The 72,089-nt window shown below is 34.0% G+C and overlaps 2 protein-coding genes across 2 annotated transcripts; one reads left to right on the top strand and one right to left on the bottom strand.

The window, feature by feature from the left end:
* Nucleotides 1-4,422: 4,422 nt before the first annotated feature.
* LOC134269850 (surface protein-like) lies at nucleotides 4,423-11,012 on the top strand. The gene is made up of 2 exons (XM_062752045.1): nucleotides 4,423-4,492; nucleotides 9,733-11,012. Exons 1-2 carry the CDS (start codon nucleotides 4,423-4,425, stop codon nucleotides 11,010-11,012), a joined length of 1,350 nt encoding a protein of 449 aa, XP_062608029.1.
* Nucleotides 11,013-41,931: 30,919 nt separating this feature from the next.
* On the bottom strand, nucleotides 41,932-59,943 carry LOC134269851 (multiple epidermal growth factor-like domains protein 10). Its single transcript, XM_062752046.1, has 7 exons — nucleotides 59,831-59,943; nucleotides 59,119-59,256; nucleotides 58,670-58,810; nucleotides 54,454-54,591; nucleotides 54,151-54,291; nucleotides 51,975-52,080; nucleotides 41,932-42,065 (listed from the first exon to the last, which is right to left on the bottom strand). Exons 2-7 carry the CDS (start codon nucleotides 59,222-59,224, stop codon nucleotides 41,936-41,938), a joined length of 762 nt encoding a protein of 253 aa, XP_062608030.1. The 5' UTR covers nucleotides 59,225-59,256; nucleotides 59,831-59,943; the 3' UTR covers nucleotides 41,932-41,935.
* Nucleotides 59,944-72,089: the final 12,146 nt, after the last annotated feature.

Below are 72,089 nucleotides of genomic sequence, written 5' to 3' on the forward strand. Positions count from 1 at the left end.
TTCTAAACAGGCTTGGAATCAATTACTTTGAAATGTAATTAATTACTTTCATATACATTGATAATTTTGTCAATTACTTGCAATTATAATTACATTGATTTTTTCAAATTAATGTAATGAATTACTTTCAATTACTTTGACTTATGTTATTAAATACATTTCAATACGTGAGTTTTATTTTTTAAAAAAATCTCGTGAATAAATATATGTATAAAACAGCACTGAGATATACAAGGCTTTATGAACTGAAATGTTTTACAGTTTTGAGTTCATTTTAATCATCAAAAGATTTTTGAAAACTGTGTCACTCAGAAGACGTCTTTCTGGTCTGAAAATTTTTCCAATGCTCTTGAATTCATGCTTGGTTCTGAATAAGATTTTTTCTATAATGAGCTTGTATTTAGAGTTTTTGTTCTTGGGTATGAGAGGGGTTCACACCTGGACAAAATTAGACCTTTACCTAATGTGCTGGGCGGTGTGACACACACTGTATAAACATATTAAACATTATGAGACATTAAATTATTGTACAAACACAAGCCCATGCTACACCAGTATACAAACTGTGTATCAGATTGAGTATAACAAACCGTTTTATACACTTTTATTTTTTAAAAAAAAAATAATATCAATAACTCAAAAAATATTAATGAAAATAAATCTGATTGTACACTGTGACATCTGTGAATAATATAAACCAAACGATGAAACTATATAAATTAAGACATAAATGACAATAAAATTATGATTTTACACATTCACAGCATAAGTTCACAATATTTACATATAAGTCAGTTACAATAGATTTCATTCATTTAATTTCACAATTCTCACGTTACGATTGCGAAAGTGTTCATTTCATTTAAAATGTCAGTTTCAAAATTCACCAGATCCACTTCATCTGGAATAACAGGTTTCTGAATGGGAGATTTCGGTATACCGAACTATTTCTGAATTACCGTCACTGTGATAGATGGTTTTCTTTGTCATTTTGAGAATGATGGTTTCTGTCACTGTTGTTGAGGAAAGGTCATTTTGCATCGAGTCCGAAATGCTAACACTGTTTTAGAGTTACTAGGTTCATTCAGATTTGAGTGCTCCTCCTCACTGCCATCTAAAATGTCCTCTAAAGACGCATTCACTTCGTCGTTGTTTGATGAGTTTAAAAGCTCATTTTCTACGTCGGACCCAATGGACCGCCAATCTTCGTCTTCGCTAATTGGGTCATTCTCTGTTGAGGGACGTGACGGAGAGTTCTCAGGAGTTATGTCCCCATACATGGAGCTGACGAAAACTGCCTTTTTAGCCTTATGTAATTCTTCCTGCGACATCTTCTGAACGCTCTTAAAAATGGTCGCTGGCATTAAGAACAGTTTACAATAAGTTGGTCTAAATGGTTTTCTCTAATGTGACGTTGTAAATTATACTTTCTTATAATATTTCTTCCACAAAATTCGCATAGCATTACTCTTAAAAGTTTTTCTAAGAATGGTTACAATAAGTAGCGTTTTGGAAATTTAACTTCAAGGCCCCTGCGTGTCAAGGTGGTAGTAAGCTGCAACTCCTGTTCCACTTTCTTTTATCCTTTTGAAGTTCGGTCGTTTCCGTATGGGGTGTCGAGACACTTGGGTCGGTCTGATTGGGAAGCGGCAAACTAAAAACGTCAGTGTCTTCTGGATCAGCATCATAATTAACACCTGATAAAGTTTTACTGCCGTGGTATCGTTTATGATTGTCTGAGTGAATAATAACGGGTTTCGAATTTTCCTAGTGTTTTATCTGGTATAATACATCTGATAGTCGTTTTGCAATAATCCATGATCCAGTCCATTTTCTAGCCAATTTTTGTTTCCTTCCTTTAACAATTTTCGGTTGACTACGGCGCGCTAAATCTCCAATTTCATATGTTACTTCTCGTATATTTCTGTCAAAATTTCGTTTCTGTCTCTCGGTATTAATTTTCATTGTTTCCCTCGCTAGTTGATGAATTTCTATTAATTTGTTTTTTAAGTTGCGCACATATTCTGCGTCACTGACTTCGGTATCACTGTTTGTTAGATCTTTTTCAGTCAAGAGATTCAGTATTAATTTTGCTTCTCTTCCAATTACCATCCTATGGGTGACATACCCGTAGTTTCGTGTGGCGAAGTATTGTATGCAAGTGCAATCTAATCTATATAACGATTCCAGTCCGTCTGATTTGAACATATGTATTTGGATAACATTTCTTTTATCGTTCGATTTAGTCGCTCAACCTTTCCATTTGATTGTGGGTAATATGGGGTTGTCCGGGTTTTATAAATCTGGAATACCCGACACAAGCCTTGGAATAAGTTATTCTCAAATTGTCTCCCTTGATCCGAATGAATTTCACATGGGCACTCCTAACGTTTAATCCAGCCCTTAAAAATCACTTCAAAAAGGTAATAATAAAAAACAGTAAAAATATTCACTTGAGCTTTTACATCTGATTAAAGTAAAACATGTACTGACAAAGTGACAATCAACTCTACCTTAAGAATACTTATATTTAAAGAAATTATTCAATGATTTAAAAAGTTTACAATCTAAATGAATTATAAGATCATAAGCAAAACATTTCATACCCATGTCTTTAATCAGTTATAATAATAATAAACAAAATCATTATCAGTACCTAGTAATAAACTATAAAACTTAAGTATAACTTCAAATTTATAATTTAGTCAAAATATATTGTTGGAATGTTTACACTAGCAAAAATACTGTTTTTACTTTTTGGAATGACCATATAAGGATATGTTCACTTGACTAGATTACAAAATCTATACATTAGACCATAAACATGACACTTCATAAAAATGTATACTATGTAAAAGTACATATACTAAAACTACTAAAAAATTAAATTACTAATAACTACCTCCATAACTTTTTGTAAGAAGAAAATCACACAGAACACTTTTAAATCAAGTTAAATAATAAAAATACAATATGAACTTGTGATGAGTACAGATATAGAAAACAGCAATGATAATCACTGGTTGAATGAGCATTTAATATGAGGTAGCTATGAACAGAGTGTTTGTCTTTGTAAAGATTGTTGGCATGCTAAAAACCATATTTGGTAATACATAAGGATAATAAGGTATCAAAAATATGTACAAACAACAATACCAATTCAAAAACTGTAATACTGAAAAATAGTACTAAAACTGTATAATAGCATAAAAACTAATAGCTATTTTGTTTATGTTCTGTAATAAAAAAAAAGTCCTACAAAAACATGAACAACAAACATTTAAAACAAGTTAAGTGAACTTGTGCTGAGTACACATATGGAAAACAACAATGAGATTCAATGATTGAATGGACATTAAATATGAGGTAGCTTTAAACAGAGATTTCCTTAATATTATAAGGTAATAAAAAGGTAAGACCCCAAATAAATATACTCCAGTTTGTTGTCTCCAGAGGAAATATAAAATAGGGTATGTAGGTAAGGTAGGTATAGGTACATGAATGTACCAAAAAAATTATTTGGAGGTATTTATAATAATTAGTTTCACATTTTACAACTTTGAAAATGAGAATTTTTTAAGGATCAGGAATAAAATGTTGGTAAATCTGGGAACAGGAAACGGAAGCATTTTTATTGTTTGAGGCTTATTACACATTTTGTTGGAAATTACTTTACATTTACATTGTCAGTATCCAAAGCGTTCGGGTGGTCTTCTAAGTCTTTGCCCCCTCCTTAATGGTACTTGCTGTTGCCTCCTTCTGCGTTGAGGGTTCCTTCTTTTCCGTTGAAATATTTTTTGGAATAGAGTTTTTGCAAGACGAAATATGAAGCGATGAATTTCCCTGTGGTAGTTCTGATATATAAATCCAAGATAAGCCAAAAGCACACCTAAAATGTTGTACAAGTTTCTTTTGTCAGTTCATAATTTAAACACCAGTTTCTTGAATAGAATAGAATTTTTCTTCTGTTTCTGAGAGAGATTGTTGGATTTGATAGTTTGGTGATCGATATGGCATGTTTTGGGGTACATCTGCATGCACACCAATACTTCTTTGAAGTCGTCTGGTTTTTTTTTTTTTTTTTTTTTGCAGTGTATGATCAAAATGAAACATGTGAAAATGATCCATGAAAGTGTGGAAAATAATGATAAAACTGCAAGCAAATATTAATGAAAATAAGTTTAACTTGACACTGAAGCAATAGAATCATAGTCATTTTCATTTACAGTATACTCACTAAAGGTATTTAAAGCAAATGAGGAAAAATTATTACTTTGATTTTGAACTATATCTTGTTGGATCTTTTTTTTCTTCTTTTTAATGTGTCTGTACACAAGAATACTTACTAAATAATTATAAAAACACTAAATCACTAAAGTTTTGTATATTGATGAGGATGTAAATGATGGCTTACTGATGATGATGTTAATATTGGATGATGATGATGATGGTAATGATGAAGGCGGAGGTGGTGGCGAGCTGGAGAATGGAGGTGCTGTTTCTCCATTTGCCCAGTGCTGAAAAAAATTGCTAACCCTTATAAAATGGACATTATAAGATATCCAGTAAATCATATTGCAATTTCTCTAAAAATAATGAAACCAAATTTAAATCTACTTGTCAGGATAGCTGATGCACACTAACACTTTATCATCTATTTTAAACATTTATATAGTTATTTATCATAATATATATGTCATGTGTTGACAATTCATATAAATGATATGTCAAGGAGTAAATAAGATGATAAGAATTTTCATAAAACTTATTCAAATATTTATCTGTGAAATGTAATTGTCCTCTGCAATGACAAATTTATTTTCATGGTAGATACACATAAACATGTAGGTCATGGTCTAGCTCTGGATGTGCAGATGTTTAATTTAGCAACTATTCATCTTTAAAAGATAAACTCAATGCTTCTTCTGATAACACTATGTGAGGTTTATTCAATGTTTTAATTGATAAGATATCCTAGTTATTACTCGTCTTAAGTTTAAATGTATAGAGAGGGACTACTGTAATCGGATTCATGTAATGTCATTGAGCTATCTCTTATACATATGTAGAGAGTGACAACATGCAAAGGGATACTTACAAAGGGAATTCCATTTAAGTACATATCAATGCTACTTCTCACGTTTAGGTTTTCTTTAGTAGATGAACATGTGTAATCCGTTGATTCAATAACTAGCAGTTGAACTTTTGAACATGTAAGGTCAAGCTTTGCATCATCGTAAAGTCTTGGAAATCTTCGTCGCTCAAACATCCACTGTAAATCCCATATCTAGCCCACATACAACTCCCCGTTTCTTTACATACTTGGTTTAATCTGTATTCTTTTGATGAAAGCACAAAAAACATTGCATAGAACTGATAGAACAAGCATTACGCTTGTAAATCTTGCCATTTTTCTGTAAACGTAAACAACACTGAAGAGACGCGAAGGAACGGCGGGAAACTAAATTATTAACTCGTACCATTTATAAGTCGATGCAGTCTCTTAAGAAATATGAGATATTATACAATTATGGACTCTTTTGGTGTTGAATATGGTTTGCTATTCACCAGAAAAATATTCATAGTGACCGAGGCGAAGCCGAGGTCAATATGGATTTTTCTGGTGAATAACAAACCATATTCAACACCAAAAGAGTCCATAATTGTTTTATTATATAGTCGGGATTTGAATAGATAATATATTAAAGGCTTTTTGACGACACCATTTTCATTTGCGATCTTCCTTTGTTGAAAATAAAAAATGTCTCCAGATTACTGTTTGTAACCTCCGTGTTTTCCTTTCCGAGTTTCGCAATGTGTAAGACGTCCAAATATTAAAAAAATATCCTAAAATAGGTTTGAATAATTGTTCTCCTGCTTAGATACGTAGCTCATTGCGGCTACTGTTTACAACGTTGTTTGATGTTTTGATTTTGACGTCACAATGCCGTTGCACGTGCATTGACCCTCCAGTGAATACGGCTTAAAATCCGGTGAATATGTAGTGTTATGAACTGTTTGCGTTTGTATAGATTATATAGGGATTATAAATAGACTATATGATATTATATTTTAACTCATATTATATTAATTATTAACGTTTTTAGCATCATTATGTTTCAGATAATAAATATGTACTTCACTCTATTATTATCTTTTCTTCCTTTTATTATTCCTTCATTTAAGTTTCTTTTTCAGTAAGCACAAATTTTAACTCCTATTGTATCAAATTCCTTGTTGTATGTACTATAAATATCAAATGATGTAATTGTGTCATTTTGTGATGGCTTCAACTTCATGTTTTGAATATTTTAATTTCAAATTTTCACTTGATTAAATGAAGAAAAAAATTTCGTTGGTATTGAAGATACAGAATAGGACGACTGTGGGAAAATATGTCAGGGTTTTGTAAGAAGTTTACGTATGTCAAAGTCCTCTTTGTGTTTAATATAAATATAAAATGATGTAATTTAATCATTATAGGATAATTTCAACTTTATCTTTTATTCACTTTAATTTGAAATTTCCCCTTAATTAAATATAGAACATCAGTATGTGATATGTTTCAATATTTACACGTAATTATAAAATAACCCTAGATTTATTAACGATAACTTTGTGTTAGTTGATAAGTAATATACATGTATGTTGGAAGATTTGATTTTCAAAAGAAATGATGATAGACATGAGTGTTATTAATTTAATCAGAATAAAGAGAGGCAGTCCTAAGTGACGTTACATTTATGAAAAATAAAGACAGGTTGGTGTAGGATGTGGTCAGAACAATGAGTGATAGAACAGTTTATTATAAAGCAGAAGAGATGATCTGAGCAAATCACTTACAACATGGCATTCCACTTCGAAACTAAAACCGTAAAGGACAACTTAAATAATGCTAATGGCTTGCTCTTGTTCGGAGCAAACAAGTGCATTTCCATCATGCTCTACATTGGAGAGCACTGGATACATATACAAGGTAATTAATACTTAGTATATTTTATTGATTTATATAAGGGGACGACCATTTAATTCTGAGGGGGGCGGGGGGTGGGTGGCAAATTTTTTTGAGACAGATTATTTATTTTAATGCCTGTCAAGGACAGATTATTTATTTTCAAGATTATCGAGGACAGATTATTTATTTTCTTCTCTTGTCTTAGGGTACCTTGATCGATTAATTCTAAAAGACTAATCATTTATATACCATAGGCGGATTCACGATGGGGATGTGTATAACTTCCTTCAGGCAAGAGGTCTGGGGCAGCCTTAAGGCCCCCAGTGGGTCCTGGGCGAAGCACTGGTGGAGGCCAAGGGAGGGAAATTCCCCCGAAGCTCTTGGGTTTTCGGGTATTTTAAGAATAAAACCAGGACAATTATAGTCATTAGTGGAATTGGTTATTATGTAGCAAAGTATGACATGAATACTAGTCATATCATACTTTGAATGAAGGGGGACCAGGGGGCGAAGCCCCCTGAAGCTCCTGGGTTTTTGTGTGTTCTAAGAGTAAAACCAGGCACAAAAATATTGGTATTGTACTAAAGTATGGCAGCATTAATATAATTCATATCAAACTTTGAAATTTTAGGGGAGGGGTCATACATATGTATGCCTTCCTTCAATCCGCCACTGTATACTTTGTATTAATTTATCGGTAAGTATAATTCTTTGAAAAGAAAATTTATCTTTTGTGGTGTTTAAAGTAGGTCTATACTCGCACTACGTCATTTACGAATAGTAAAACCGGAACCGCGCTTCCTTTTTCCGAGATGAGAGTTTTTAACTATATTGGTTTGACTTTTACTTAGCGTTTTAAATATCCGGTAACGATTTTGCTCGAAGTCGGTCGCGTCAACAAACACATATTCTACAGTTTAAGGATAAATTATTTAAAAAGAAAAGGCTGGGAACAACTTTCGGTTGACAGAAATAATTAGGTTATAAAACGATATTTCTGTGAATGATGCATGTTTTATATGCTGCGTCGAAAACACGGACCATATACATGCTACATCAGAACATGTATCAAACTATCGAGGCGACTATTGTCGGCGGCCAAGTTGAAGCTAATAGTGATATCACAATTCGGAAGAAAAGTAATGATTAAGATTTGACTTAGAAAATTTATAGATTTTACTAATCAAACATTACAAAATTTACTTTAAATAATAATTGCATAAAACACATACTCCCCTCCCCCAAACTGCTTACCCACGAATCCCAATGCAAAATTATCTTTTGAATAAGTAAATGACAAAAGTTGATTCACTTGCAGCATACTTTGTTACTTTCTGTAACAAAATCATCCAGTTTCTGAGAATCAGTGAATTCCTTTCATTTTCATCGTCTCCAATTTAAAGACAAGTGTGTTTATTTATTTATTTTTTTTTTTTGAGTAAAATAAGATAAATTTTAGGGACAATAGGTTTTGGGTGTGTATAATTATTGTTTTAAATAATGTACAACCTTGTTAATACAACTATACACTCAAACATTAACAGTATTACAGAAATATGTAGCAATATATTACTTCTGGAAGAAAGAAAATAGGGGGGTCCCTTTAGTGTAGAGCTCATACCACGAAAAGTAATGCGTCAACATATATTTTTTTTAAGCTTATTATTTTTCTTAAATATAATTTAGTAAAGAATAATGCAAATTTACGCAGTTTGAGTCCATAATTTTTTTTAAATGACCGAGATTGTCCTGTGAAGCATATTTTCTCACATTAAATTTTGATACAATAGCCTAACAAAGTGCATCTATTTATAACAATTCATGCAAAACAATGATATTTTATTGTTTAATAACATGTTTCTTCTCTATTTTGGTATTAAAGTTGAATATTTAGACTTAAATTAATTTATATACAACAAAATCTAGGATAGGTAAAATTTCAGTCTTTTACATTTCGGGGTATAAACTCCGAAAGGCTTTGGGCGGAAAAGTGAACATGTTGACATATAATTTTTCTTGTGTCTGTCCATTGCTGGGATGTATGTCTATCTTATAAAAGCAGATTTTTAAGGATTGAGCCCATTTAGTGCCGAGTATAGAACTACCTTAAGAATATTGGCTTGTTATTAAAGTGATTCATCACATCTACTGAGTGCACATTGTCATGTTTATCAACTGACTACAAGTATCCAGTCTGGTTATCTGATTTTAAATATTATTTGGTTCTAAATTGGTGAGGGAAGCGAGCCAAAAAAATGCTGAATTGAAGATTCTGAGGTTAAATTACACGGAAATAAAAAGGTATTTTCACAATATTTAAATATCATAAGTCAAGGTCAGATTATTTATTTCTTTGCAGAGGAGGACAGATTATTTATTTTCAACATTATCAGGGACAGATTATTTATTTCCAAAATCTGCCAGGGCCCCCCCCCCCCCCCCCCTCAGAATAAAATAGTCGTACCCTAATTATGTACATTTTATCACAAATTATTTATATAATGATGTACATTTTGTTTGAAATATGCTAGTATTTACGTAGGAATTGAAATTTTTGTACTTAATTTCTCATAAAGATTTTCATGTCTGAAACAGACAACATACATGGGAAGTCTGTAACCATGGAGTTGAAGGATATAAAAGCCTTTTCGCCTATGTTAAACATCGTGGAAAGGATGCACGCCGCAGTTGAACGAAACAAAAAGATGTGGACGATGCCATCTGACATTAAAATGTATAAGGATCCAGTGTCGTCCAACTGGTGCGCTTCGTATAAGTCACATATGGCCGGGACACTCAAAAGAAGGAGACTGACCGGGCTAGGACTGGCCGGGACACTCAAGAGGAGACTGGCCGGGCTCTAACTGGCCGGGACACTCAAGAGGGGACTGACCGGGCTAGGACTGGCCGGGATACTCACAAGGAGGAGACTGACCGGGCTAGGACTGACCGGGACACTCAAGAGGAGACTGACCGGGCTAGGACTGGCCGGGACACTCAAGAGGAGACTGACCGGGCTAGGACTGGCCGGGACACTCAAGAGGAGACTGACCGGGCCCTAACTGACTTGGACACTCAAGAAGAGACTGGTCGGGCTCTAACTGGCCGGGACACTCAAGAGGAGACTGACCGGGCTCTAACTGACTGGGACTCTCAAGAGGAGACTGGCCGGGACACTCGAGAGGGGATTGACCGGGCTAGGACTGGCCGGGTTACTCAAGAGGAGACTTACCGGGCTAGGACTGGCCGGGACACGCAAGAGGAGCCTGACCGGGCTAAGACTGGCCGGGACACTCAAGAGGAGGAAACTGACTGGACTAGGACTGGCCGGAACACTCAAGAGGAGACCGACCGGGCTCTAACTGACTTGGACACTCAAGAGGAGACCGGCCCGGCTCTAACTGGCCGGGACGCTCAAGAGGAGAGTGACCGGGCTCTAACTGACTGGGACACTCAAGAGGAGACTGGCCGGGCTCTCACTGGCCGGGACACTCAAGAGGGGACTGACCGGGCTAGGACTGGCCGGGACACGCAAAAGGAGGAGACTGACCGGGCTAGGACTGACCGGGACACTCAAGTGGAGACTGACCGGGACACTCAAGAGGGGACTGACCGGGCTCTTACTGACTGGGACACTCAAGAGGAGACTGACCGGGCTAGGACTGGCCGGGACACGCAAGAGGAGACTGACTGGGCTAAGACTGGCCGGGACACTCACGAAGAGGAGAATGACCGGGCTAGGACTGTCCGGGACACGCAAGAGGAGACTGACCGGGCTCTAACTGACTGGGACACTCAAGAGGAGAATGATCGGGCTCTAACTGACTGTGACACTCAAGAGGAGATGGGCCGGGCTCTAACTGGCCGGGACACTCAAGAGGAGACTGACCGGGCTAGGACTGGCCGGGACACGCTAGAGGAGACTGACCGGGTTAGGACTGGCCGGGACACTCAAGAGGAGACTGGCCGGGACACTCAAGAGGAGCCTGACCGGGCTAGGACTGGCCGGGACACTCAAGAGGAGGAGACTGAGTGGACTAGGACTGGCCGGGAGTGAGAAGGGCCAGGAAGACAAACATGTAGTTTCAGTAAGTTTTATATTTATATCTTTGCATTCTCAGAAATACGATGTACACATTTTATACATATATATAATTTTTAATTTTTCTTTTTTTAAAGAAAGAAATTGTCATTTAAACAAACAATTGAAGTCTAAGAATGATTCTTGTTTCATCATTATTGTTAATTTTCAGCATTATTGTTAATTTATGAGTAAAGCATCTATTAGATAGTTGTTCGAATCTAACCCTCAAAAGTTCTGTGTTAGTTTTTATTACAATTTCTGAATAACACTCTCTTTTCTGTTTTCAGATCAGATTGACTACATGTTTGAAATAAAATTGAACACCAAATTTATTTTTTGATCTGAAGTGTTTTGATTTCATTGAAAAGGTAAACTTCTGTAAGGAGAAATCTTGTCTGAATTTGACCTGTAAAGATTTCCCTTTCTTATTTGTATGCTGGAATATCAAATAACTTGATTTTTCATAAATTTACAATAGAGAATACACAAAAAATGTTAATTCTGATATTTCAATTTTGCTGTGGACACTTTCATGTCATAAGGTATTTTTAGCTCACCTCAACGAAGTTGAAGGAGCTTATGTAATACCGTCGGTGTCGGCGTCCCAGGTTAAGGTTAAGTTTTTTGGAGCAGTTTTCTTTTTAAGTACTTCTATGTCCTATATTGATTAAACATGCATGGAAGATGGTTCTAGTGTGTTTCATTATACCAGTCAAAGTTTCAGATGCTGTAGTTTCAGCAAAGGAATGACCAGGTTAACATTTTTAATGCAGTTTTTGGTGTAGGTTTCAATTCCAAGTAACTATAAGCCCTATGTTGACCAAACTTGCATGGATGATACATCTAAGGATGCATACTTCCAGGCTTGCTTCGGATGCTGAATCTGACCTACATTTTACAGTTGGGTGAACAGGTTAAAGTTTTTGGTGCAGGTTTAATTTCCAAGTAACTATAAGCTCTATGTTGACCAAACTTGCATTGATGATACATCAATGGATGCATACTAACGGGCTTGCTTTGGATGCTGAATCTGACCTACATTTAACGGTTGAGTGAACAAGTTAAAGTTTTTGGTGAGTAGTATAGTCGACATATTGGGGGGGGGGGGTTAAACAATGAGCCTATTGTTTGGGAGAACAATGGAAAGAACAATGGGGATGACCGCAGGTTGACCTTTAGGAGCCATGACCGTGACAGAGAACAATGGAGCAAGGTCATGGATGACCGCGGGTTGACCTTTAGGACACATGACCGTGGCGGAGAACAATGAAGCAAGGTCAGGGCTGACCGCGGGTTGAACTGAAGGAGAACAATGGAGACAGGACAGGGAGGACCGCAGGTTGACCTAGAGGAGCCATGACCATGACGGAGAACAATGGAGCCAGCTCTGAGAGGACATCTGGTTGACCTGAAGGAGACAGCGGAGAATAATGGAACAAGGACGTGAGTGGTCTGGAGAAGTCACGTGGTAGGTTTGAGGATTTTTTTCCATGACGTATCATGGGTGAGTGTATATATTGGAGATGGAAATTTTCTCGTCATTTGAGAATCAAACGTGAGAGCGACAACATGTCAGATCTATATATACTCTACAGCGATATTTTGCAGTATATTGATGTAATTCAAGAGAGAAAAAGAAAGAGAACTTACCTCTCTGGTGTCCCTCCGCGTTTAAATGGTACCCTGCAGTGGACCCCCATCTTCCGTAGGACGACCCTGAGCACCCAAGCAGCAATTAACAGGATGACCAGGCAGAGCCCGGCCACACCCAGCCCGTACGCTTCACGAACTGTAATTATTAATTTCAACCAGAAGTCTCTGTCGAGACTGTAGCTCTACTGGTATGTACTTATCAAAAACCATTGCACTATTTTATGTATCTTTGTGTAGTCTACTTGTGTGCCAACTTATTTTGAAATCAAACTAGAACTGTAGAATGAGTAGCGTTTTTAAGGAATTTCACAGAAAATTCTATTTTTAGTAACCATGGTAACACCGTTCATCGAAATCAGAAATCGATGCACTATTCTATGTATCTTAGGGTAGTCTACTTGTGCGCCAAGTTATACTGAAATCAGACCAAAACTGTAGAAGGAGTAGCGTTTTTAAGGAATTTCACAGAAAATTCTATTTTTAGTAACCATGGCAACACTGTTCATCGAAATTAAAAACCGATGCACTATTCTATGTATCTTAGTGTAGCCTACTTGCCAAGTTATATTGAAATCAGACCAAAACTGTAGAATGAGTAGCGTTTTAATGGAATTTCACAGAAAATTCTATTTTTAGTAACCATGGCAACACCGTTCATCGAAATCAAAAACCGATGCACTATTCTATGTATCTTAGTGTAGTCTACTTGTGTGCCAAGTTATATTGAAATCAGACCAAAACTGTAGAAGGAGTAGCCTTTTTAAGGAATTTCACAGAAAATTCTATTTTTAGTAACCATGGCAACACCGTTCATCGAAATTAAAAACCGATGCACTATTCTATGTATCTTAGTGTAGCCTACTTTCCAAGTTATATTGAAATCAGACCAAAACTGTAGAATGAGTAGCGTTTTAATGGAATTTCACAGAAAATTCTATTTTTAGTAACCATGGCAACACTGTTCATCGAAATCAAAAACCGATGCACTATTCTATGTATCTTAGTGTAGTCTACTTGTGTGCCAAGTTATATTGAAATCAGACCAAAACTGTGGAAGGAGTAGCGTTTTAAAGGAATTTCACAGAAAATTCTATTTTTAGTAACCATGGCAACACCGTTCATCGAAATCAAAAACCGATGCACTATTCTATGTATCTTAGTGTAGTCTACTTGTGTGCCAAGTTATATTGAAATCAGACCAAAACTGTAGAAGGAGTAGCGTTTTAAAGGAATTTCACAGAAAATTCTATTTTTAGTAACCATGGCAACACCGTTCATTGAAATCAAAAACCCATGCACTATTCTATGTATCTTAGTGTAGTCTACTTGTGTGCCAAGTTATATTGAAATCAGACAAAAATTGTAGGAGGAGTAGCGTTTTGAAAAATTGTTTACAGACAGACGGACAGACAGACGGACAGACAGACAGACAGACGGACGGACGACGGACGCATTACTATCGCATAAGCTCTTCTGGTCTCTGACCAGTAGAGCTAAAAATTAATGACATTTAAAAACATATCTCATTTTATGTACAATCTGAGTGATTAACAAATTACAATATAATCAATCCATTGATCGCAAAATGTGTGAAGGGTACTTACGTTTGATACTTTTCATCAGTGTCAACTCATGCGAAAAACAAGGATATTAGTCGACAATATGTTACTCAAATACACATTCATATTAGTAACAAACAAGATAAAAGATTAGTACAGTTTACAAGTACAAATCACGGATCTTTATAATTCTGTTAAACACGTGTCATATAGTTCTTGAATCTCTTTATATGTTTGATAAAATTTGAACAATACAGTATTTAATCATGCTATTTATTATTGATTAGTACGTAATTCGAATACTGTCATGTCATCTTCGTCTATACAATCCATTTCAATATCAGTACTTACAAGGTTACGTTTTCTCTATTTTTTAATCGCAATACACAAACACACATTAGCACTAATAGAGGAATAAGAATAATAAGGAATATATAGTTCGTTTTCGATACCCTTGTCCGAACTGGCACTAGGGGTTGTGTCCCTCGCTGAATCGGGTGTGATTTCCGGTGTTGACGTACTGCTGGGGGTTGAGAATGTACTGTTAAATGTGTCGTCTCTGCGTGAACTGGGGGAGGGGAATGTGTTTACAAAGGTCATGTCGGGGGAGGGGGTAGTTGAGATGTTCATAGTCCGTCCATGTGTCTCAGCGGAGGACGCGAGTGGAGTCGTCATGTCCGTCTTAGAATTGTTACGGAAGGGGACTGTGGTAGTCAAGTTTCCGTGCGGCATGGACGAGAGGATGGTCAAGTTCGTCGTGTCTTCTCTGTTCGTAACGGCGGTGGGTAGTGATGTGAAATGAGGTGTTAGTGATACGTCTCCGTGTGTACCGATGTCGGTGGATGAGGTCATCGGAGAGGAGTCCGTGTGTTTGGTTGACTCGAACGTACGTGTATCTGTAGATGTTAATATAAATATAAAAAAAGAACTTAAAATAGACTAATAGGTTTAAATAGTATGAAATACTAATTTTGTAAAATCAACAAGATGTTAATCGTAACAATAAATATCAAAATCATCAACAACGATCACAAAGCATCATCGGACCTGTAGAACTTATATAACTTATCAATCTCTAAGTACGAAAAACAGATTCTACTGATCTGAGACACTTTTAAGACATTGACTTACGCTCTTCGACTGCGTTCATGGTTACAGTTGTGGCGTCTGAAAAAAAAATTACATCCTTGTAAATAAATCACATAAAATCACACACATCATTCCATGTAAATATTATTATCCAGGACATGTATAAATTCACTAAAACTGAAATCCAAGGGAGAAAAAAAAAGATGTACCACACTCGAGAGTAGCAATGCCGTATTTGAACTGCTCTGTGCAAGGCATCTCGGAACAATGTGCGATAGCGTGAGAAACCGGTTTTTTTTCTCACGGATGCAACCCTCCTTCACTGCAGGTGCAGTTACGTAACACACACCTGGTCCAGTGTAATAACATGGGAATTTTGTGGCAGGGATGAGGTAAAAAGATGTGGTTTTTAAATCATATTTGTACACAATAAATAATTACTTCATCACACTTACCTAAACATGATAGAATGTCACCCGAAGTGATCATTTCGATGGTTTTCACCACCTGATGACAATTTTTTTTTTTGTACTGGCTTATATTTCCGCATTGTCCTCTTATTAATAATTGTTCAATGCTCTCGTCCGTTTGGATGGTTTTTAGCCAGCACTCGACTTCCACATATTTCGCCCCGTAGACACATATACTCTCTCCGGAGCATGTCGCATAGTTGCCGACAACGTAATTGCACTCCTGGCAAGCGCTCAAGCGCTAGCAAACAAAACGATGTTGAAAAATAAACTGAATACAATTGAATTTTCCATTTTTAGTGATACCTTAATTTAATAATGAGCGAGTTCAAAATATAGCTCTGGTGGACTTTTATCTAAGGGTGTATACTGGTCAATGTGGTCATCCTTTCTTTTCACTCGTGATTTTATTCACTTATCAACTGATTACACTGATTAAAATTGATGTACAGTGCATGCAATCATAATAAAAGTCACTGAATTTGATCAGAAATGTGCTAATTGATCGTTAGGAACTGATTGTAAAAATGTCATCGGAATAATTTCTGTGGCATGTTTCAATTACAGATGAACATTTTTAATTTCATGCTTATGGATTTTTTTTCTCGTCTCTCTCTGATTAGAAAAAATGATGACCAACACATATTTTACATTTTTTCTCTCATCGTCAGATTCACTGTATACATTTCAAAATCCTAAATTTATTATCATTCAAATTGGGTACTCATATCACGTGTTTTTTCCCCAATAAAAAGGGAAAATATCCCCTTCAAACTTTACCTATCTCTAAAAAGGTGGATAAGTATGTTCATTTATATTTTTTATACACATTCGATGAATACTTGGGCGCATTGAATTTCTTTATCAGTGACTTTTTTTCTTTAAACAGATGTATTTGTGAGGACATTAAAGATATGACCAGGGAATTGACTTTTCTCACATTTTTTTGTTACTAACGAATTATGTCATTTCTTTGAATGATAATAAAAATAATTCTTTTTTTTTTATCTTATTAGTTTTGCTATTAAATACGGGAAGAGATCCAGGTATGACATTTCTTTTATGAAAGTAAATTTTCTATAGAAATATTTTTAAAAAGAAATAAGACTTTACACTTTTATAGATTTGTCAGTAAAAGAAACCAGTAAAAAAATAGACTAGAAATGGTTTCATTCAATGCCGGTCAATTCCGTCTACAATATCTCACTTCTGTTATTTAATATGAAGGCTTTTATAATTACTTTTTTATATTCTCATATTGAAACGTGTGTTGTTTCAGCTCCCCGGATACTGAGTAAGTAACTTTAGTTTAACATCATTACCTGATATTTAAATCTTTCACACTACTTCATTCATAAATGTCATTCCGGGGTTTTTTTTTTCATTTAGACCAGGAGAGGAGACAATCAAGTTAGTAGATTAACGTGAATAAAACAAGAAAGTACATTTATCGTCATTTTAATTTTACTAAAACATAACTAGAAATACTGTCATTAACCGTCTGTAATTTCCATCTACAATTTCAACTTCTGTAATTTATCATGAAGACCTTTATCATTTCATTTTTAATTTATTCTCATATTGAACCGTGTGTTGTTTCAGCACTCCAGAAAAGGAGTAAGTAACATTATTATTACCATCATTTACTGTTATTTCAACATAGGACGCACCTAATTAAATCGTAAATTTCCCTTTTCTACTGTTTTAGTTTGGCCGCTGGTGGCGAGACTGAAGAGGTCGAGGGGTTAGTAGACTGAATAAACAAGAAAATAGATTCAATCATAAACTTGATGATATTAGATTTCTTCCAAAAAGAAGATGTAACACCTTTTAAAATCTTATGCGTATTCCGTTATTTATTCCTTTTTCATTTCTTTTTACATTAAGATTTACTGTATTATTATATAAACCTATGATCATGAAGAAAAATGATTTTAAGTTAAATAATCAGAGAAATGCATTTCTTTTATTTCAATAAAGAATATTTTAAATCATTTAAATTTTATTATATATCTCATTCTTTAATCTTTTCTTTACTATTTATTTCTTTTTTTAATTTTATCTCAATCACTTTTTCTTTATAGTGCACCACCAAACGCGCCCAAAAGGCCCACGTAAATATACTTTAAGTTATTCATCTTTGACATTAAAAAAAATACCATTCTTATTAGTCGAGTTTAGTCTAATCGAGTTTCTTTTCTGGTTTGCTTTTTAGACTTCGAAGGGTTATCACCCTCACGCAGTGAGTAAAATTCTATATTTCGGTTACAATTTATTTTACATTTAATCCTTTGTCGTTCATTACATATATATTTCTTATTATTATTTACGTCTTCTTATTGTAGACCGTCGACGGAACTCGGGGATCCGATCATTATTGAGGCTTTTAGCCTCGCGTATGTATTCGAATTTTTATAATAAAATAAATCATTACAAGTGTTGTAAAACAAAAGAGCGCTTTAACTGCTTTTTCAATATAAATGCTGTGGGAATATTAATATTCTTATTGATTAAATTCTTTCTTTCAGAGAGAAGTGGGATGAGGAGTAAGTAATTTTTTCAATTTTTGAACTTGTCTTTTTTTCAATATGTAAAATAATCATTTTCAACGGAAGAAAGTGAACGAATCGTTTTTAGTTTCGTTTTCCAGTAATAATAATTTTCGTGTCGGAAATTAATGTTAAACTGATTTCACAATTACAGTGTCATTCCTCCCAGTCAAGACCCCCAGAAAACGTAAGTTGTGCGGGTTTTCGAGATTTTCAGTAATTTAGTTCCTTTTTTCCAACTGATGTAGAGAAAAAAAATTAATTACTATCATTTTCATTATAAGTCAGTTAATATTTATTTTTTATATGATAGTTAGCAAACTTTTTTTCCCCATACATCAATATTGAGGTACATCGTGATTTATTTCTCTGCTTTCAGAAACAAACAAGAATAATTGTGGATACACAAATAAAGGATCACAAAATTATTTCTTGGTTGTGTGTTGATTTCATTCAAAAAGGGAGTCACATTGTAGTGGAATGTATGCCGATGGTTAGCGCTTATTTGATTGTTAGATATCGTGTGTATTTCTTTTTTTTAAAATAAATACACAAGATATCGTATAAACAATCATTTAATATCTGATCTTCGGTATGCTCGATTTTAAATAATTAATTGTACTACAGTAGTACTGTGTGTTGAGTTTATTCAAGAGAAAACATTGTAGTGGAATGTATGCCGATGGTTAGAGCTTATTTCATTGTTAGAAATCGTGTGTATTTCTTTCTTTTTTTAAAATAAAAACACAAGATATCGTATAAACAATCATCTAATATCTGATCTTCGGTATGCTCGATTTTAAATCATTGAGTGTACTATAGTAGTACTGTGTGTTGAGTTTATTCAAAAAAAAGAGAAAACATTGTAGTGGAATGTATGCCGATGGTTAGAGCTTATTTGATTGCTAGACATCGTGTGTATTTATTTAAGAAAAAAGAAACACACAAGATATCGTAAACAATCATTTAATATCTGATCTTCGGTATGCTCGATTTTAAATAATTGATCGTACTACAGTAGTACTGTGTGTTGATTTCATTAAAAAAAAAACAACATTGTAGTGGAATGTATGCCGATGGTTAGAACTAATTTGATTGCTAGACATCGTGTGTATTTTTATACACAAGTTATCGTAAACAATCCATTCATATCTGCAGGTTATACAGTATAACTTATACGATCTTCGGTATCCCCCTCTTGACTTGTGCTTGAAGGTACGTCATGTTAATATATGAATAAATCTGTACAACATAGTGACCTTTATGAAACAAGACCCAGCATCTTGCTCTCACTGATACTGTTAAAGATACCTATTTAGGTTCTGATAAATCCTTGAATCTGATCTCATTCAATCTACCTTAGTATTCCTCCTCCGATATATTATCGTCACGGCCACAGAAATGTCTTCATGTGTTTAAATGTATTCATTTGACCGTTAATATGTTTTTAAGTTTAATCGTGACGGATACAAAGATGTCTTCGCGCATGGATAAATTTCGAGGGGTGGATTTAAAATACAAAAGGTATTCTTTGTGTATACAAGAATCTACCGCATTTCACTGATAATGATGTTCTTCCTGAATTAGATAAAGATAACATTATATCTACTTCAGTATTTTAATGAACTCTTCAGAGGGATAATAAGTATTTTCACATATTATTTCGCAGTTTAGTTTTATTCATTGATCTTACACCCTTATTCTCGCGGTGATGTCTCCTTCAGGTCCACCAGCACTCAGTCCTGATCTGGCTGTCTCGGATGTGTCCTCCAGGTTAACCATCCTTGACTTACCTCCATTGTTCTCGGTCATGGTGTATACTTGGGCGCATTGAATTTCTTTATCAGTGACTTTTTTTTCTTTAACCAGATGCATTTGTGAGGAAATAAAGGAAATGACCAGGGAATTGTCCCTGGTCATCACAAAACTAGAAAACCTCCCGTGTCCGTAAGTACTTTTCTCACTTTTTTTGTTACTAACGAATTATGTCATTTCTTTTATAGATAATAAAAATAATTCTATTTTTTTTATCTTATTAGTTTCGCTATTAAATACGGGAAGAGATCAAGGTATGACATTTCTTTTATGAAAGTAAATTTTCTATACAAATATTTTTAAAAAGAAATAAGACTTTACACTTTTATAGATTTGTCAGTAAAAGAAACCAGTAAAAAATTAGACTAGAAATGGTTTCATTCAATGCCGGTCAATTCCGTCTACAATATCTCACTTCTGTATTTTAATATGAAGGCTTTTATAATTACTTTTTTATATTCTCATATTGAAACGTGTGTTGTTTCAGCTCCCCGGAAAATGAGTAAGTAACATTAGTTTAACAGCATTACCTGATATTTAAATCTTTCACAAATCTTCATTCAGAAATGTTATTCCGGGTTTTTTTCCATTTAGGACGGAAGAGGAGACAATCAAGTTAGTAGATTAACGTGAATAAAACAAGAAAGTACATTTATCGTCATTTTAATTTTACTAAAACATAACTAGAAATACTGTCATTAACCGTCTGTAATTTCCATCTACAATTTCAACTTCTGTAATTTATCATGAAGACCTTTATCATTTCATTTTTTATATATTTTCATATTGAACCGTGTGTTGTTTCAGCACTCCAGAAAAGGAGTAAGTAACATTATTATTACCATCATTTACTGTTATTTCAACATAGGACGCACCTAATTAAATCGTAACATTCCCTTTTCTACTGTTTTAGTCTGGCCGCTGGCGAGGAGAAAGAGGTCGAGGGGTTAGTAGACTGAATAAACAAGAAAATAGATTCAATCATAAACTTGATGATATTAGATTTCTTCCAAAAAGAAGATGTAACACCTTTTAAAATCTTATGCGTATTCCGTTATTTATTCCTTTTTCATTTCTTTTTACATTAAGATTTACTGTATTATTATATAAACCTATGATCATGAAGAAAAATGATTTTAAGTTAAATAATCAGAGAAATGCATTTCTTTTATTTCAATAAAGAATATTTTACATCATTTAAATTTTATTATATATCTCATTCTTTAATCTTTTCTTTACTATTTATTTCTTTTTTTAATTTTATCTCAATCACTTTTTCTTTATAGTGCACCACCAAACGCACCAAAACGCCCCACGTAAATATACTTTAAGTTATTCATCTTTGTCATTAAAAAAAAATACCATTCTTATTAGTCGAGTTTAGTCTAATCGAGTTTCTTTTCTGGTTTGCTTTTTAGACTTCGAAGGGTTATCACCCTCACGCAGTGAGTAAAATTCTATATTTCGGTTACAATTTATTTTACATTTAATCCTTTGTCGTTCATTACATATATATTTCTTATTATTAATTACGTCTTCTTATTGTAGACCGTCGGCGGAACTCGGGGATCCGATCAATATTGAGGCTTTTAGCCTCGCGTATGTATTCGAATTTTTATAATAAAATAAATCATTGCAAGTGTTGTAAAACAAAAGAGCGCTCTAACTGCTTTTTCAATATAAATGCTGTGGGAATATTAATATTTTTATTGATTAAATTCTTTCTTTCAGAGAGGAGTGGGATGAGGAGTAAGTAATTTTTTTCAATTTTTGAACTTGTCTTTTTTTCAATATGTAAAATAATCATTTTCAACGGAAGAAAGTGAACGAATCGTTTTTAGTTTCGTTTTCCAGTAATAATAATTTTCGTGTCGAAAATTAATGTTAAACTGATTTCACAATTACAGTGTCATTCCTCCAAGTCAGGACCCTCAGAAAACGTAAGTTGTGCGGGTTTTCGACATTTTCAGTAATTCAGTTCCTTTTTTCCAACTGATGTAGAGAAAAAAAATTAATTACTATCATTTTTATTATAAGTCAGTTAATATTAATTTTTTATATGATAGTTAGCAAACTTTTTTTTCCCATACAACAATATTGAGGTACATCGTGATTTATTTCTCTGCTTTCAGAAACAAACAAGAATAATTGTGGATACACAAATAAAGGATCACAAAATTATTTCTTGGTTGTGTGTTGATTTCATTCAAAAAGGGAGTCACATTGTATTGGAATGTATGCCGATGGTTAGCGCTTATTTCATTGTTAGACATCGTGTGTATTTCTTTTTTTTAAATAAATACACAAGATATCGTATAAACAATCATATAATATCTGATCTTCGGTATGCTCGATTTTAAATAATTAATTGTACTACAGAAGTACTGTGTGTTGAGTTTATTCAAGAGAAAACATTGTAGTGGAATGTATGCCGATGGTTAGAGCTTATTTCATTGTTAGAAATCGTGTGTATTTCTTTCTTTTTTTAAAATAAAAACACAAGATATCGTATAAACAATCATCTAATATCTGATCTTCGGTATGCTCGATTTTAAATCATTGAGTGTACTATAGTAGTACTGTGTGTTGAGTTTATTCAAAAAAAAAAGAGAAAACATTGTAGTGGAATGTATGCCGATGGTTAGAGCTTATTTGATTGCTAGACATCGTGTGTATTTATTTAAGAAAAAAGAAACACACAAGATATCGTAAACAATCATTTAATATCTGATCTTCGGTATGCTCGATTTTAAATAATTGATCGTACTACAGTAGTACTGTGTGTTGATTTCATTAAAAAAAAGAAACAACATTGTAGTGGAATGTATGCCGATGGTTAGAGCTAATTTGATTGCTAGACATCGTGTGTATTTTTATACACAAGTTATCGTAAACAATCCATTCATATCTGCAGGTTATACAGTATAACTTATACGATCTTCGGTATCCCCCTCTTGACTTGTGCTTGAAGGTACGTCATGGTAATATATGAATAAATCTGTACAACATAGTGACCTTTATGAAACAAGACCCAGCATCTTGCTCTCACTGATACTGTTAAAGATACCTATTTAGGTTCTGATAAATCCCTGAATCTGATCTCATTCAATCTACCTTAGTATTCCTCCTCCGATATATTATTGTCACGGCCACAGAGATGTCTTCATGTGTTTAAATGTATTCATTTGACCGTTAATATGTTTTGAAGTTTAATCGTGACGGATACAAAGATGTCTTCGCGCATGGATAAATTTCGAGGGGTGGATTTAAAATACAAAAGGTATTCTTTGTGTATGCAAGAATCTACCGCATTTAACTGATAATGATGTTCTTCCTGAATTAGATAAAGATAACATTATATCTACTTCAGTATTTTAATGAACTCTTCAGAGGGATAATAAGTATTTTCACATATTATTTCGCAGTTTAGTTTTATTCATTGATCTTACACCCTTATTCTCGCGGTGATTTCTCCTCCAGGTCCACCAGCACTCAGTCCTAATCTGGCTGTCTCGGATGTGTCCTCCAGGTTAACCATCCTTGACTTACCTCCATTATTCTCGGTCATGGTGATTCCCCCCTTCAGGTCGACCCGCGATCATCCCTGACCTTGCTCCATTGTTCTCAGTCACGGTCATGTGTCCTAAAGGTTAATCCGCGGTCAGCCCTGACCTTGCTTCATTGTTCTCCGCCACGGTCATGGCTCCTAAAGGTCAACCCGCGGTCATCCCCATTGTTCTTTCCATTGTTCTCCCAAACAATAGGCCCATTGTTTACCCCCCCCCCCCCCATATGTCGGCTATACTACTTTGGTGCAGGTTTCATTTCCAAGTGACCATAAGCCCTATGTTGACCAAACTTGCATGGATGATACATCTAAGGATGCATACTACCAGGCTTGCTTCGGATGCTGAATCTGACCTACATTTTCCAGTTTAGTGAATAGGTTAAATTTTTTGGTGCATGATTCATTTCCAAGTAACTATGAGTTCTTTAATAACCAAACTTGCATGGATTATACATATAAGGATGAATACTACCTGGCTTCCTTCGGATGCTGAATCTGACCTACTTTTTGTTGATGAGTGAAAATGTTAGTTTTTGATGCCTGTTTCATTTCCAATTTACTATGAGCACTATAATGAGCAAACTTGCATGGATGATACATCTTAGAATGCACACTAATGGACTTGCTTCGGATGCTGAATTCGACATACATTTTCAGATAATAGACCAGGTTAAAGTTATTGGTGCAGGCCTATTACCAAAAAACTATAAGGCTTATATCACATGATATAAACCAAACTTGCACAAATGTTGCATCAAGAGATGAAAACTCTCAAATTTGCTTCAGATGCTGGATTTAAATTACATTTTCATGAAGAAGAACTAGTTAAAATTTTTTATGTAGGTCTATTTCAAAATCAGATTAAAATTGCTTAAATATTTTCATATTTGGAATGTACACTTCTTGTTGGTTAATTGTGTGACTTTGCCTTACTTAAAGACAACATTCGTTGAGGTGAGCTCTGTAATCTCTGATTACCTATGTTTATACAATTGCATGACCTAATTATGTTATTCATTTGTACATATATACATGTTTAACTACTTAATCATTTTGCTGAAATCTTATAAATTGTACTCATTTTAGAATATGTTTCATACATGTATCGACAAATGCTACTGACTTGTTTGTATATTTTCTTGTTTAGAATGTTCACTGTGAAAAATAATTTATTTCTCTTTATGAAAATAATTTAATCAAAAAAGTTGTGTAAGCATTATAAGTTAGTTTCAAATATTTAACCCATTGGAATGTAATGAATTTTCATCTAAAGCAGAAATATCTGATTTTTAAATGTGTACAAAATGTGTATTTCCATGTGATAAATATTGAAGAGAACACACACGTGTGTTTCATATGATTTACATATGATATCATTTTCATATGTAAATGGCTTGACAAACACATAAACCATTCATATGCAAATCATATGAAGTTATTATATGATTCACATATGAGGATCATATGTAAATCATGTGATTTGCTTCATCGGATTCACATATGATGCCCTTTTTTATGATTCTCATATGAAACCAATCATATGAGAATCGTATGATACTCATATGTGACTAAGTTGCCTGTGTACCTAAACATGATAGAAAGTCATCCGAAGTTATCATTTCAAAGGGCGTTCCTTCGGATGAGACCGTATAAACCGAGGCCCCGTGTCACAGCAGGTGTGGCACAATAAAGATCCCTCCCTGATTAAAGGCCGTAAGTGCCGAGCATTCCTCTGGAGAGGGACGTTAAACAGTAATCAATCAATCAATCAATCATTTCAACGATTTTCACGCCCTGTTGACAATTTCTTTTAAAGTGCGTTGATAAACTCACCTGCACACAAAAAAGTATCTTTTGAATTCATCATTTCGATTAATTGTACCCCCTGATAACAGAATCGCTGAAATTGCATTGCATCACCGCAATCACATTTGACTAATAATTGTTTAATTATAACATCTGATCAGATGCTACGTATCCAACACTCCACTTGGACATACTTGGCCCCATACACACAAATCGATTCCCTTGTACAAGTCGCATAGTCACTGAAAAGATAGCGACACTCCTCACGACAATTCACTGAGTAGGTAAAGGCAATAAAAAAGATCAAGATGTTTAATTTTTCCATGGTTTAGAATACTTAAATGGCCAGACTTAAGATGAAGGAGATATAGTGCGGTCAGTGTATACAGTCTACTTTATCAGTAGTTGCACAGTCCGTGATGACACTAATGGAAAATTACTCTTACATTGCTTTTCTAATCATCATAAAAATTTTTCTTTATTTCCCTACATACGATGTCATCGTTTCAAACATATGGTAAAAGTAAAAACGTCAGTGACATTGATTGCTATGGAACGTTTCATCATCAATTGTACAATTTTCAATTAATAATCTTGTTGATGGAAAGCACATTTGTCAGAATCATTTAGTCACATCTCTCTCTCTCTCTCTCTCTTTATATCTCTCTCAAGATCACAATTACATTTTCACGTTTATTAACTCTATCGTGTAAGTTTCGCTGTAAACAATATTCATATCACGTGGGTTTTTTTATATGTATATAAAAAAAAAGAATACATCTTCAAAAATTTCACTCCTTTTGAAATGGATAAGTATGTGTTGATATGATTTTCATTCTTTAGAATATAGGATACTTTTTTCTAATTTCTTTTTCAGTGATTTTTTTTTCTTTAACAAGATGCATTTGTGAGGATATTCGAGAGATGAGCAGGGATAAATCCCTAGCATAGAGAATTTGCCGTGCCTGTAAGTACTTTTCTCACATTTTTTAAACTAACACATGTCATTTCTTTGATAGGTAATAAAAATTATTCCAAATTTTTTTACCTTATTAGATAAGCGGCCAGGTATGGGAAACGTTCTTGGTATGACACTTTTTGCCTGACGTCACGGCGTCAGGGTGTATAAGGATTGATAATAGCTTGATCCGAAACTAATAGATCATACCCAGAGAGCTAGATTTTGTGCAAGCTGATTTACATTGGAAATCTTTTACCTGCATTTTAAAAGAAACAATTTTCAGGGAAACAATGATTTTACTGATGCAAAATAATGCAGTATTTACTTTGTTTACTCTGTTTGGATGAAACAGATTATTCCATGTGATTTACCGTTTCAACGTGTCCGTGTATTTTGTTTCTGCATTTCTATACTACTGGATCAGTCCATTTATATTCTACGAAAGGGGTGAATCGTTCTTTTCGCGCCAAATGTCACGAGTAAGCGATCTTCGCGCCTTTTCTTGGATTGTTCCATTATATGAATTGGGGTGCTAACTTCCATGGAATTAAATAAAGTTTGTTATTGTAACCTCCATCTTCTTATGATTCAGAAATTATGTCTACAAATTTTATCTTATTCCTTAAAACAACATATGAATCGTATGTATCAGAATATGGACATGCAAAACAAAAGAAATGATTTCTCTAATTTGTTTCCCCTCTGTTGGTTTATTCCAAATTTTAACAGACTAGTCCAATCACCACAAACGATCGACGCAGTTCAACAGAAATTACCTGTGCGAAATCTTGGATTTCTTTTCCACAAAGGCCTAAATGTTGGTTTTACCTATTTCGTTCTCAAAAAATTACAGTACCCACCTTTCAAAAAAAAAAAAATCAATGAACACAAATTACTACTGTTTATACTTCATTGGAGAAAATACTTTCCTACAACATATGTATTTAGTTATATCCATTCACTAAAATGTTCACAATGAATGATTTGACAACAAATATTTGACAACATATTTCAGAATAGGTGTAGCTTTAAATTTAGATCGGGTAGATCAATCTACTTGCAGAAAAGTGAATTGCATGATCGGGTCTTTTCGTCAGAGGTCGAAAAACAAACTTGAATGTATCGCCATCATCGGATGTTAAAAATTTCTACATTTCCTGTTCATAGTAAAAACAGAGTTAGAAGTCTCTATAGTATATTTTAGATAATATCATTACATTGAATAAAGTTAACTCCATATTCTACATCAACCATGCTTTTATTTCAAAGTTTGTGAAAAGGGGGGGTGTCATGGCGTATAAATTAACAATACATTTGTGGTCTTCTTCCCTAGATAAGGCCCGAGGAGTGGGACCGAGGAGTTGCGATTGGCAGAAAACCCACATACATTAACCATTCTGTTAACAACTCTTCAGAATGCAGCAAAGGCATCCTTCTTTTACAAGTTAAATAATTAAATTTTTTTACAAGGTTCTCAAATAAAAAGACATTTCAAACACAAAAAAGTACTGCTCAAAAGGTTTATAAATCCTCTTACAGATATTGATTGATTAAGTCAGGCAAGCTTTTTGAAAAGCTGTTACTTGTTTTTCTTTTATTAACGTAAATTTTCCATACAAATATTTTTCTCAAATAAGACTTTTACACTGTTAGATTTGTCATCATTAAAATAAACAAATAAAAAAATAAACTAGAAATGGTTTCATTAACTGTCGGTAAATTCCGTCTACAATATCTCACTTCTGTAATTAAATATGAAAACTTTTATAATATCTTTTTAACCGGGCTTATTGCTCAAAGAGCAATTGCCGGCTTATGTGATCCTGTTCAAGGCAGGATGTTGACCCCATAGTCGCCATTTTAAGTTATTACTCTCAACCGCTTTTGAGATAATACAAACGCTAAATAAAGCAACAAAAATAAAACGAAGTTTTATCTATATAAAATAAACATTAGTAGTAATGACTTTGAAAACTTCATAAGTCAAAGAACATAGTTCATTAGCGTAAGGAATTTTGATAATCAGTGTTACTGTAGTTCTCTACACATACGAGGTAAAGCAGGAGAGGGAACCAGACTGGCCTGTTTTACATTCAGCTGCGCTACCAGATTAATTCTGATTCTGACAAAATCGGATCGTGGTATTAGGATTGAAAAACTCACTGTCAGTGTCTTATCATTTATATTGATAGTTTTTTCATCAGAATATAAACGTGATTCATGTAAGAAATCCATTCTACTCTGCAAATGAGCCCGGCTCTCTGTACTTCTGAGTACTTTGATTTATATTCTCAAGTTGAAACGTTTGTTGTTTCAGCACTCCGGACACTAGACCAGGAGAGGAGACAATTGTCAAGTTAGTAGACTAAAAGGTGAATAAAACAAGAAATTAAATTTATCGTCATTTCAATTTTACCAAAACATAACTAGAAATGATTTCATTAACCGTCTATAATTTCCATCTACAATTTCAACTTCTGTAATTTATTATGAAGACCTGTATAATTTCTTTTTTATATTCTCATATTGAACCGTGTGTTGTTTCAGCACTCCGGATCCGGAGTAAGTAACATTATTTTTACCATCATTTACTGTTGTTTCAATATACGACGCATCTAATTATGTTCCCCAAACGAAGTTGGGGAACATATTGTTTTTACTCTGTTTCTTATTATGTTCCCCAAACGAAGTTGGGGAACATATTGTTTTTACTCTGTTTCTTATTATTATTATTATTTTTCTTCTTCCTGGGTACTTATTTGTCCGGGAGTGATCTTGTAAACTACACATCCGACTTAGGTAAAACCTTTTTAGGGTTAGTAGGCATGTTATGTAGAGTTGCGGAACGAAGGTCATTTTGCGCGCACGTGCTTGCATGAGCGTGCACGTGCAACATGTGGAATGACCGATTTAATTGATATAGGTGTAACTTTTTACATTTTTGATGAACTGCTTTGAAACTCATAATATAAGGATATATTAGTAGCATAGACAATATGACATGGTCAAAATCGCAAGATCTCACGCGCATGCACGTGTGCTTCGCTCTGATTGGCTGAAACTAAAGTCTCTATATCTTTCTTGTTTTTTGACGAAATCCCTTGAAATTTTGAACATAGCCATACATAAGAATATCCTACAACATGATATATAGCAATTATCATGAAAACACGTGCATGCACGTGCGCTGCAATCTGATTGGCTTAAACTTTAAATAGCTATAACTCCCTTGATTTTCAACCAAACAGGATGGGATTTGGAGCATAGATAGATATAATGGACCTCTACAAGAAGGTATGGTCACCATGCACATGCATACACGTGCGTGTACATGTGCTGCAATCTGATTGGCTGAAACTTTAAACAGTTATAACTCCCTTGGTTTTCAACCAAACAGGGTGGGATTGAAAATATAGATAGATGTAATGGACTTCTACAAGAATGGTCACCATGCTCATGTGTTCACGTGCGTCCACGTGAAATGAGTAAAATAAAAAATACACTTGAATGAGCGTATTTTTTAATACTTTTGGATTAAATACTTTAATATATAGTATATTAAAATATATAGATTCTGTAGACAATATGATATGGTCATTACGCACATGCATTCACACGCGCACGCGCGCAATGCTAAAATTTGAATGAACTTGGTACACTTCTGGGTGAACGTTGTTAAAGTCTCAAATGCATAGAGTTTGTCTTATTTAATGAAGCTTACAGGGGATATGGCACCAAAAGGGAGTTGGGGGAGCGTTTGGGGAACATCTGTAACGGTCCCCGTTACAATTAGCACTAGTTATTATTATTATTATTATTTTTCTTCCTGGGAAAATTTTGTACTTGAGTGATCTTGTAAACTACACATCTGACTAAAGTAAAATGTTTTTAGGGTTAGTAGACATGTTATGTAGATTTGCCGAACAAAGGTCATTTTGCGCGCACGTGCTTGCAAGAGCGCGCACGTGCAACACTTGAAATGACCAATTTAATTGATAAAGGCATAACTTTTCACATTTTCGATGAAATGCTTTGAAACTCATAATATAAGGATATATTTGTTGCATAGACAATATGACATGGGCAAAATAGCAAGATCTCACGCGCATGCACGTGCGCTTTGCTCTGATTGGCTGAAACTAAAGTCTCTATATCTTTCTTGTTTTTTGACGAAATCCATTGAAATTTTGAACATAGCCATGAATTAAGATTTACTACAATAGGATATATAGCAATTATCATGAAAACACGTGCATGCACGTGCGCTGCAATCTGATTGGCTGAAACTTTAAATAGCTATAACTCCCTTGATTTTCAACCAAACAGGATGGAATTTGGAACATAGATAGGTATAATGAACTTCTACTAGAAGGTATGGTCACCATGCACATGCATACACGTGTGTGTGCGTGCGCTGCAATCTGATTGGCTGAAACTTTAAACAGCTATAACTCCCTTGGTTTTCAACCAAACAGGATGGGATTTGGAACATAGACAGATGTAATGGACTTCTACACAAAGGTATCGTCACCATGCTCATGTATGCACGTGCGTGCACGTGAAATGGGTAAACTCATAAATACATTTGAATGAGCTTTTTTTTTTATACTTTTGGATTAAATATTTAAAATTTAGCATATTAAAATATATAGATTGTGTAGACAATATGATATGTCATTACACACATGCATTCACATGCGCAAGTGCGCAATGATAAAATTTGAATGAACATGGTACGCTTCTGGGTAAACGTTGTTAAAGTCTCAAATGCATAGAGTTTGTCTTATTTAATTACGCTTACAGGGAATATGACTATAAAAGGGAGTTTGGGAGCGTTTGGGGAACATCTGTAACGGTCCCCGTTACAATTAGCACTAGTTCATTCGTAAATTTCATTCCCTTTTCTACTGTTGTAGTCTCGCCACGGGTTAGGAAGCAGTTACGGGGTTAGTAGACTGAATAAACAAGAAAATAGATTAAATCATAAACTTTATGATATTAGATTTCTTCCAATAAAGAAGATGTAACACCTTTTAAAATATTATGCGTATTCCATTATTTTTTATTTCTTTTTTCATTTCTTTTTACATTAAAAATTTACTGGATTATTACATGTATATAAAAAAAACCTATGATAATGAAGAATAATAATGTTAAGTTAAAAAATAAGAGAAATGCATGTTTTTTTCTTTCAATAAAGAATATTTCATATCATTTAAATTTTAATACATATTTCATTTTTAAATCTTTTCTTTACTATAGTATTTATTTCTTTTTTAATTTTATCTCGATAACTTTTTCTTTATAGCGCCGCTCCAAACGCCCCAAAGAGAGTGCACCACCAAACGCACCAAAAAGCCCAACGTAAATATACTTCAAGTTATTCATCTTCGTCATTAAAAAAAATACCATTCTTATTAGTCGGGTCTACTCTAATCAAGTTTCTTTTCTGATTTGTTTTTTAGTGTGAGGAGGGTCATCACCCTTACTCAGTGAGTAAAATTCTATATTTGAGTTACAATTCATTTTTTTCATTTAACCCTTTGCCATTCAATACATATATATTTCTTATTATTAATTACGTCTCCTTATTGTAGACCCTCGCAGAAAATCGGAGACCCAGTTATCATCGAGGCATTTAACTTGCCGTTTGTATTCGAATTTTTATAATAAAATAAATCATTGCAAGTGTTGTAAAAAAAAAAGCGCTTTAACTATTTTTTCATTACAAATGCTGTGGGAATATTCAGAGATATTATTTCTATCCCATCACGTGTACGAAACGACATCGAAGAATGAGACTGAGAAGAATTTACATAAATCTCATGTACAATCAGTATGTTGTTCATCGCATTAATCATGAATATTACTGATTTCAATATGGATCTCAGCTCTCGAGTTACTATGACCAACGGTATTTACCAGGAAGAGAGAAGGATAAGAGTTAATAACTTGGTAGATACGTGGAAAAAATTTCCTTTTCATTGAAGGAATGGTGCCTACTAATGGGCATTTTAGAAAAAATTAACAACTTCGTACAAACGCTGAAAAAATCTTCACCGCCCAGGGAGAAAACATGGGATCTATTGCACCAAGACCAAGGGAACAAAAGGGATTTAGTTCTCCAGGATGAGGGTAACAAACGGGGAACCGCGAAAAGTTTCGACAGTGGAACCATTATTGTAGACTTTCGAGTTTTCAATTACCATGTCGAGCCGGGCACTTCCCACAAAATTCGGAGTAGTCTTAAACGAAGAAGAATGGGACCAATTTCTCACCTGCGCTCAGGAAATAGACGGGGATTGGAGAAACCAGGAGACAATGCGAACCACGATCAAGGAACTGTTAAAAGACATGGTAATTAAGAAAACGAAAGAACACTGCCGCGGATGCATTACGGATCATCCGAGTCAAAAAGAACACTTGGAGGGCTGTCTTTCTCCATGGCAAGAATAGAAAAAGGCTTATGGATTAATTATATAATTAAACAAACAAAGCATTTATGATTAAGTGCTTTTTATAAAATGAAATTTATGTATTTATTCCTTAGAACTTTTAAGAGATTAACATAATTTAATATAGTTATATAAACACAGATTTTTTTTTGTTTTGATATTAACTTTTTCAGTTACAGGTAACAAGCTTGGAAAGTTTTGTACCTTGGAAATGAAAGACTTTAAAATATCTCAATCAATTCTATCAATCATGGAAACAATGTAAAACTCTGCGGAAAAAATAAAAAGAAGGTGACTACAGATTACAAACATTGAAAGTCCTGCACTTTGGACATGAAACTTCCATTGATTCTATCAATCGTGGAAAAAATGCACAACGCAGTTGAAAAAAATAAAAAGATGTTGACTATGCCACTCGACTGCAAGAGGTACAAGGAGGCTATCTCCGGAAACTGGTCTGCATCATATAAATACAACACTACTAAAAGCATAACCATCGCTAAATACCGGAGTAATACCTGGATACACATTCAAGATATGTATAAATTTTGAATAATAATTAACAATCAAACGTATGATTATGAAGTTCTTATTTATAGACAACACGAAAGGGAAAAGTGTCCCTATGGATTTGAAAGATTTCAAGATCCTCTGCAGTACTTCAATCCAAAAAGCCCCTAAAGAGCTTGTTAGGATTGTTAAAATTTAAAACAGTCTGTCCTTTATCGGTTTGAGGTATTTTCCTAGGGGACATGCTGCATTCCTGTCGCCAGTCAACTTCGTGCGCGTTAAATAAATAAAAAATATCGGTATTAGTCAATTAGAGAACACGTTACTGTTTGATTAGAAAATGGAGGACACGAAGTCATAATAACGCTTTGACTGAACGGCGTTAAATACTATTTATTCAAGCGTAAACTGACAGCGATCCTGTGGGAAAGATTACAAGCGCTTAGGGGAAAGCTCAAAGTTAAATGTATGTAGTGCATGATTATATATGCCCCATCATTTTTTATACCGAGTGACATTTTTAAATTTAATCCGACTGTGGCGCAAGGCACGTGCTTATCCCAACCACTGGTACTAATTCCTTATGCAAAGCTACATCGTTATAATTAGGAAAAAAAACATGAACTTTTTGTAGTAGCTCTCCACCTCCTTTAAAAAATAAGTCTCCTACACATGGTACATCAAAAGGGTTTGTGTGAAGTGTAAGTTGGTCTACTGCATCAATTACTGGTGGTCACTCCCTATAAGTATCTGGACGCTACTACATTTGGCGGTCACTTGACGGTCACCTTACAGTTTATGGTCACCGAGAAACTAAAGGAGGACAGAGGGAGGAGACATTGGAGGTCAGAGAGGTCAACTAGACTTACTTGATTGAGCGTCACTGGATACGAGATTCACGCGACCAATGCCAAACTAATTAAAATTAGATGTTAGATCCGCTCGCATACTCGCAACACTAACATCTAACAACATCCCATTGAGGGTCAGGTCAGAGGTCAAATTCGGAACGGCTCAAGATTTTGTCGCTTCAACAATATACGATGATTTTGCCAGCGACGATTTGATTGGTTGATAGAATTTGACCTCTGACGTGACCCTCAATTGGATGTTGTTAGATGTTAGTGTAGCGAGTATGCGAGCGGATCTAACATCTAATTTTATTTAAATTGGACCATTGCAAGATTCACTATTTCACCAATAGGACAGTGTATTACTAAATGAACAAGTTTGCTGTCGCTAGTATAAATGTTACTGCCTGGCGATTTTTGTGTTGTTCCCCGACACTTTCCAGCTTATAAACTTTTCCGGGAAACCCAACTTACGTCTCGACCGGACTATTGGACTTTATCACTGGATTGGCTTGGACGTTTACTAACCTCACGTTATTCTATGAATATTTTAAAACTGGACTGAATTTATTTATTGTTAAAGAACTTTGAGAATTTTATTTTATTTTTATTTATTTAATGTTACGAATCAATTCATTTTAAAACACAACGCGAAGCACTATTTTATTGTTTCACTTATGTAATAAATTTAATTATACCTGTTTATTAACTCTTTTGATTATTTCATAATAGTTGCAATTGTCTTTCAAAGGGTGTACGGGGATTTAATACCATACACCCTGAGGCCAATGGACATTTATAACGAATTAAGTTTTGTGTCCCCTAGACCCTACCCTCTTTTAATTTTTAATATAATTGCCTCAATCTAATTAAAATAAGTTGTTAGATCCGCTCGCATACTCGCTACAATAACATCTAACAACATCCCATAGAGGGTCACGTCAGAGGTCAAATTCTATCAACCAATCAAATTGTCGCTGGCAAAATCATCAGATATTTGTTGACGTTATCGAAGCGAATAAGTCTAGAGTTGTTCCTAATTTGACCTCTTGACGTGACCCTCTATGGGATGTTGTTAGATGTTAGTGTAACGAGTATGCAAGCGGTTCTAACATCTAATTTTAATAAATTGTAATTGCCTTAGACTCCATGTCTTTTTAATTATTAAATTTATTAATATTCTTTAATTTTTTTAATTTAAAAAATTGTAATTTCATCACCATGGAACAAGAATGGGGTGATTTTGATGTGGATTATCCGGAACAAGTAATGAAGGATATAAAATGCCTGGAAAAGGCTTACTTTGAATGAGAATAGGAGATAAGATCATACTACTTCATTAATAGGAAAGTTCGAAGGTAACAATTAAGATTTTTTTAAAATCCCCATAGAACATAAGACATTACAGCTAAGGTAAGTAATTGTTTTCCATCGTAAAGAGAACGGCGGCTGGCAAAGGCCAAAGGAAAGCAAAATGTAAGGACCTTCACACTAATAGCATTTAAATATATCTTAAAGAATAAACCAAAATTGATGAAGTGTATAAATATTCTTTTATATAATTATCTCTAACGTTCAATTCTAAATATTTTGTTAAGCAATCGAGATTAAAAAATAAGGCTCCTTCCACGATGCGTATTTCCTTTTTCTCCTTCCTATTAAATACATGATTATATGTTTTATTAGGCTAATTAGAGCTCAGAAACTGGGACAAGTGAGGGTTCAGAGAACGGCGAGCATGTACTTACATTTTATGTTCTGTTTGAAGGAATACAACCTACCAAACCAACCCAAACCCCCAAATTTAATTTTCATAAAATTTATTTTTTAAATTTTTTGAAGAGACAACAAAATCTACTGATAGAACTATTCGGACAAAAGATTTAGTATTGAACTATTCTTACATTAAGCTGAACTATTGAGGCTAAATTCTCTATACAAGTGTATATCTATATTTTGGACTGGTTGATTGTATGACCTGAATTGTTTGTTTGTCCGTTACTTCACTAAAAACTTATATAACCCCCATTGAACGTTGTCGTGTTATAAGATTGTGCCAGATTTAATACCACAAGGTCAAAAGTTGAACATATACCTTAAGCAGGAGGGGCCCCTGCGATAAAGATTATTCTATTTAGCAAAATAGATTTCCCTAAGGGAGGGCATCGTTCCAACCATACCGGGTAAGCGCTTTTGCAGATTAGTTAAGCAATGGGGCCCATCTTCCCAGACAGGAGAGGACGATTCAGTCTCCAAAGTGTGTACCCATTAACTGTCACCTCTAAAGAACCATTCCCTTAATATTCACCTCCTGTCTGATCTAAAGTACATCAGATTTGGTTGGCTCTTGGACCACTCCTACGCCCGCCATAATGACGCTTACCAGAAGACGAGATATTTCTTAAATATATATATATTCAGTTTTAAATAAGAAAAGTTCATTTTGTTTCCAAAAAAGTCAGTTATTTTCATTGTAAATTGTATTTAGCCCCCGATAGAACAGAGAGAAAGGAAAAAAAAAAACTTTTAAAACTACGTAAGAATGCAAGACGATTTTTATAATTTTCATAATTACATATATTTTAACGGAAAAACAGGTATCTGATAGTGTTTACTTTTTTTTATTTTCATTTTTTTTTCTTAGAACAACCAGCCAGCACAACTAGTAAAACCCCTGAATTACATAGTCATCGATTAAGTAGTCCCCCCCCTCTCTAATCTGGACCTTCATCTGTCTCACATTTTTTTTTAACGGAAAACATGTTTGATTATGATTACTTTTTATTATTTTCATTTTTTTTCTCGTAGAAGAACCAGCCAGCACAATTCGTAAAACACCTCAACTACATAATTATGGATTAAGTAATCCCCCCTTATCCCGGACACATATTGTTGCCGGCACAATTCTGCAAGATGTTTATGAACTAAACCCGACAGTGAGCGGAAAAACTTTAACAAATTGAAATAGCAAATTGAAACAAAATTTAATGAGCCATCATAAAAAATCTGGTATGTGAAAACAATTGATAAACTGAACAATGGAGTGACGACAAAATGTTTTATAACCAAAAAAATCAATGTCATCATTGACTTTTGAAATTTCACGTACAATTTGAACTACCTGCCAAACAAGATATTACTTTAAATGAAGCGGACTGGGGAAACCTAGTAAAGAAATATAACAGTTTTGAAGCAAACAAAACAGACTACCAACAGATGTGTGAGGCAATGACAGAAGTCGTAAGAGACATGATCTCGGAAAAAAGCTACAGAAAACTACTTCTTGTAAAGTGGAATCTCCAAAACAGGTTTCCCTTTCAAGGCGATATCATTTGATTAAAAAAAATTCTTGAGCGGACCCACTTTCTTTTCTGAATAAATTAATGTGCCATATTCCTCTGTGTTCACTGTGCGAGCCTTTACATACCGAGGATAAAACCGACAATTATAATAATTATAATATAAATTATAATAGAATTATAATAATTCAATTGTCTTACAAAATTTATAATTATTGGTGCCTTGACCAGGATAACGGAACGAGAGTGAAGTCAGGATTGTCTTGAATTAAAGACTGGGAAGTCGGGATTGCTTAATAAGGAGTTCCAAATCAGTGTTTGCAACGTAAGTTGTATTTTAACCTTTTTCAGATAGAGAGCCAAATGCAGACGGAGTAAGGGGCAGCGATATTTCTTTCTAAAAATATCCTCCCTAGCTTGCCTTAACGCCCGACGGTTTCGGTGTATAAACAATACGGTTAAACAAAGAATGCTGGTCCCTTGACCGGCTCAATGATATAAGATCCCGTTTTTATGTGGCCTCAACCTTCTTGCTCATGCAAAAGGAAGTCCCGAACAATCCTGAATTGCTTTGACAAAGTTAATCTTTTTAAAGTTCAACTTCCCCACATCATTAAAGACCTTCTCATTTAATAAATTAGCGAATGTCACAATCAGAAAATCCGAGCTCTGTAGCTTTTTACGTAAAGAGAATTTTTAGAGAGACTTTAGAAAAATTGATTTATGGATTGTGAATCCCTGGCATACTCGATAGCTTCGTTAATAAACCATTTAAATTGAACTAATATAATAAGCTTTTTAAGATTAAAAAAAACCTAAACAACTATTACCATTTTCAGAAAAAATAATAACCCTTAAAGCAGGTTAAAAATATCGAATGATTATCATTGTAAACAGCTTGGGGTCAGCAAAAAAAAAACATCACATTTACAATTCATTACATCTAAAGCATTGGATATAATACTAAACGAAAAAGTATGTATTATTTTTCAGTATTTGTAAATAAGTTTATCCCACCCCACCCTTTTCAATTAAAAAATTATCCCCAACAGACACAGACTAAATTTAGTGTCGACATGAACAGCCCAAACATCCCAACTGTTTAGAAGGGAGTAAGCCAACTGACTGGTAATGGTGTAAATAAATCAACGTGACAGCCCTTACATCGCAGCTGTTCAATACACTACACAAGCGACTGAGTAAATAGGCCAAGTAAAGAGTAAATAGGTAAATTGACAATCCCACAATAAATGAAATAAATAGACCATCGTGACACGAATGACCTGAGGGCTCTGTTTTACACGGACACTGGTCGCTAATGAAAATAATTCGGCCATGAATCGTACTATATACGTCCGAATGTAATTTTTAGTATATAATTTTCTTCCCTTAAAAATCATATTTCTAGTATAAAATTTTTTTTCATTTAGTTATATAATCATATTGTTAATGTGGGAAAAAAACTTTCATGAATGCAAATAGTTTACAAAGACAATTTAAACAAAAATGTTAGCAAAGCTGTTACATGTACTCTCTTAGCACTTTATCACTGTGAACCCCCCCCCCATTCAATTTTATTATATTGCATAAATGGGTATCCCTGTAAATGATATGCAATGCAATACAAATAATTCTTTTTAATTCTATCAAGTTAAAGATAACAAAAATAATGTTTGAATAACAAAGCGACCATTAGATAAATATATCTGAGAACATAGAGACATTTTCAGGTATTCATTGTATGATTTCTTCAACCGCCTGTCTTTTAAGGAGCAGATCAACTGTTTGTAGATTATTATTTTCAAATATTTAAATACTCCTACTAAATCGAAAAGGTTTCCAAAATATAAAATGTATTAAGTACAAATAATAAAATAATAGATATATATCTATTAACAGCTGGTCAAGAATGACCGATGGGCATTTATCGACAAGGACACTGGAGCACGGGAAATTAATGATCTGTATATATCGCTGTATATATAGCATTTAATTCTCCAATATAAAATCTCTTACCTGATCTATTTTCCGGCAAAATAATCAAGTTTTTTTTATGCTTTTACTGAACTGAATTCATTAATCTCTTTACAATGTTGCAATTGAAAACAGAGATATTATCATTAATAATGATGGCAAATAAAAACAAATGACGGCATGCTTGAGAGCATGTTTTACATGAAGTAAATTTTTTAATCAATAAACATTTTTTTTATTCTTAAAAAGGAATTTTACTGAAAACATTATTTTTCTTAATGTAATTTTATTTTTAATCCATAAATGCTTGAAAAAAATTGATTAAATTTAATCAGTATTTTATTATTTAAAGTCAGTCAACATAATAAGATTGGACATCAGGAGGTCAGGATTATAAATCTTAAGAATTAACGATGGTTTACGATGATGAATATGATGTATACGATGACGATACTTCACAAGTCTTATTCAATCTTTTGTTAACAAGCAATTCAAAAATAGAAAAGGGTAAATTATACACAAGACTTATTACTTTGCATGTACACTCACTACACAATATAATACAAAATATCAACAAAACAGAATAAGTAAATGAACTAAGTACAAAATACAAATATGCAAGGAAAAAAATTTAATAAACGATAAACTAGTTTGGAACAAACAACAGCTCTGAGTGAAAAAAGGAAAGTAATTGCAAAAAAAAAAAATATATATGCAAGGGAAAATACAAAAAAAACATCGAATATTTGAAATGCTGAGATATGAATTACTAGTAACTATAAATACAGTGTATCAAAATATTAGGAAATCTATACTTATAAATTAGTAAATATTGCAAATAAACACCGCTAGGGTTGCACCAGAGTTCCTATTATTTCCACTAAGAATCATTATGTATAAGGTGATGTCCGGAATATATATTTAGATTTCACTTACATAGTAATTATCGTATATATATTTCAAGTAAAATTTAATTTTCGTTAAATAATATCGAATTAGCAAAAAAAAATAACAAAAAAAAAAAAACGAGTTTGGCGGTGGTTCCGTACAGCAAATTTTCGATACTGGCATCGTTCAATGAAACGGACGATAGACAAGCGTTAGAATTTTTTTTTAATCAAACGTCATAGTGAATAATTCTATCAAATTTATATTTGACAAATAAATAAAACAACTGTGAATACTGTGATAAAATACCTTCCCTTTACGCCGATGTCACTCTTTATTGAAAGATCTAGAACGTCCGATAACATTGAACTCGATGTTGAAAAGAAAATCTGGGCGCTCATGAAAAAACACAGAAGTAATTGTAAAGCAATCGATATCACAATGATTAAACTTTACGAATATAATTATATCAAATGTAAGTTGTGATAATAAATTTATTGGTAAATGTCGATCAATGGCTATGATTTTCTGTTTGAATAGTGCAAGTGATCCATTTTATACATGTATTTTCACATTTTTCTAAAGCTTTTAAAAATGTTAGCTTTGATCAATACATTTCAATGGTTTTTCTACAAACAATCTTTTGTATTTAATACCTATATTTACCTATAAGGCCTTTATACATATATAAGGGGGAAACTAAGCTTAATTTATCTTCTAAAAAGCTTAGTGTAAATATAAACAGAGTATCATAAACACAAAAGACAAAATATACAGTACCAAAATATTTAAATAAAGTGTCTAACATGTAAAGAAAAATGTCAATGAAAACCCCTAGTATATGCCGTTTGCTATTAAGTTGCTTTGTAACATGTAAGGTGAAAACGCCATTTTTTATATAAATTTGTTTGAGGTGAATGTCTACTGATAATATATTTTTATTCCTAAAATAACGACATGATTTAAAGTATTTCATCATGTTATAAGTATTCACAGGCTTGTCTAGAGTCTCATATCACACATTTCCGACCAAAAGTCCTTTTTAGTATAAAAGTACAGAGGCATCTTTTCAAAATGAAATTACCGTTTTCACAAATACATGTTTTAAATAAAAATCACATCAAACATAAATTTATCTCATGTAGTTTTTCAAAAGATATTTCTTTTAAGACGGGCCCTTTTCTCGATTATTTCTAAGCATGGCCGATTACCAAGCTAATTTACACCTTCTGCCATACTTTTTCCTTAAAATATAAGACGGACAGTTGTAAGTGCAATATTTCAATTCAACTCTCCATCTCAATTGCATATACAAGTAATGAATACATGTAACAAGTTAACAAGAAGAAACGAAGTTGGTACGTGATAAATCTACTCAGGCCTTCATGGCATTTGATCACATGATCGTCCCACTTGTTTTTAACATGTCATATTTATTACCAAAAACAATTAATTCAATTTCAACTCCTGGTAAGAACTGCCGCTTTCTTTTTCTGTGAAGTTTTCGTTCTCATATACAATCCTTAGTGTCTTTTTAGGCTCACTTTTGTCTGCTTTGGGGTCTTTTGAGCGGGAAAATCTGAAATAATAAAAACAAAAGGTCCATGGGCCACATCGATCACCTGAACATATTCAACTTGAAGATGCCACCTGCATCAATGTAAAATATAACCTGTCTGAGAGGCTTTTATTTTTTTTTCCAAAAAATTCCCAATTACTTTGTGGAAAAAAAGATCCATCTTCTTGCCCCACCCCGACCAAAGAAATCTTTTTATTTTAAAATTAAATTTCAGTTAAGAATCTTCACTACAGGAGGATGCTTACATGCGATCACGGCTACATATAGCTGATCTTTCCTTGAGAAAGTGCCAGCACCTATTGCGACACGGGACCTCGGTTTATACGGTCTCATCCGAAGGACCTGTCTCAACGTCCCACAGTGGGACTCAAACCCGCGACGTTAGGATTGACTTCTTACTTCGCGACTCTAGAGCAGACGCTCTAACCACTGCGCCACGCGGTCGACTACATTTGAAGAGTGTGTGGCCCTTTCGGCTTCGTCAGAACAAACTTAAATTATCTTCGCCAAATTATGCTTAGTAGAACGTTTGGTTGAAATTTTCCCTGTGGTTCAAGAGAAGATGTTGAAAATGTTAAAAGATTACAGACGGATGGACAGCAAAACAAACAGGCTACAGACAAAATGTCATCACAAAAGCTTACTTGAGCTTTCAGTCTAAGTGAGCTAAAACATATATTGTCTCATAAATAAAACAAAAAAATGGTGGTGGTACACTGTTAAATGACTAATTTTCGTTTGGATTTATTTCTCTGTGTTTTCCAAGTAGGGGGAGAGTAGACCTACAACCAAATGTCTCAAATATCTAAGCATTACTACAAAATATTTTTCATCCACGAAATCATATCATCACAAACCAATATTTTGTTTCCCAAACAAAAATAAAATTAACCCCCAAAATGTGTGATTTTACAGTAATCCACAATAAAATTTGCAGTGATATTTTTTGAAAAAAATTGTTCTCTTAAAGCGGCACAGTGACGCAAAAAGGGGGAAATTGACAAATGTAGAATTTTCGCATGACCTCTGTAAATTTTGTTTAATTCCTAAAAGTATTCAGTTTCAGAAAATTACAGATTTCAGAACCTAAAAATTATATTTTTATGGGGAAAAATAAAAGTAAAAATAATTTCTGTCTGCCCCAGTACGAAAATATTGCAAAATACCCTGGTACTTCTTCCTCCCTATTGTACGCGTGCGCAGAAAACTGTTGAATAAGTTTCCATAGTTACCATGGTCTCAGGTATCCACGAATGAATGTAAGAAGACCAAAAAATTTGATTTAATCTTTTAAAAAGACCAAAAAATTTGATTTAATCTTTTAAAAAGACCAAAAAATTTGATTTAATCTTTTAAAAAAGTTGTTAGAACATATTTCTCACCTTTGCATGCTCCAGTTGAATTTTGTTTACAAGTTTAAGCTAAAAATAAGAGTTGCGTGACCTTGACATATACGAAACAACGAAACGGTAGATACAACCTTTGTTTTTCCGGCACTTATATTGTGCAGTCAATTCTTGCAGTTTAATTGTCATATCTTCGCTATATACTCATAATTTTCATAACTCTTTCTTTGTATGCTACAGATATATTAAAATTAAGATATGATTTTGACTCACTGTGCCGCTTTAATTTTGATGAATAGATTTTAGATTTATAGACATACGTGTGTGTAGCTCTAAAGATCACTTTGACTACAATCATCTATAAATCATTTTTCTTTAAAAAAGATTAAGTAAGTACACACCATCTTATAAATCGTTTGAGAAACATAATGTAAAGAAGCTTCAATTTTTGTTTGATATAGATTCCATTCCAATAACAGAAAATCATTTTAGTCATTCTTTCTTGACAAAAAAGTAATTAGATTAAGCATGCGGAATATGGAAGTCCGTTATGTCTTCAGGTACTATATTTCAATTTAAAAAAAAGAGATGTTGATTACATAAAGACATAGTGTCAGGAGAAAAAATAATATTCAATAGCTTTCAGTATTGAAATGCTTTTTTCTCAAACTTATACGATGTTTAACTTCACTTTTTAAAATAAAAAATCTTTGAAATAATTAATATTAAAAATGGTAAGATATAAGAATGTAAAATATAAAAGAAGAAATTACACATTTGGGCTGTATTGTGCCCTTAACTGTAATGTTCATAAAAAGTCGTCAAATTGGCTTTAATATTGTAACAGTGGTCTGGTACATGTACATGTAGGTCTAATAGTCCACTTAAAATTATTCTGGATTATCACGAGATACTAGATCGTAACTATAAATAAAAAAATTAAAACAGTTATTCAGATAAGATAAATGACTTTGATTTATTTATTAAATTATATTTTATCAATCAACAAATAACAAAATAATCCAAGTAAGCAATGAACTGAGAGGGAAATGTAGTGATATTTACGTATAGATAGATTCAACTATGAACTCAGCAATGGAAATAATTACAGCAATGCTATAAATTGGTAGATAAATAAATAAATAGGTGACAAACTACACATTTGGGCTGTATTGTGCCCTTAACTGTAATGTTCATAAAAAGTCGTCAAATTGGCTTTAATATGAGCAGATGAATATTGTAACAGTGGTCTGGTACATGTAGGTCTAATAGTCCACTTAAAATTATTCTGGATTATCACGAGATACTAGATCGTAACTATAAATAAAAAAATTAAAACAGTTATTCAGATAAGATAAATGACTTTGATTTATTTATTAAATTATATTTTATCAATCAACAAATAACAAAATAATCCAAGTAAGCAATGAACTGAGAGGGAAATGTAGTGATATTTACGTATAGATAGATTCAACTATGAACTCAGCAATGGAAATAATTACAGCAATGCTATAAATTGGTAGATAATTAAATAAATAGGTGACAAACTCCTAAAAACGTCTGTATCTGGTAATTTAAAGAACACAGTGAATGATGATCCCGGAACAGAAACGCCCGGATCCCAGACGGTAGCATCGGTTGTCAATGACAACCGCGCACCCCATCCAAGATCCAAGAGAGATAACTGTAATTAAATATACTGCTCAACTACAATATGATAAATCATTAAAGAATATGGCATGATGGATGACAATTCTGGAAGTATGACTCATTTCTTTGGTTATTTATTTTTATATATCAAATAGTGTCCACAGTCATCGCTCAATTCATTTTTCGGATATATACATGTTGTTTAAAATATTTTGAAAAATCACATAATTATTTAAAAATCTTTGTGGGTGATACTTGTGCTGTATTTTTCTAAATTCCACTGAAAATGGTTTTCTGCTACATTTTAAGAAAATACGGGAAAATGCACAATGACTTCACAATCAGCATTTCGAAGGTCAGAAAAGATTAATTGTATGTTGCTTAATGTCCCTCTAGAGAATTTTTTTCTTATGGAGACGCCATCACTTGCCGGTGGAGAGCTAAAGAATTTTGCCAATACTCGGCACTCAGGCCTAGGGTCATTGAGGTATTTGTAGATTATTCACTGCATGGAATTTCAATAATTGAGAAAGGGTGAATTTTAATATCTTACATCACTTCCTTATGTTATCAAAATACAGGGTCGAATTTTGACTGAAATCTATCTTCTTCTTTATCTGTTGTAAGATATATATTTATACCCCCCGCAAACGAAGTTTAGGGGGGGGGGTATATTGGAATCACCATGTCCGTCTGTCCGTCTGTCTGTAGACGAGATTTTGTCCAGACCATTACTCAGAAAGTATTGGAAGGATTTGTCTGAAAATTTGTACACATATTATTCACCATATGAAGGTGTGCACCTGATATTTTCATCTTGATTCGATTATTATTTTGAATTTTACAGGTGTTTTTTTCATTTTTATTTTGTGGTTTTGTCCGAACCATTTCTCAGAAACTATTGCAAGGATTAATCTTAAAATTTGTACACTTATTATTCACCATATGAAGGTGTGCACCTGGAATTTTCAACTCTTTTGGTTCATTTTTCTGCATTTTACAGGTTTTATTTTTTATTTAAATTGACTGGTTCATTTTGGGCTCATTTATAAGGTTTGAGACATAGAATCTAGAATATCTGTACAAAAATGTGAACTACAGCTTAAATCTACTCATAAAATTTTTTAAAAAGAAACATCATCAAGTGTTAAAAACAGTTTTTACATTGCACAGAAGATAATGTAATTTCATTTGTCTCTTGGGAATAATAACTGGACATGCATCCAGTTATAGATAAATTAATGAGTTTGGTGTGGGAAGTTGAACATTAAGGCATCTCATTATCAACCATGAGTTATCTCCTGGGAATCGGGCACAAGAATGGGGAACCGGAGTCGGTTATCTTATCTTGTATCGGTAGGGGGCGCCACAGGAAAATGCGGTCCATTACAAAAGTGATAAAACCTGTGAAGATGGATAATCAGCATCCATTCTCGAATACGATATCGGAAAGCACACACGTTTCAGTTACAATCCTTAATTTACTATGGCATCTAATTGTGGTGATATGACTATACCTGAACTTAAGAACGAGTTAGAAAAGTTTGGAGCAAAGAAATCAGGAAGGAAGTGGGAACTTGTGGAGAGGTAAATAAACATACGATGTTTTCATGCAAATCCAAGTAAACATTATTAATAACACAGTAAATAATTATCAATGGTGTGTAAAAGATTAACATTAAGTCAAATTGACAGTAAATATCAGAATTACCTCGTTTAAGAAACTAATTCTTAAATAATCTGCAACTTTAGCGTGTTAGATTTTTAACTTGAATTTCCTCGGTAATTCTAACATCGATCTCATATTGCTTGGTGCTTGCAGTAAAATAAGAATACTTCTCTACATTTTTATTATGAAGCAGTATTATTATTTCCTGATTGTTGCAGCTATGTTTCACTCAAAATATACATGAAAAAGAATTAAATATGCTTATTTTATTGCAGACTTGAAGCCTACAGAAGAAATGCACATTGTGCTAAGACCGATGTTTATGGACCTGAATTTATGATGATGACGCCAGATCCACAACTCTACAAGGACCTTCATGGTGACAAGACCTTTCCAGGTTGCACAGAGGCAGAAATTTCCACTTTCTTGTCGAAGTTTAATAAGACAACTGATAAGAAAGGAAGGGATATGTACAACGATGGGTTTATCCAGTATGTGAGGGTGACATTTCATGATTCAAATTGGTTCGTTAGAAGTAGTGTAAAAGCTTCAATGATGAAGTCTGTGAAATATGTTGTTGACATTATGATAGGAAAAGACAGAAGTGTTATAGAGTCTCAATGTGAATGTGCGGCAGGCATGGGACCCGATGCACATTGCAAGCATGTCTGTGCTGTACTTTTTTCATGTGCAGATTTTGTTAAGCATGGGACATACAAAACAGAACTCACCTGCACACAGAGGTTACAAACTTTTCATCGTGCTAAGCCCCATAAAGGAAGCCCTATGAAAGCAAGACAGTTGGACATGCCAGGCTGTGACGAAGTATGCAATAATGACTATGACCCTCGTCCAGTTGAATTTAGAGGCAATCCGGGATACCAGTCTTACTTTAGAAATGTGTGCTTGAATTACCCAGGTATTAGTAAGACTCCAATTTTTCAGCTGTATGAGCCTGTAAACATGAAAGCTTACAACCTGGACCATGACTATCTAAAAGACACGTTTAGTGAAAATCATTTGAAACTTTTAAATGTATCAGAAATTTCAGAGGAGAATGCACGTCAAGTTATGATAAAAACAGCTACACAAGCGGCCAACGACCTTTGGTTTGAGGAACGTTGCAAACGTCTTCATTCTTCGGTATTCGGGAGAATATGTAAAGCAACTGATCGAACTGATAAGGTGAAACTTGCTGACTTTTTAACAACAAAGGCACAAAAAATTAATGCTAAACCTATTCTTCATGGAAGAAAATACGAAAAAGAAGCTGTGAAGAAGTACCAGGAAATTTCGGGACGCACAGTTTACAATAGTGGAATTTGTGTCAGTCTGGACTCCCCTCATTTAGCAGCAACCCCAGATGGTATTATTGACGATGACACCTTGATTGAAGTTAAGTGTCCATATGTGGCAAGAAACAGTTTTATTTCCTCAAAAACAGTTCCTTATATTAAGCAGTCTGGAAGTAAATTTTATTTGAATAAAACCCATGACTATTACTATCAGGTCCAAGGACAACTTTACTGTGCAGAGAAAAATGAGTGTATATTTGTTGTGTATACTTTCAATGACTTTTTGTTCTTTGCAATAGAAAGGGATGATAAATTTATTGATGAGATGAAGAAAAAATTGAATGAATTCTATGAAGATTTTTTTAAGTCTGCTTTATTGGAAAAAACTTTTTTCAAGACATATGATGGAAAATGTAGTTGCAATAACCGTGTTACGGTTTTTATAGGTAGAATACGTTGCTTGCTGTGGCTTTGGTAACTTTGGTCTTTTAATTGGACACTCTGTGCCATCTATTATCACTCTAGTATTTGGAAATTTTGTTTTAAAATCTGATGAACAGTAATATTTTACAAGATACTTTGTAGGCCAAATGTCGATTTCCTGCCATTGCTTACTCATGAATAAAATCCATGTAAAAAATATATTTGATACAGTCTTTTCGGAAACTCCAAATAATCTTGAAAGTTCAAAATTGGTCGTATGGCGCCGTAACTTGCAGAGGACTAAGAAAAATTGGTCAGGAACACTTATGTTTGAAACCTTATGATAAATATAATTCAAACAGTGAGCTGCGGGTCCTAAGGTTCTTAAAACAAAATAAAATTTAGTTAGAGTTTCCAATCCAGTATAGAAATTTACTCCGGCATCATCATTTGTAAAGTTTTCAATACTCATTGGGGGATACCGAGGAGTTTGTGTCTGTACATCAAAAAATTTAACGTCAGATTTCTGAACAGTGACTTGAATTTCTTCAGCCAAAATTTGGGTAGAGTTAGATACAATTTCCTCGGATACTTGCAGATCATCAGCTGATGTATAGATGAATTCATCTATGGAAGACGAAGCAGAAAATTCTTCTGCTAGTTTTCGTTTGATGCCTCTGGACTTGGCTCTGTCGGCTCATTCATGTGAATGTGGACTTGGCTCTACCCAGGGAAAAATGCTTGGCACTGCAGTTTTCTTCAATCTTTTACTTAAAGGAGTAGTTCCTAAGAATTAAATTATTTAATATATCAATACTTGTTCATAGTACTAGATTATTTATTAAATAATTAATTTATAATTTGAACTAACTTTTTAAAGCAAATAAAACAAATATAAATTTACTAAAATATTTTTATTATTACAAGTATTATTGTTATAAAATTGATGTTACAAAACATGCCCATGTGTTTATTAATTCAACTAAACAGGTCAAATTTGTTTTTAAGCAGGGTGCTAATTAGACATCAATGTCAAAGCACAGTATCTTGTACTGGTAGATATGCATAAATTATCAGGCAACAGCATGTGTTCTTTTAGACATGCCTTGTGTTTATATTGTTAAAAGATAATGCGTTTGTAATAAATGACCAGTAATTGAAGTTGTCAGTGGGGAGTCTGCATGTGGCAGTGTCTGTAACGTTATCAGATTACTTCGTATGAGAGGTAAACAAGGGATTCGATATTTTTAGTGCATTTCATCTAAGCAAATAAGGCATAAACATTGCTCAGAATAAAATCTATTAACATTACTTTGCACATGCTTATCAAAGATTTCAAAATAAATAAATAAATATTGTTACCATGCTGGGTTTCAGTCAAATAGTCGTCTGATTTAAAATGTGCTCTGCAAACAACAGCATGAGTTGACGGAGTCCAGCTTTGAAAACGAGTTTCACCACGTTTTATTGCGTGTATCCATGCTTTTCTTCTTAACGGATCTGTTGGAAATATATGGCCACCCCGATTACTACAATTCGGCACACAACAACAAGTTTCAGGCATGTTTTACGAGCATGTGTTTGACAGCAGATTGTTTACGTTTTTCTTCGATCGGTAACTACTGATAAGGCGCGAGGGTGTTCCGATACAGGACCGTGTTTGCCTGTGGCGCCCTCTAAAGAAAAGATAATCGGAGCAGGTTCCTAATTAAAGATCTCTCTTCTCTTATTCTCTTAATTGTAATTTATTGTCTGTCAAAGCACTTCATTACTGGATGACCAGCTCTTTATTTTCAAAATGAATTTGATATAAAGTTATCAAGATTAATTTGATTTTGTATAATATGATTTTTTTTCAACAATCAGTTTGCAGAGTATCATAACACATACATGTAATTGCAATATATTTTTTTAATGCAGAAATAAACTAGAAGTCTCTGTCGAGACTGAAGCTCTACTGGTTTGTACTTATAGCAAAGGAAAAGAAAAGTACTTAGGCAGTTGGAAATTGAAACTTTTCAACAGCAATAAATAGAATAATGACCCTTGATTAAGTCTCTTTATGTTCTTAGTGTAGTCTACTTTCATGCCACATTATATTATAATCAGACTAAAACTGTATTTGGAGTAGCATTTTGAGAGTATTTAACAGAAATTTCTATTTTTAGTAACCATGGCAACACCATTCATTGAAGTGAAAAACTGATAAATAGAATTATGTACCTTAGTGTAGTCTACTTGTGTGCCAAGTTATATTGAAATAAGACCAAAACTGTAGGAGGAGTAGCATTTTGAAAGAATTTCACAGAAATTTCTATTTTTAGTAACCATGGCAATACCGTTCATCAAAATCAAAAAACAGTATATAGAATTATGTACCTTAGTGAAGTCTACTTGTGTGCCAAGTTATATTGAATTAAGACCAAAACTGTAGGAGGAGTAGCATTTTGAAAGAATTTCACAGAAATTTCTATTTTTAGTAACCACAGCAACAGCGTTCATCGAAATCAAAAATCGATACACAGAATTATGTATCTTAGTGAAGTCTACTTGTGTGCCAAGTTATACTGAAATCAGACCAAAACTGTAGGAGGAGGAGTAGCATTTTGAAAGAATTTCACAGAAATTTCTATTTTTAGTAACCACGGCAACATCAATCATCGAAATCAAAAATCGATATACAGAATTATGTTTCTTAGTGTAGTCTACTTGTGTGCCAAGTTATATTGAAATCAGACCAAAACTGTAGGAGGAGTAGCATTTTGAAAGAATTTCACAGAAATTTCTATTTTTAGTAACCACGGCAACACCGTTCATCGAAATCAAAAACCGATACACAGAATTATGTATCTTAGTGTAGTCTACTTGTGTGCCAAGTTATATTGAAATCAGACCAAAACTGTTGGAGGAGTAGCATTTTGAAAGAATTTCACAGAAATTTCTATTTTTAGTAACCATGGCAAAACCGTTCATCGAAATCAAAAACCGATGCACAGAATTATGTATCTTAGTGTAGTCTACTTGTGTGCCAAGTTATATTGAAATCAGACCAAAACTGTAGGAGGAGTAGCATTTTGAAAAATTGTTTACAGACAGACAGACAGACAGACGGACGGACGGACGACGGACGCATTACTATCGCATAAGCTCTTCTGGTCTCTGACCAGTAGAGCTAAAAATAAAATAAAAAAATAATGTTACAATGGAATAACAATGTATTAGTATTGATGTTTCATTTGATTGTACCTTTGTTTCATTCATTAAGAAACATGATGAGCAATTATATTTTACTGCAAATTTTTTTGTAAGTAAATTGTGAACACCTCTAGATCCGTAAAGTATTTTTGAATTGGCACCTTCTCTGAAAAACCCAGCGGGGGGGGGGGGGGGGGGTATTTGTCCCTATTGGACAGTTCTAGTTTTTATTTCTCTAGTTTAAAAAAAACTACAAAACTTCAAATTTCTCAGTACACTTCAAATTCAATTTCAGAGGATATTTTTAAAGTAAAGAAATCAATGATCTTACCTTCGAATAATGAACACTATAACACAGACAACGTTCATCAAAAGGAGAGTGCTGAGGATCCCTATCAGAATATACGTGGTTCCGGTGCTAAATACTGGACCTTCATCTGAAAGCAACATAAATTATACGTAATTAATGTTCACAAACGAGTAAGATAAAGAATACAATAAAAAAGTATCGATTCATTCTAAGTATATTAGCCCAGATAACCCTTTTAAACAATAGAGTAAAAATACATCAGTAAAACACACTTTTTCTGAGCCTTTGTTTCAAAATAAAGATTCAAAAAAAGAAGAGCCCCCAAAAACTAAATGTGATTTGAAAGTGATTATATTTAAGACAGCCAAGATATACATGTATGACATTCTAACAACATGTCCCTTGAGTGACATATTTCCAGATCTATTCGGGATATACGACCATTTACGAGTCGCCCGCGTGGCACAGTAATTAGAGCGTCTGCTGTAGAATTGCGAAGTATGGAGTCACTCCTTACGTCACGGGTTCGAATCCCACTGTGGGACGTGGAGACCGGTCCTTTGGATGAAACCGTATAAACCGAGGTCCTGTGTCGTAGTAGGTGCTGGCACAAAAAATACCCCCCCCCCCTGCTTTATGGCGAGTGCCGATTATACGACAAACTAGAAAACTGACCAGTCAGCATGGGCCCCGCTGAGGGGTAGAAATATAAGGGTGCAGCTCACTGAATGAGAGTTTTACTTGATTACATTTAAAAAATTATATACATGAAGATTATTAGTAACAACTTGTATTTTTAAATTTTCAAGATAATTCCTGAATGTCCTATAAACCTGTAAATACTATAGTAACCTTGTACTTACATATAACAGGGAAAACCTCATGTCTATATATATATATATATATATATATATATATATATATATATATATATATATATATATATATATATATATAAACTAAATTAAATGTGTATTTAAAAAAGATTAAAGCACGTGTTTTATAAAATGCAAGCCTTCAGTGAATGCAAATATCACCCAGGGTTGACTTCAACTTCAAAACAAACATCAGTTGCAGACAAAGGGGTGTTCATTAATCTTCATGTGACAGATAAAGATAAGGCTCTAAATTTTCTGCAGCAGGCTAGATAATTAATCCCAAGGGATTAATTGTACTGCTCTCTCATCCTTTTCTTCTAAATTTACAATAAGGACCTTTTTAGTGCTGAAAGAATGGGGTTATTATCTGATTACCTGTTAAAATAACAGCATTAAGACAGCAAAAAAATAAATAAATAAATAATAAGAAAAAATAAAATGGTAATAATAAATGATATCTTAATATATATTTTGATTTTAGAATTCAATAAAATTATCATAAATCATTGTGTATGGTATTTTAACCAAAATAAAGTATGAATATTATATTTTAAATCCATCTTTGAAAGAATGTACACAATACTACACATCATTCAAAATTGACCTTACTTTCAAAACAAAGTTCATTTGCAGACACAGGCAGTGTAGTAATTACTCTCAATGTGACAGATAAAGATGAAGCTTAGGATTTTCTTTATGTGGAAGGTTAATTAATCCCAAAGGACAATTTATATTGCACAGCCTTCCAAGTATACAATAGTAACATTCTCAGCAGTTATCTCTCTTTGCTCATTCTTTCTTATGCATAGTTTAGGAATCTACCCCACCACCCCAGCTCCAAACCTGAAGACATAGAGAACCAAACTTAGCATCAAAATATGTATTTCTGCCTACTTAACTACCATACCAAATTTGAACTTGATTGGGCAACCATAAAAAAAAGTTATTAGAAAAAAACTGAAAATTTGTAGACGGAAGAGTGACAGACGGACAGACAGACAGACAGACGGACGGACAAAGAGAGTGATTACTATAGGGCACCTGCAAATCCTTGCGGGGCCCTAAATATGAACTCTCTCCGGCAAGTGGTGGCGTCTCCATATCAGTGAAAAATTGTCGAGAGGGGCATTAAAACAATATGCATACACGATCATTTACGAAGTGAGCGTTAGGTGACAATTAAACTTTTAAAAAATAAGAAACAAACAATGTTATAATATAAACTTGAATCAAGCTTGTTATGTTCCATAGACTTACAGCTTTATCTCTCAAATAACATTTATATTACAGGCGTTGTAAATAAAGTAATTATAACTTACCTTCTATACAATGTGGTCCAGTAAAACCCTCTCTGCATCCATTTAAACAAATGCCAGTCATGTGGTGACAATCACGTGGCTTCTGACATAACACACTGCATTCATGCTCACATAATAACCCATATTTTCCGAATGGACACACTGTACAATAAACATCCAGTATGTATATGTATTAAATAAAAAAAAAGATATTCTCTTCATGCAAGTTATGACAATGCAAAGCCAATTCATAACTGATCAGTTTTAAGGCAAGTCTAAATGAGAATAAATTGAGCTTATAATTCCAAATGATTACACGTATACCATCGTCACATAATTCTCCTTGGTAACCTTCACTACAACCACGTAAACAAGAACCGTTGACATGGTGACAAGTATCTCCATGGAAACAAAAGCCACACGACATGTTACATGAGTCCCCATACATTCCACTTTCACATTCTAATTTGAAAAAAAAATTAAATGCAACAACGCGCAGTCTTCTAGGGGACGCTCTTGTAGTGTAGTATAATTAAAGTGTCCGGATTTTATGTAATGGATGTATATCTTCTTGATTCAAATAAGACGCATCTAAATCTGACACAATTGTTTTTAGTCAGCCCGCGGGCTGACTAGTTATGATACGAAGAACTTCAAATGCGTTTGCGCGTTTTGGAATTCTGGGAGTAGTTCTGCAGCAAATCACTCTAGCTAATTTCATTTCACTAAAATCAGTATAGATTAAACAAAGAAAATAATCCTTATTTAACACCTCGGTAATCTGTAAATTTAAATTCAACTTAAATAAGAAAGTCATTTATGCTTATTTATTTCTAGAAGCTTTGTACAATCCTACTAAACAGTTTCAAACAGTTTTTAAAACCTGGTTCGCAGTAATTAAGCTGGTTCGCATCTGATCGTGAAATGTGTTCTACGCAGTTAAGCATACAGTTGTATGAACTCATATCGCACAGTGTTTGACGCGTTAATTGAAGGTCTGTTGTAAAGAATGTTGAAGGTATTTTATTTATGTATTTATATCTACGACATAAAAATTGTTTAACAGAGATTTTGAAGTTCTTTAAGTTTTTATTAGTTTTACTTTCGTTTTCATTACATCATTTTGATCCCGATTCCATTTAGCGAAATGACTTGTTAAATCATACAACGGATACTTCGAGAAGAGACACAACTGGCTAGCTTGCTCGTTTGTAATGTTCCCCGCTGGAAGTGGAGGATATAATTTTATTTCGGTCTGCTTGTCCTTCCGTGCCCCTGTCTGTAGTTCTGTCTGTAACACTTTCAATTCCGTGAAATATTTCGAGAAGCCCTTGAGCTTTACACAATTCACTATGGAAAACCCCTCTTGAAATGAAATCAAACTTATGTCTGTTTGAACACCTTTGTGTCCGTGCAATATCTCGATAAGCCCTTGAGCTTTAGAAATGAAATTTTACACAACAACAACCTATGCTGAAAGGAAGACACCTATAGATTTATTTTGACGTTCAAAGTTCAAGGTAATAAATTCACATCTCTGTATGAGTGTGTGTAAAAATTTCATTTCCAGTCATTATCAAAAAAACATATTTGTGTTTTACAATCAAATTTTATACCATAACTCGATCCACCATATGGCCCCGTGACCCCCCCCCCTTTTTTTTTTTCTTTTTAGATCCGCGCATGCTTTTTTCCTAAGTGGGAGACGCAGATTCTCTGAATTAGCTTGTTTAGTGAATGAGACCATTTATGTTGTGGCAATCAGATTTAGGGATTTATAGTTTTCTTACGTTATAGAGGTTTGATAAATGAATTTGTTTACCAGTCATTGTGTTTATTTTGTTTCAATTCTACTTTTTTTAAGTTTCAAGTTTTAATTCAGCTAGCTCTTCGGGTCAAATTAAAGTAGGATAGTTAAACTTAAATATAAAATACCTATGTCTTAAATTATGCAAAGATTAGGCTAAACAAAGCTTACATGTTACCTGTTTGAATGAATTTTTTCTAATCTAAACGTGCTAGAAAATGTACGTACTGGTTACATGTATTTAAGTGGCCCTTTATTGATATTCTCAATTAAGTGTTCGGTATGGCTGTTACTTTGTCGCAGGGGCAAGGGTGTCTTTGTTGTCTAAACACAGTAGCACTGACTGAGTGATTCAACCTGCAACATGACAAACTCTAGATAACAGGGTGATAGTGAAGCTTACGAGGTTCCGTTTGGTGGCCGCGTGATTGTTAAAACTGCCATGTCCCCCATCCCCATAAATTTAACTCCTTTAGATGATCCGATGAGATTGGTTTATAATTTCATGGAATTATGTTTTGCGAAGTTGAACTTAAATTTTATTACATTATATCTGTCTTTTAATGAAGAGATAAAACATGCAATACCGGTATAATGCATTTTTTCAGTACCTTAGTACATGTATTCTTCAAAACATTATCTCGGAGAAGAACCAGAAGTCTCTGTTGAGACTGTAGCTCTACTGGTTTGTGCTTATAACAAAGGATGAGAAAAGAAGCCATTGCTATTAGACCAAAACTGTAGAAGGAGAAGCGTTTTAAAGGAATTTCACACATTTCTATTTTTAGTAACAATGGCAACACTTTCATCAAAATCAAAAACCGATGAACTACTCTATATATCTTAGAGTAGTCTACTTGTGTGCCAAGTTATATTGCAATCAGACCAAAACTGTAGGAGGAGTAGCTTTTTAAAGGAATTTCACAGGAAATTCTTTTTCTTAGTAACCATGGCAACACCGTTCATCGAAATCAAAATCTGATGCACTATTCTATGTATAATAGTGTAGACTACTTGTGTGCCAAGTTATATTGAAATCAGATCAAAATTATAGGAGGAGTACAGTTTTAAAGGAATTTCACAGAAAATTCTATTTTTATTAACCATGACAACACCATTCATTGAAATCAAAAATGGATGCACTATTTTATGTATCTTTATGTAGTCTACTTGTGTGCCAAGTCATATTGAAATCAGATCAAAACTGTAGGAGGAGTAATGTTTTAAAGGAATTTCACAAAAAAATTCTATTTTTAGTAACCATGACAACATCGTTCATCGAAATCAAAATCCAATGCACTATTTTATGTATCTTTGTGTAGTCTACTTTTGTGCCAAGTTATATCGAAATCAGATCAAAACTGTAGGAGGAGTAGCATTTTCAAGGAATTTCACAGGAAATTCTATATTTAGTAACCATGGCAACACCATTCATCGAAATCAAAAACCGATGCACTACTTTATGTATCTTTGTGTAGTCTACTTGTGTGCCAAGTTATATTGAAATCGGATCAAAATTGTAGGAGTAGTAGCGTTTTAAAGGAATTTCACAGAAAATTCTATTTATAGTAACCATGGCAACACCGGTCATCGAAATAAAAATCCGATGCACTATTTTATGTATCTTAGTGTAGTCTACTTGTGTGCCAAGATATATTGAAATCAGATCAAAACTGTAGGAGGAGTAGCATTTTAAAGGAATTTCACAGAAAATTCTATTTTTAGTAACCATGGCAACACCGGTCATCGAAATAAAAATCCGATGCACTATTTTATGTATCTTAGTGTAGTCTACTTGTGTGCCAAGTTATATTGAAATCAGATCAAAACTGTAGGAGGAGTAGCATTTTAAAGGAATTTCACAGAAAATTCTATTTTTAGTAACCATGGCAACACCGGTCATCGAAATAAAAATCCGATGCACTATTTTATGTATCTTTGTGTAGTTTACTTGTGTGCCAAGTTATATTAAAATCAGACCAAAACTGTAGGAGGAGTAGCGTTTTGAAAAATTGTTTACAGACAGACGGACAGACAGACAGACAGACAGACAGACAGACGGACGGACGACGGACGCATTACTATCGCATAAGCTCTTCTGGTCTCTGACCAGTAGAGCTAAAAATCCACTAGCTGACTCTCTAAGTTTTTTTTTAAAGCTAAACTTGTTAGTTGTGTTGAAGGGAATTCTCGTACTAAATTATATCACTAATGCTGTATTTTGTTAAAATTTCGTATGGAAACAAAAGTGTTACACACAGACAGAATGACAATCAGACCAAACAGAGAGGTAAAAAAAACAATGACTCACTCCAATATTCAGTGACTGATTGATTGATTGTATATTGTTTAACGTCCCTCTCGAGAATTTTTCACTCATATGGAGACGTCACCATATGCCGGTGAAGGGCTTCAAATCTTGACCTTTACTCGGCACTCAGGGCCATTGAGTATTGAGGCATCTTTACCGTGCCAAAGCCTGCCGCTGACACGGGGCCTCGGTTTTTAAGGTCTCATCCGAAGGACCCGCAACTTTCACTTCAAAGTGCCGAGCGCATGGCGAAAGAACAGCTGCTACCCATTTTATAGACTAGGTCAGTCGCGGTCGAGATACGAACTAACGACCTCCCGATCACGGAGCGAGCGCTCTACCGACTGAGCTACCGTGAACGGTACTTTTCAGTGAAAGTGAGTGACAAAAAATCGATCCGATTATAATTATTTCCTACAAACCTGAGTCGCATTTATCTCCCTTGTATCCGGACAGACACCCTCTCAGACACTTCCCTGTGTATCTGTTACACAGACCCGGGGTCACACAGGTGTCGCTGCAGGTGCTGTTACAGTCATAACCGTAATACCCCGGCCGACATTCTGCAAAAAAGTAAGCATCAAAAACCCTTATGGTTGTCTTTGTTATTCCATTGAAATAATCATAATTTTCTGGTTTGGCAATATTTACACATATTACAATATTCCTTGAATCACTTTCCTTTAATTTGTGTGAATTCCATTATATTCTTTGTAATTTTAATTTTTGGGGGACATTGTTATCATTTTGAAAGTATGTATGACAGAACCAAGAAAGCATGTGCTTTGGAAGCTTCATTCAGAATAATTTTACGATTTAAAACTAAATGGATACATTTCCTTGTGCAAGAAGTTATATTACAAGAACATACCGTCAACACATTTATCCCCGTACCTTCCCTCTGCACAACCATTCACGCAGCTTCCGGTCACATGATGACATGGTTCTCCGCCGCGGCATGCGCCACAGTGTCCCATACACCGATCTCCATAGGTACCATAACTACAACCTAGACTCAAGATAAATACTCGGGATTGTCAATAATAATTAACGTTAAAATCAAGTTCATAACGAAAATTACATGCATTTTACAATGCATTTCCGAAATGCAAAGCAGGTTTGCTATATAACTTCTCTCTGCAAACCCTTCGAACTTCTTGTGATTTCGCAAGATTGCATGCTCTTTAAAAAACCTTTAATACAAAATGTCATTTTAATTAGAAGGATTCATTTACATCAGGTGTAACCACCAGCCCGACTTTGTAACTGCGACCAGGATATTCTGTCAAGGGATCGATATCACTAAACTTGTCAATGTAAATGCCCACATGTAAAGAAATGTGCTGTATACTGTCACGTTGCCAGCATTGCAGGTATATTAAATTTTACCTAGCATTTAATTTAAATGTCAAATGTATCTTTTATTTTAAACTATTGAAATTAATTGTCCTGGGCCTCACGTACGTTTGACCATTTGTTTATAATGTAGGTCTCATCTAAAAGTTAGTGTCCCGTATGACTTTGAAATGTAAAGTACAAAAATAATTAGATCTTTACACTAACAAGCTAGTAAAATGCCATACTTTTGTTGCAGTAGAAGCCCGTAAATGCTGGTAAACATAAACATGTGCCTGTCTTTATATCGCAACTTCTGTCTTTGCAGCCAGTAGAACAATTGTGACAGCTTTCGCCATATTGAGCGACATTTGCACAACCTACACAGATAATATCGTTTTCTTGATTTTTTGTTTTACTTTTTATAATGAAACATATGGAGATAACGAACAAAATGAGAGATCAAAATTCCATAACACAAACCAAAATAGGAGCAGAGCAAACACGGACCTCCAAAAGTCGCACCCGACGTGTGCTCCTTGTCTTGTTCGGAAGGAAATGGGAAAATCCGTCGTCAGTTTAGTGCATACATAATGGACTAACAATTAGTATGAAAAACGTCAGTCAACACATGACTCAATGATAAATGTATTTGCTGACAAGGTCATTGTATCGACCATAAAAAACTCTGATTACATCTCTCTTACTTTTTTCTTAGGAGGAAAAGGCTCCAGGTCAACTTTAAAACATTACTGGTTGTCCTCTCCGGACTCAGGTTGAAAAAAATTGTAGGTAGGTTAAATGTTAAAAATTTCAAAAATATCATTAAGGATAAGAAAATTCAGGGGGGGCGCACTTGGGAATGTTTAAAAAGATTTAAATGTGGACCATTTTGAACAAGTGTGTTGGAGAGGCCAAACAAAAAAAATGTGTTTAGAATGGTGTTGGTAAATAATATTGTAATACGAGGGTTTTTTTCTACAATTTTTGCAATGGCAAATGTTGACAAAAATGAAAATGAAACAGTATCAATATCAGCATACCATTTTTGGCAACCGTATGAAGAAAAATTTATACTTAAGGTATACCTTTACTCAGATGACTAAAAATTCCACTGATAAGAACGAAAAACCACCTATTGCACATTAAACACCTATGATTCATGTATAAAATTTCAAATAACTAGGTCAACGGCCTCGTTTTCATGCTAGGGGCCCCTGAGTATTTCTCTGTTCTGGAAATACCTGAATTGTTCACACTATGACCATTTATTTCTTCACTCACAAAATATTACAAGCAACAAAACTCTTTAAATAATGGTATATTATAGCAATGGAACAGAGTTGCTCCATATAAAGAAATGAGTAAAGTTTGGGCAATAAACGTAATAATTATTACAGTCCGAATTTCCATTGTCATATTTATATTTTTCCCTATTTTTAATCAAATATTGCAAAAATCTGAATGATGAGAACTCCAAATTATTTAAAGACTCGGGTTACTTTTGTTACCCACATTCTCATGGTATTGATATTATATGGGGTCAATGATCAAATTATTGAAATATGTTGACTGCAGTGGTTTTTGTACATGTTTTTGAATTTCATAGCATTAATTTATGAGCTTAAACACATATAAAATTTGCAAAATGATGTCTTAAAATACATGTAACCTTTACTTTGTGATTAATATTGCAAAAAATAAAAATTTTGACAAAAATGAAAAATTTAGTCCGAAATTCCTCTGCATAGCGATACATTGAGTTTTGTTTCTGTATATTTTCTTGAAGTACTTACATATTAAATTTTTTAATTGATATTGAGATAAAACTTAGTTATTTCATCCATTTAGAACAATTTTGATTTAATATATTACACTTTCCCCTCTGATTTCTGAAACCTGAGTAAACGTCATCCTTAAGTAAATATTAATATTCATTTATTTTGACGTTCCAATTGAAAATGGTCAATATTTCCTAAACTCTCATAAAATGTATGTTACCGTAAACTTCCAACTCGCAGAGCTCTATATAGGCGTACTTATTGTAGTGCAAAGGGTACGTTTTGTTAGGATCCCGTTCGTTGTAGTATATAACATATCTCCCTATACCAGGACATTCCACAGTCAGGTTCTGTGGTGGAGAATTAAAACCTTTCTGGATCTCGTGGTAGCATAGGTGTCCATTTTCTTTACTAGTGTCGTTAGAAATATACAGAAAGAACCCAGCAAATCGGCCTTTGTAGTTGGATTCTGAAATCGTTAAGAGATATTATGAGAAACTTAACTCGTGCAGTGGTTACCGAAACATACAATAAGCTACATACACGTAAAATATACATACAGGTAAAGAGTATAAAAACTCAAGGAGGTCTTGTTACAATAAATATACATGTTGAATATTAATCACTGGCACCAACCCTTATAGCTAATTGCAAAAAGGCTAACGGATTGCGCTGTTTCTGACGTGCTAACGCCTAGCTTGTCGAGAGGTTTAAATACTACGTCACATTGTCACCACATCAAAGGAAGTAGCCGAGATCACGTCTCTCCCACGCTAAAGTCGGTCAGCTGCAACATACAGCTTGTTTGTTGGGTAAAAAAAAAGTGGACTAGACAGTCCCGATGTCGTTTTCTTTAATATTACCAGCATAGTTAAATGTATTTAAAACTTGAATTAATCAATGAAAGCATTTTATGATTTTTTTTTTCAGTCCATTAGTCCATTCAGTCCAATATTTAAATTGGTCGATTATTACATTCTATCGCAAACTTTAACTTCTGCATATTTGCGTACATGTATAAAAATCAAGTATTGCAGAAGTCATTGACCATTGCATTTATTGATTACGCGTATCAATCCAAGCCATTCTGATATTGTTGCAACTTAGTACGAAATATACTGCTGAAAAAATAGAGCCCCCTCTCCAGGCATATATTCAAGAGAAATGGCGAAGAGGGAAGGCCTGGGGAGACGTTCAAATTTTATCGATTGAAGTTCAATTTAGTTATGTTTTAATTAATTTAGTATGTTCAGTATAGTTGATACCGAACGGCAGAATGTAAAGCGTAAATCTATCTACACATGCACTTCCTGCAAATATTGGAAATAAACTGGCCGTTCTCGAAAAAAAAAAATATATCCTCGATCAGCAAGAAAATAATATGTCCTTGGCTGGTACTTCTAACCCTTCCCCCCACCTGATTTTTTTCTTTTTGTTTTTATTCATATAATTATCATTTTTCTATTCATTGTTAAGTTATTCATTTTATATTTATTTGTTTTACTCTATGATCTCTCTTTTCTCTCTCTCTCTCTCTCTCTCTCTGTGAATTCATTCTAAATATGTAACAATTGATAATCTACTCCTCATACTGTTTTTTTCAATGCTTACATCAATCACATGTACTTATAATTGTACCTTGACCTATTGAGAGAATTCAATTCAATTCTTTATTCGCTCAAAACCAGATCACTGGTACAAGAGGTACATATATACATATATACAAACAAAAATTACGGTCAAGGGTCAAGAAAAAGATATAAAGAAAAATATATATAAAGAAAATATATAAAGAAAAGAGTGAGAAAAACATGTAGTCAGCTATCTATAAAACACACGGAGGATTCAAGAAGGACAGACAGTTTTTAAAATGTTCTTTATAAATTTTGATAATGATTTTTGTATTGTTATATTATTACTACTCATTAGTCCATTGAATTTGAAAGTGTTAGGATTATTACAATATCTTTTTGGGAGAAATATTTTTCTATCTTTCGAAAAGTAATTGCATTCCATAACTTAATGATATTCATCACCAACAGTTTTAAAATCACAAATGGTACATATCATAGGAGGATCATTGGCATCTAAGTCTGCTGTTCAATCCAATTCAATGAATAAAATATATTTTGAACTAACCCTACCCGAAATAGAGTTTACTTTTTTTTCTTTTGCTTGTCAAACTTTTTACGGATGATAAAAAGTTATCCGTCCCTGACTTATATGATGATATGAAAGAAATAATCTGACACAGAAAATTCACCAGCCCCTCTCCTGGGGGTCCCTTTACCAACTCAGTGTATGTACATTCATTATCCCAAGGCAGCTACTGTAACAAGGAACAATCGTCTCTTCTCTACAGCTCCATTTTTTCCCTTTCGCTTGCGTTAATACAATATAAATTGTGACATATACATGTATATGTAGACAAATGGCAACACTTATAAAAATAAAATTATCACCTTCAATTTATCATGGACTCTAAAAAATGCATAATAATGCCCTTTTTCAACTGTTTAATAAGATTTCTGCTGCCTGTCCCCCTTTTTAAACCGTTTAACGTCGGCGATGTATATTGCAGCTGACCGACTTTAGCGTGGGAGAGAAGCGATCTCGGCTACCTCCTTTGATGTGGCGAGAATGTGACGTAGTATTTTAACCTCTCGACAAGCAAAGCGTTAGCACGTCGGAAACAGCGCAATCCGTTAGCCTTTTTGCAATTAGCTTTAAGAAATTACGGTCTATGTTAAAATTTCTCAATAAAGGTCTTTCCAATATCAAGAAATAATCTACTCAATAAATTTTAATCTTAGCAGGCGGTCGAGGTTTGGGCAAGCGTATCCAATCACTTTCATTTTATTCCAGACGCTTTACTTGTACCGAAGTAAGCAGTTTTATTCGCGTTGTCCCTGTTGCTCGGGCAGTCATATTTCCTTCCAGTAAACGGGTATTATTCTTACCCCATGACGTTGATATTTGACCTGGCATGTTGTCTCCTCTGTAGAAAATTGACACATGGTGTACTGGAAGACGTTTTCCCAGGTCGACATACCACCATGCTGTAGTTTTGTTATCAGTAGAAATGGCGCATGCGTTGACATAAGGATAAGCTCTTCTGTCCCCATCAACTGCTCTCCCTGCATCCCATGAATTCCGGTATGTAGTAGATTGTTCGGATGGTTTACCAGGAGCTATGTTTTCTGATCAAAAAAAGGAAAGAAAAGAACTAATTATGATACAAAAAATCATCATAGGGTAAACAATCGTTTACTAACGACAATGCCAATAAAGGGGAGTGTACATGGAAACGAACAATCTGTTCACCAAATTTCATCCCAGTATGAACAGAACGGAAACTTGTAGTGGGCCGACAGCAAAAGCAAAAAACATATATTGCATCCTTCAAAAGGGCGGACCATAATAACCCCCTCGCTGCTCCCCTCAAGATTGTCTCGGGTTGAAAAGCTGTTCGAGTCGACAGCATATAGCATTTATTTCTTCGCCAAGTGCTTGTACCTGGTGCACACCTGCCTACCTATATTGTTGTCTCTTGATATAGTTTATTTGACTTGTGAGATTTGACATTTGCCAGTTAGATTTCAGTTTCCATCGATTTTACACATAAAACTAGAGATCAACTACATTTCTGATTACAAACCCATCATAATAAGATAATCGGTGTGGGTCTACAAGAGAAGTAAGTCCTCTTACTGAATTTTGCTTGGGGATTGTGTGAAATTTATTCCATTTTTGTAAAAATTGCGACAAAGAGTGGAAAATACCTCTTCTTTAATATGTTGTTAAGTTGAATTTCTCGTAACATATTTTCTTAAGAAGTAAAAAATGAACCTGCCCCCAGCACTTTGTATGTACTAGAGAGCACAATGAATTGATCCATGTACTTTTCATAATACGTTTCTTTTGCACTTGTGCCGAAGCGATGTTTGTGCAACATTAAAAAATATCATAAATGTCCGTCACGTGATCATCAGTCATGTGACATCACAGAAATGCCTTATTATAATACCTGATTAAACTTTTATCTCACGTTCACTGCAATTTCAATCAAGTATTACATATTGGAATTAAAATCTAGGTTAAAATAGAATGTATATTTTTATGGTATTTTAATCCTTCGGACAGCCTTACCATAACTGCGATAATTTAATATTTATTTTTGTAATAATTGTAGTACAATTCAATACATGTGTCCTGTGCTAAATCATGTGCGTAACGCTTTGAGTCTAGGGGTGACTCGATTTGTACCCAAGTACATATTCGAGTTACTTGACTTTCATTTACTACTCAAATTACGTCATATGACCTTATGAACTCTACCCAAACTAACCATACAGTAGGATAACTGGAGTTTCGATATGGCGTCGTCGAAGACGAAAACCGAACTGTAGGATATTTATTTTTTACAAAGTATTATGTTTAGCAAAGCAAAATTTGAAACGCACACGTTACATGAAGCTTTTTAATTCATATCCGTATATGTTTATTTGATTAGATTTTTTGGCTTACTGCCCGACGACAGCAGAGACAAACCAAAGAAGTTCTGAGCTGGAAAAATAAAACATATCAACGGCAGCAAAAGCTATAGAAAAACAAGATGTGTTTGTAAAACACTGATGCCCCCGTATGGCAACATAGCAAAGATTAAGCTTTTCTTAAATGCAAATTTAATTAATTGGTACCAAAAGTAGGGTATTCTCACTGGAAAACAATTGTGAAATTTGAAATTAAGCTAATGTTAAAGTTTTTAATAAGTACAAAAATCTCCAAGGTCAATGTAATTAGTATCAAATGAAAGGTCTTGCCACCGAAAATACTTACATGTATGTAGAGCATGAAAGCCGTAGCCATAACCGTTCAGAAATTATGGTCAACGTTCAATTTCTGAAAAAGTAGGTTAAACTCCAAGGTCAAAGTTATTGTTATGGGTCTTGTCATAAGGATCAACTATGTAAAGTACGAAAGCACTAGCTCAAAGTCTTTAAAAATTATGGTCAAGGTTTAAAGTAGATCAATCTCAAAGGTCAAGGTCAAAGGGTCAAAGTTCTTGGTATCCAATGAAAGTTCTTCTCACAAGGATTACAAATATGAAGTATGAAAGCCCTATCCCTTACCGTTAAAAAGTTATGGCCAAGGTTAAAGTTTTTTCACAAGTACGGAAATCTACACGGTCAAGGTCAAAGGGTCAAAGTTGTTGGTATCCAATAAAAGGTCTTGCAACAAAGAATACATACGTGAAGTATAAATGTCATGGTATCTACTGTTCAAAAGATATGGCCAAAGTAAAAGTTTGGAATTGTTGTGTAAAAGTGGGTCAAACTCCAAGGTCAAGGTCAAATTTGGTGGTACCCAAAGAAAGGTCTTGTCACAAGGAATACACATCTGAAATATGAAAGTCATAGCTCCACTAAATCAAAAATAATGGGCAAGGTTAAAGTTTTTGCGGACAAACAGAGAGAAAGACAGACAGACACGACAAAAACTATATACCCCCGAAACTTCGTTTACGGTGGCATAATAAACTCAACAGATGATGCCAAATAGACTTATCTGACCGCCTTTTAAATTTCATGGAAGAAGTATATTAAATAGTATTTTAGTAGTCGTATTGTATTAACACTGTGCCGGATAATTATGCCACTTCAAAAGTGGCATTTTGGCGCCCGCCAAATCCTCATTTCACATAAAAATCATGTATACCAAGTGGTAGACCATCACTCACAGAGTTCATAACTACCTTTGTTACAGGTAAATCTCACCTGTCAGGTGAGATAATCACCTTTGAACAAAAAATTCCCATGGAAGGGAAAAATAAAGTTCCTATAGGAAAAATAAAATTCCTGAGGGATATTATCAAAATCCTGCAGGATTTCTTAATTTCCTGTGGGATATTTAAGAAATCCTACAGGAAATTAAACTACTATGGGAGAATTTAATCTCCTGTAGGAATACAATTTCCTATAGGAGAGAGGAAAAAATCCCTTAGGAAAAATATATCCCATAGGATTTCTTAAATTCCTGTAGGATTCTCTTTTTCAGTCAGAAACTCCTGTAGGAAATTTTTTCACTTTTGAATTATTTACTTGCTCCTAAGGGAGAAAAATATCCTGTAGGAAATTTTAAATTCCTATAGGATTTCTTCTTCTCCTATATGAATTTGATTCAACTGCATTTAGCTACAGCTAAAAATCAGCAATATACCTTATATTGTGTCAACATAGTCCAAAGAAAGAATCACTTTGAAAAAAATTTACAGATGAATATTGAACAGTGGGACGGACAACTTCGGAATTGACATTTTTCCGAACTTGTGCACCCTTTTTCTTCGAAGCTATCCTCTAGGAATTTTTTTAAATGGTGGGATTTTTCTACCTAAATGAAAAATTAAAAAATGCAACATTTTCTGCTAGTTTTAAGATATTTAGTGTCGAAAATAAAAACCCCATGGGGAAACATGTACATAAAATTACCCCATGAAAAAACCCACAAAAAGTGAAAAACCCAGTGGGGTTTAAAATTCTCCCTATGGATCCACCACTTACAAGTTTAGATCTTTGTCACACATGACATATGAGCTTAATGTTTAAACTCAATTATTAATATCCTTAATTGATCCACCACAATTCAAACAAAATAAAATAAATATCCACTCCCTATGGATCCACCACTTATAAGTTTATATCTTGATCACATATGACATATAAGCTTAATGTTGAAATCAATTAGCCATAATGATTTACCATATATCCTTTGATCCACAACAAATATTTAAACAAAATAAAATTAATATCCACTCCACATAGATCCACCACTTATAAGTTTAGATCTCGATCACACATGACATATAAGCTTAATGTTTGAAATCAATTAGCCATAATCATTAATATCCTTTTACCCACCACAAATATTTAAAATTAATATCCACTCGAAGCTCCCCTTGGATCAACCACAACTATTATATAACATTAATTAATATCCACTCCCCCCTTGGACCCATCACTTTAAAATTAAGATCATGATCAAACATGACATATAAGCTAAATGTCTGAAATAAATTAACCATAATCATTGATCATTAATATTCTTTGATCCTGCATCCACCACAAATATTTAAAAAAGATTAATATCCACCCCCTTGGATCCACCACTTATAAGTTTAGATTTTGATCACATATAAAATATAAGTTAAATGTTTTAAATCAATTAACCATAATCATCACATGATCATTATTGATTCCTTTGACACATTACAAACATAGGTAATCAGAGATTACAGAGCTCACCTCAACAAATGTTGTCTTTAAGTAAGGCAAAGTCACACAATTAACCAACAAAAAGTGTACAAAAATGAAAATATTCATGCAATTTTGATCTGATACTTTGAAATAGACCTATATAAAAAATTCAAACTAGTTCTTCTTCATGAAAATGTAACTAAAATCCAGCATCTGAAGCAAATTTGAGAGTTTTCATCCCTTGATGCATCATTTGTGCAAGTTTGGTTTATACAATGTTATATAAGCCTTAAAGCATTTTGGTAATTGACCTGCACCCCTAACTTTTACCTGGTCCATTATCTGAAAAATTTATGTTGAATTCAACATCCGAAGCAAGTCCATTAGTGTGCATCCTAAGATGTATCGTCCATGCAAGTCTGGTCATTAAAGAACTCATAGTTACTTGGAAATGAATCATGCACCAAAAACTTTAAACTGTTCACTCAACCGGAAAATGTAGGTCAGATTCAGCATCTGAAGCAAGCCTAGTAGGATGCATCCTTAGACGTATCATCCATGCAAGTTAAGTCATCATAGGGCTCATAGTATATTAGAAATGAGACCTGCACCAAAAACTGTAACCTGTTTACTCAACCCGAAAACGTAGGTCAGATTCCGCATCCAAAGCAAGCCTGGTAGTATGCATCCTTAGATGTATCATCCATGCAAGTTTGGTCAAATTAGGGCTTATAGTTACTTGGAAATGAAACCTGCACCAAAAACTTTAACCTGTTCACTCAACCGGAAAATGTAGGTCAGATTCAGCATCCGAAACAAGCCTGGTAGTATGCATCCTTAGATGTATCATCCATGCAAGTTTGGTCATTATAGTGCTCATAGTTACTTGGCAATGAAACCGTCACCAAAAATTTAACCTGTTCGCTCAACCGGAAAATGTAGGTCAGATTCAGCATCCAAAGCAAGTCCATTAGTGTGCATCCTAAGATGTATCGTCCATGCAAGTTTGGTCATTATAGTGCTCATAGTTACTTGGAAATGAGACCTTCACCAAAAATTTTAACCTGTTCACTCAACCGGAAAATGTAGGTCAGATTCAGCATCCGAAGCAAGCCTGGTAGTATGCATCCTTAGATGTATCATCCATGCAAGTTTGGTCATTATAGTACTCATAGTTACTTGGCAATGAAACCGTCACCAAAAATTTAACCTGTTCGCTCAACCGGAAAATGTAGGTGAGATTCAGCATCCGAAGCAAGCCCGGTAGTGTGCATCCTTAGATGTATCATCCATGCAAGTTTGGTCAACATAGGGTTTATAGTTCCTTGGAAATGAGACCTACACCAAAAAGTGCACCAATAATGTTAACCTGCTCCAAAAACATTAACCTGGTCATTCCTCTGCTGAAATTGCAGCATCTGAAACTTTGACTGGTACAATGAAACACACTAGAAGGATCTTCCATGCATGTCTATTCAATATAGGACACAGAAGTATTTAAAAAGAAAACTGCTCCAAAAAACTTAACCTGGGACGCCGACACCGACACCGACGCCGACACCGAGGGTATTACATAAGCTCCCCCAACTTCGTTGAGGTGAGCTAAAAATCTAAAAATATATCTATCCACGCCTCTTGAATCCACCACAACTATCAAAACATTTATCGGTAAAATATACATGCCTTTGATCCACCACTTTATATCACACAAAGAAAAATTACCTATATGTTTGAAATAAATTTGCAATAATCATTAGAATGAATTAGAACAAGCAAATTCAAAGAATTGTGGTCCCCCGCTTTCGGTGTCTTTGTGGGTGAGATGTTATCTTTTATGACATATTGTGTGTAATATGAACATCCTATCATATGTCATTTATTTAGAAAGTAACACTGAAGTTGATTTTTTTTACGGATGAAAACCCTAATCCTGACTGTTAAAAAGTTATGGCCAAAATAAAAAGTTTTTTTAAAAGTAGGTCAACTCCAAGGTCAAGATCAAAGGGTCAAAATTGTTGATATCCAATGAAAGTTTTTCTCACAAGGATTACATATGTGAAGTATGAAAGCCCTAGCCCTTACTGTTCAAAATTTATGGTCAAGGTTAAAGTTTTTTCATGAGTACGTAAATCTTTAAGGTCAAGGTCTAAAGATCAAAGTTGTTGATATCCAATGAAAGGACTTGCCACAAAGAATACATATTTGAAATATAATAGTCCTAGTATTTACCGTTCAAAAGTTGCGACCAAAGTTAAAGTTTTTTAAAAAGTAGTTAAAACTCCAATGTCAAGGTCAAAGGGTAAAAGTTTTTGGTATCCAATGAAAGGTCTTCTCAAAAGGAAAACATATGTGAAGTACGAAAGCCCTAGCCCGCACCGTTCAAAAGTTATGGTCAAGGTTAAAGATTTTTCATAAGTACGTAAATCTCCAAGGTCAAGGTCAAAAGGTCAAGGTTGTTGATATCCAATGAAATGTCTTGCCACAAGGAATACATATGTGAAATATAAAAGTCCGACTATCTACTGTTTAAAAGTTGTGACCAAGGTTAAAGTTTTTTAAAAAGTAATTAAAACTCCAAGGTCAAGGTCAAAGGGTAAAAGTTACTGGTATCCAATGAAAGGTCTTTTCAGAGTAATTACATATGTGAAGTAAGAAAGCCTTAGTCCTCACCGTTCAAAAGTTATGGTCAAGGTTAAAGTTTTTTCATAAGTAAAATCTCCAAGGTCAAGGTCAAAAGGTCAAGGTTGTTGTTATCCAATGAAAGGTCTTGCCACAAACAATACATATGTGAAATATGAAAGTCCTGGTACCTACTATTCAAAAGTTATGGCCAAAGTAAAAGTTTGAAATTTTTGTTTAAAAGTTGGTCAAACTCCAAGGTCAAGGTCAAAAGGTTAAATTTGGTGATACCCAAAGAAAGGTCTTGTCACAAGGAATACACATGTGAAATATGAAAGTCATAGCTCCACTAAATCAAAAGTTATGGGCAAGGTTAAAGTTTTTGTGACGGACAGACTGACGGACAGACAGACAGACGAATGAGATTTAATGTCCCCTCGCTTTCGCGAAAGCGGGGGACAATAATAATAAGAATGAAATTTAATTGCATCTGTATGTTTCTCTTAATAAACCTAACTGTTAATATCAGCAAAAAAAAAAAAACAAACAAACAAAATAACAAAAAAACAGGTATAATGAACATGATGAAATAAGACAACATTTTTATAAAAGCATTCATAGATATACTACGGTACTTTATTTACTACTAGTAAGTTTTTGAAATTTATCACCATGACCACATCCACCAGCTCCACTATTAAAACTACATTGGATAACGAATCAATTAAGGTTTTACATAAATTATGTTCATTATAATTAATATTAGAATTTATATTTACATTTATATATGAAAGTCATTTTTGTGTAGACTCACTCTTAAACTCCAGGGAAGTACCTAATAAAGTTCAAACTAT

The sequence above is a fragment of the Saccostrea cucullata genome, unplaced genomic scaffold, assembly GCF_032062105.1.
Source record: "Saccostrea cucullata isolate Sc308-1 unplaced genomic scaffold, CSIRO_AGI_Scuc_v1 ctg5761, whole genome shotgun sequence".
NCBI lineage: Eukaryota > Metazoa > Mollusca > Bivalvia > Ostreida > Ostreidae > Saccostrea > Saccostrea cuccullata.

Bases quoted from the DNA above. Each gene is read 5' to 3' on its own strand.
- LOC134269850 (XM_062752045.1), top strand. From the start codon at position 4,423: ATGTTAATATTGGATGATGATGATGATGGTAATGATGAAGGCGGAGGT. The intron at 4,493-9,732 runs GTGCTGTTTCTC...GCTTCGTATAAG, and splicing joins TGGCGAGCTGGAGAATGGAG to TCACATATGGCCGGGACACT.
- LOC134269851 (XM_062752046.1), bottom strand. From the start codon at position 59,224: ATGGGACACTGTGGCGCATGCCGCGGCGGAGAACCATGTCATCATGTG. The intron at 58,811-59,118 runs GTATGTTCTTGT...ACTTTTTTGCAG, and splicing joins CGGGGATAAATGTGTTGACG to AATGTCGGCCGGGGTATTAC. The intron at 54,592-58,669 runs GTTTGTAGGAAA...TTTTCAAATTAG, and splicing joins GGGAGATAAATGCGACTCAG to AATGTGAAAGTGGAATGTAT.